We start from the raw sequence: 72,089 nt of genomic DNA, 5'->3' as shown, positions 1-72,089 counted from the left end.
CCAAAAATCGCTAAATAAAATAAAATATATTACGAATTGCGTTTATATTAGACTAGCAGGTCGCCCGGTGTTGCTCAGTCGTAAGATATGCCAACATATGATATTTTAATTAATAGAGATTATATATGCATTATTATAGAGCCAATTCTCTGTCGATTATTACATTGTACCTAATATATAGTAGTGAGATCAAAAGTTATAAAAAACTTATTTGGGTGCCATCTGGTAGAATTGAAACCGAAACATACAACTCTCAAGGCCCAAGGCTTAGTCACGTCCATACGTATATATGTTGTTTTAGAGCATGACTTTTTTTTAACCAATGAATGTAGGTTTGAACATTTAAACATATTTAGTCGACTACGCTTGCCAAGGTAAACTGTTTTGTTTTCGATTTGGATCTCTTAGCATCAATTTTTGTCGCCTAAAAATCAAATCGAAAGTGTACTACAGGTCCAAATACCCTATATATCAAATTTCTACTCTGTATACCAAATATGGAGAGACGAGTTTCGTAAAAACTTTTCGCATACACATCAACAAGGTCACTTATATATATATATATATATATATATATATATATATATATATATATATATAGCTATATCTCTATATATATATATATATATATATATATATATATATATGATGGCGCCAAAAAGAAAGTCCGCACTTTCTCTAAGCTAAATTGAATGTAACTGTTTAAACAACCTATACATCATTAGATTCGCCTGTTATTCATCTATAATTTTACCTAATCATATTTGACTTTAAGTCAATTAAAAAAAAAATAACTTCAAATCGAGATGGCAAAAAAAAAACTCCGCACAATGGAAAAGTGTTATTTAAATGTAACTTTAGAACATTAATTCAAAATAAATACAACAGAAACAGAAACTAGTTTTGACAGCCTGCAATCTTTTGGGCATTCCATAAATTAGTCTGCGGCAATAATCCGGTGAAAGGGCATTCTACTTCTCTTTAATTTTTGTCCAAAGTTCTTCCAAATGTGAAATTTTATTATTGCGTAGTTGCTGCCATACGTTTTCGATAGCTCTGAGATTGTGCAGGCCAATCCAAACACGAAACATCCTGCTCTTCAAGGAACCTCTTGACATTGCCAGCTGTGTGAACTATCCTGCATGAAGATGGGATTATCATCCAAACTCAGTCAACATATTAATGTACTTGGTCGAATTAATTCGACCTTGCAAGCGAACTATGGACCCTTGACCTTAGGCACTAATAACGCCCCACAGCAAAACTGAACTTCCACCGCCTCGCAGCGTTGAAACTGTGCACCTACGATTCAATTCTTCGTCCTTACTTTGACGGACATACTGCCTACTATTACTGCCTAGCCTATTGAATTTGCTGTCATTGCTAAAAATCACTTTCGGTTAATATGAAGAGTCATGATCTTCATTGCATCTGACGAAGTCCGTACGACGCTTTCTGTTCTTTGCAGAAATCATTGGCTTGCGTCTTGCGACACAGCCTCATCAATAAAATCACTTCAGTCTGTTTTTAACTGTAAAAAATTATACTGTTGTTGCATTTGGAGAGCTGTTTCAAATCTGCGGATCTTGATAGCATTCTCTTCCCTGTAAGAAGTAAGTCTATGACAACCAGATTTTATACTTACCTGTTCAGCGTCCATGTTATTTGAGTTTCTGAAACTAGAAAGTTGGCCAACATTCGCAGGATGACGACCGGGCCCCCCATGCTGGCTACCGAAGGAGCACCTGCCGGTCATGATACCCAGATCATTCTTTTGGTTCCCGTGATTTGGATTATTTGTGATTGACATTTTTCATATTTTGGTGTTTGCGGCAACACCGAACCCAGAATTGTTTTACCTGTGGTTCTGGTGCAGGGATAGTGTATAGCTCCCATGTATACAAGAGGTATCGTGCACTATCACACATACATATGGGACATGAAAAAAAGACAAGTATTCTACTAAGTAAAAGTCGAAAGTCATGCTCTGAAAAAGGGTGTTTGAAGATAGGTCTGCCTTACAGCATACTACTTAACCGCTGGAAATGTTGTATGGGAAAAGAGGAGGGTGGCAATTTTCCCTGCCGCTCTGGTAGTATTTAATTCCCTATTCCAAAGACGGGGCAAATTTCTACGTCAATATCGGTAAAAAGACTAGTTTCTGTTATAAATTCGAATTAACATTTAACTAGATAATTCGCCTATCGCCCATCTGGTTATTTTTGCATTCATTTTTAGAGGATTTTCATTAAATTTGAATTGACAAACAGAATTATACGTTCATATCAAAAGAAAGACTGCTTTCTGAAATAAATTCGAAGTAACATTTAACTTTCTTTTTTTTAAAAAAAAAGACGTAAACTCACATTTCGTTCGTTTCTTTAAAAGAGTTTTCTGTCACGAGTGTGCTAACCCCTAACCCTCTCTAAGCTCCTGTCTTGTTGTTAAATGCCAAGTCGTTGGTCAGTACAGGGTAATGGTAAGAAGGGGAGTGGGGGTAGCAGTCCTTTTTAGTACAAACATACGAGCATGTATACATGTATACACATACGTAAACATTCTGCCTGTCTTTGTCAAAAAAAGAATAAAAAAGAGTTCCTCTTTTCAGCCAAGTAACAAATTCCGCCAGTCTCCCGTCTCGTTATTTTTGCATTCATTTTTAGAGGATTTTCATTAAATTTGAATTGACAAACAGAATTATACGTTTATATCGAAACAAAGACTGCTTTCTGAAATAAATTCGAAGTAACATTTAACTTTTTTTTTTTTTTTTAAAGACGTAAACTCACATTTCGTTCGTTTCTTTAAAAGAGTTTTCTGTCACGAGTGTGCTAACCCCTAACTCTCTCTGGGCTCCTGTCTTGAGTTAAATGCCAGGTCGTTGGTCAGTAGAGGATAACGGTAAGGAGGGGGTGGGAATATTACTATTATTATTACCATTATTATTATTATTATTATTATTATTATTATTATTATTATTATTATTATTATTACCTATTTTAATATTACTATTATTATTATTACCATTATCATTATTTATTATTATCATCATCATTATTATTATTATTATTATTATATTCATTATTACCTATATTTAGTGTTATGATTACCATTATTATTATTATTATTATTATTATTATTATTATTATTATTATTATTATTACTGTTAGGTCAGTGCAAAAATAATGTCGTTTTTTACTTAAAGTTGAACCTCAAAACGTCATTATTTTTGCACCAACCTATTATTATTATTATTATTATTATTATTATTATTATTATTATTATTATTATGATGATGATGATGATGATGATGATGATGATGATGATGATGATGATGATGATGATGATGATGATGATGATGATGATGATGATGATGATGATGATGATGTGTTTTTCGTTGTGTATTTTTATATCACTGCGGGCAATTTTTTTTTTTTTGTTCTAATGAATAATTCTATTCGAGAAAAAAAAAAGATTAAGTAGAGATGTTTTCAATTGGAATCGCTTACATTGAATGAATTTCTGACAAGTGTCCTTGAGAACAGTACTAGCAATTTTTCCCCTATTCAAACCCTGCTGTTATCTTGGGTATTTTTAATATTTCCACCGGCAACTGTAACTTTTTTTTAGTATTCATTGTCGAGCGGTGCATGGAAGAAAGGTATTTTACAATATTTCTAATGAAATTTTTATTAAATATTTATAATGAGAATAGTTCAATAATCACATATACTAATTTAATCTTCTGAGCAAAGAAAGAGAAGCTTGATCTTAATAATATCTGATGATATTAAAAAGATTAATCACATAATTAAATTTTTATGAACAAAGCAGAGGAAACTTAATCTTAGTAACCGATATTCTATATGATAAAAGTGATAGTTCGTGTGTTAGCATGCTTCGCTCTATTGAGAGAGAGAGAGAAAGACAAACAGTCAGAGAGAAAGAGAGAGAGAGTGAAGAGAATGAGAAAGAGAAAACTTACCTTTCTGATAGCAATAAGATTTACGTTTTTTTTTTTTTCCTGGATTTATTTTTTTTTATAACGATGGATGATTTGTAGTTATGGATATTCGGACTGTTTGTTCTCATTTTAAGTGCAATTCTCACAGCGTTTCCGCCGATGCAACCTCCAACCTAATCCAGATGTATCTTGTCAAACTTAGAAATCTTTCTATTTAACTCGTGAATCCATACGTAATTTCGAACGAAACTCTTTATTTAACCAATTGGGGTAGGATGCCCTTGTTCAGTCAGCCATTACTGAGTAGAAATCTTCGCAATTCGCAATTATATTCTTAGTATCGCCCGCATTAAGGATTGAAACTTCAACCTCCAGATCAGTGTAACTCAGAACTGAATTTCACTTAGTACGTTATTCTTATGCTTCGGATGATTGCCTTTTTTATTGATTAGTTTCGTTTCAGTGATTTCAAACAGTAGACAAGAATTAACTTGCAAAAACGATTGTGAACGGGCAAAGGTAGTTCATTTTTTTTTCTGACTCTTTTTCTCGTCTAAGTTGTTGCCTGTAGCCAAGTGGATATAGGCATTGGGTAAGATATATTCTATAATAAATCATAATCATTGATTGTGAGTTGAAACCCCTGCGAAGAAACAGGAGAGAAACATGAATTTGGCTATCTAAAAAGGAGACAACGTGGAATACAGGCGGTATACTTTAGTGTACCTATTTACAATGCCTCCCCACGGGACAGAGTAAGACACCAGGGTCGTTTTTTAACGTGGAGAAAAGGTACAAAAATAAAAAATTGTCTCAGTCGTGAAGGACGGCTCCTCCACCGAAAGAGAACAAGAAATGGAAGTGCAGCATCTGAAGAACAGATACTGCACTTGGATCTTAGCCAAAAGGCCAAGTAAAGCTCTACTTTTACATTGAAAGTTTCGCCTTTTGTTTTTTTAAAAGGTCTGTCTCGCAGAAACAGGATGCATGATTTTCTTAATAAAAATCGCTCCAGACAAAGCATGAAACAACTTGGTGTAAGGCGTGAAAAATACTACTTCGATGTCAAAAACTAGCCAACGATAAGTAACAGATGGAATAAATTCTCACCCAAAAAACAGCAATTTTTCCCTTTTCTTTTTAGAAACATAGCTCACAGAATGTGAGGACTAAAAGAAAAAATAAGGGAAGTGAGAGTTACAATTATTATAAGCGATGAAAACACAATGCAATTGAGACTTAAAGGGCAAATGAGTGGGTCCAAAGGTTGTTGTTTCTTTATTGCTTACTTTTTTGTTTGTTATTTTGGTTGCTTGCTTATTTGTTTGTTTTGTATTTTGTTTGCTTGCTTATTTGTTAGTGTTCTAGAATTTTGTTTGCTAGTTATTTGTATTTTTTTTAATGTTGTTGCTTGGTTGTTTGTTATTTTGCTTCCTTATTTGTTTGTTTGTTTGTTTGTTTTAATTTTATTTGCTTGGTTGTTTGTTATTTTGCTTGCTTATTTGTTTGTTTTTTGGAATTTTGTTTGCTTGATTGTTTGTTATTTAGCTTGCTTATTTGTTTATATGTTTGTTGACAATTTTGTATGCATGCGTATTTGTTTGTTTGTTTGTTTGTCTGTTTGTTATTTTGTTTGCTTGCTTATATGTTTGTTGGATATTTTGTATGTTTGTTTATTGTTTGTTATTTTATTTTCTGGATTATTTGATTATTTGTTATTTTGTTTGCTTGCTTAATTATTTATTTGTTTGTAATTTTGTTTGTTTGTTTCTTTGTTTGTTCTGTTTACTTGCTTATTTGTTTGTTATTTTGTTTGCTTGCTTATTTGTTTGTTATTTTTTATTGCTTATTTGTTAGTTTGTTATTTTGTTTACTTGCTTGATTATTTGTTATTTTGTTTGCTTGTTATTAATTTTTATTTTGTTTACTTGCTTATTTATTTTTTATTTTGTTTACTTGATCATTTACTTTTATTTTGTTTACTTGCTTATTTGTTTGTTTGTTATTTTGTTTGCTTGCTTATTTATTTGTTATTTTGTTTCGTAGCTTAATTGTCTGTTTGTTATTTTGTTTACTTGTTTATGCATTTCTAATTTCATTTGCTTGCTTATTAATTTGTTATTTTATTTACTTGCTTATTTATTTGTTATTTTTTCTTTCTTATTCATTTCTTATTTTGTTTACTTGTTAATTTATTTGTTATTTTGTTTACTTGCTTATTTATTTGTTATTTTGTTTACTTCCTTATTTATTTTGTTATGTTGTTTACTTGTTTATTTATTTGTTATTTTGTTTACTTCCTTATTTATTTTGTTATGTTGTTTACTTGTTTATTTATTTGTTATTTTGTTTACTTGCTTATTTATTTTGTTATTTTGTTTACTTGATTATTTATTTGCTATTTTGCTTACTTGCTTATTTATTTTGTTATTTTGTTTACTTGATTATTTATTAATTCTTTTGTTTACTTGATTATTTATTTGTTATTTTGTTTACTTGCTTATTTATTTGTTATTTTGCTTACTTCCTTATTTATTTGTTATTATGTTTACTTGCTTATTTATTTTGTTATTTTGTTTACTTGATTATTTATTTTGTTATTTGTTTACTTGTTTATTTATTTTTTATTTTGTTTACTTGATTATGTACTTATTCTTTTGTTTACTTGATTATTTATTTGTTATTTTGTTTACTTGATTATTTATTTGTTATTTTGTTTACTTGATTATTTATTTGTTTACTTGATTATTTATTTTGTTATTTGCTTACTTGATTATTTATTTATTCTTTTGTTTACTTGATTATTTATTTTTTATTTTGTTTACTTGATTATTTATTTTGTTATTTTGTTTACTTGATTATTTATTTGTTATTTGTTTACTTGATTATTTATTTTGTTATTTTGTTTACTTGCTTATTTATTTTGTTATTCAGTTTACTTAATTATTGATTTGTTATTTTGTTTACTTTCTTATTTATTTTGTTATTTTGTTTACTTGATTATTTACTTGTTATTTTGTTTGCTTGCTTATTTTTTTGTTATTTTTTGCTTGTTTTTTTATTTGTTATTTTGTTTACTTGCTTATTTTTTGCTATTTTTTGCTTGTTTATTTATTTGTAATTTTTTTACTTGCTTATTTATTTGTTATTTTTTTACTTGCTTATTTGTTTGTTTTTTTTTACTTGCTTATTTATTTGTTATTTTGTTTGCTTGCTTATTTTTTTGTTATTTTTTGCTTGTTTATTTATTTGTTGTTTTGTTTACTTGCTTATTTTGTTTGTTTGTTTTTTGCTGGTTTATTTATTTGTTATTTTGTTTACTTACTTATTTATTTGTTATTTTGGTTACTTGCTAATTTCTTTTGTTATTTTGTTTACTTGCTTAGTTATTTTGTTATTTTCTTTACTTGATTATTTATTTGTTTTTTTGTTTATTTGCTTATTTATTTTGTTTTTTCGTTTACTTGATTAATTATTTATTTGTTATTTTGTTTATTCATTATTTATTTGTTATTTTGTTTACTTTCTTATTTATTTGTTATTTGGTTTGCTTGCTTATTTGTTATTTATTTAATTGCTTATTCATTTGTTATTTTGTTTACTTGATTATTTATTTGTTATTTTGTATACTTGATTATTTATTTGTTATTTTGTATACTTGATTATTTATTTTAATATTTTCTTTACTTGTTTTTTATTTCTTATTTTGTTTACTTGATTATTTATTTTGTTTACTTGCTTAATTATTTTGTTATTTTGCTTACATGTTTATTTATTTGTTATTTTGTTTACTTGCTTATTTATTTGTAATTTTTTGCTTGCTTATTTATTTTGTTATTTTTTTTACTTGCTTATTTATTTTGTTATTTTTTTTACTTGCTTATTTATTTGTTATTTTTTTTACTTGCTTATTTATTTTGTTATTTTTTTTACTTGCTTATTTATTTTGTTATTTTTTTTTACTTGATTATTTATTTTGTTATTTTGTTTGCTTGCTTATTTATTTGTTATTTTTTGCTTGATTATTTATTTTGTTATTTTGTTTACATACTTATTTATTTTTTATTTTGTTTACTTGCTTATTTATTTTGTTATTTCGTTTACTTCCTTATTTATTTTTATTTGATTTTGGCTAATTTGTGTATTTGTTATTTAATTTCCTTGCGAATTTATTTGTTATATTGTTTATTTGCTTATTCATTTCTAAATTTTTTTTAAGAAGCAAGTAAACAAAATAAAAAATAAATAATCAAGTAAACAAAATAACAGATTATTTTTTTGTATTTTTTCCTGTATTATTTATTTGTTATTTGATTTACTTGCTTATTTATTTGTTATTTTGTTTACTTGCTTATTTATTTGTTATTTTGTTTACTTCCTTATTTATTTGTTATTTTGTTTATTTGCTTTTTCATTTGTTATTTTGTTTATTTGCTTTTTTGGGGGGGTTACTTGATTATTTGTGTTATTAGTTATTTAGTTTGCTTGCTTGTTTATTTCTTATTTTTGTTTACTATATTATTTAGTTAGTTTTTTGTTTGCTTGCTCTGTTTGTTTGTTTTTGTTTGGTTTTTGTTTATTTGCTTATTTATTTTTTATTTTGTTTGCTGGCTTGTTTTTTTGGTATTTTGGTTGCTGGCTTATTTGTCTATTTGTTATTTAATTTCCTTGCTAATTTATTTGTTATTTGTTCATTTGCTAAGTCATTTGTAATTTTTTATTTGCTTATTTATTTGTTATTTTGTTTGCTTGCTTATTTTTTTTGTAATTTTTTTTGCTTGCATTTTTATTTGTTATTTTGTTTATTTGCTTATTGGTTAGATTGGTGATTTGTTTACTTGCTCATTTATTCGGTATTTTGTTTACTTGCTTATGTATTTGTTATTTTGTTTACTTGATTATTTTTTTGTTATTTTGTTTACTTGCTTATGTATTTGTTATTTTGTTTACTTGCTTATTCATTTGTTATTTTGTTTACTTTCTTATTCATTTGTTATTTTGTTTACTTGCTTATTTATTTGTTATTTTGTTTACTTTCTTATTCATTTGTTATTTTTTTACTTGCTTATTTATTTGTTATTTTGTTTGCTTCCTTATTTATTTTTTTATTTTGTTTACTGGCTTATTTATTTGTTATTTTTTTACATGCTTATTTATTTGTTATTTTGTTTACTTTCTTATTCATTTGTTATTTTTTTACTTGCTTATTTATTTGTTATTTTGTTTGCTTCCTTATTTATTTTTTTATTTTGTTTACTGGCTTATTTATTTGTTATTTTTTACTTGCTTATTTTTATGTTATTTTTTTTACTTGCTTATTTATTTATTTTTTTACTTACTTATTTATTTGTTATTTTGTTTACTTACTTATTTATTTGTTATTTAGTTTACTTGCTTATTTATTTGTTATTTTGTATATTTACTTATTTATTTGTTATTTTGTTTACTTGCTTATTTATTTGTTATTTTGTTTACTTGCTTATGTATTTGTTATTTTGTTTACTTACTTATGTATTTGTTATTTTGTTTACTTGATTATTTATTTGTTATTTTGTATATTTACTTATTTATTTGTTATTTTGTTTACTTGCTTATTCATTTGTTATTTTGTTTACTTGCTTATTTATTTGTTATTTTGTTTACTTGCTTATTTATTTGTTATTTTGTATATTTACTTATTTATTTGTTATTTTGTTTACTTGCTTATGTATTTGTTATTTTGTTTAATTGCTTATTCATTTGTTATTTTGTTTACTTGCTTATTTATTTGTTATTTTGTTTACTTGCTTCTTCATTTGTTATTTTGTTTACTTGATTATTTATTTGTTATTTTGTTTACTTGCTTCTTCATTTGTTATTTTTTACTTGCTTATTTATTTGTTATATTGTTTGCTTCCTCATTTATTTTTTATTTTGTTTACTGGCTTATTTATTTGTTATTTTTTTACATGCTTATTTATTTGTTATTTTTTTACTTGCTTATTTTTATGTTATTTTGTTTACTTGCTTATTTATTTGTTATTTTGTTTACTTGTTTATTAATTTGTTATATTGTTTACTTAATTCTTTTTTTTATTTTTTACTTGTTTAATTATTAGTTATTTTGTTTACTTGAATATTTATTTGTTATCTTGTTTACTTACTTATTTATTTTTTATTTTGTTTACTTGCTTATTTATTTTTTATTTTGTTTAATTACTTATTTATTTTTTATTTTGTTTACTTGCTTATTTATTAGGGTTTTTTTACTTGACTATTTATTTGTTTTTTTTTTACATTCTTATTTTTTGGTTATTTTGTTTACTTGATTATTTATTTGTTATTTTGTTTACTTGATTATTTAGTTGTTATTTTTTTTACTTGATTATTTTTTTTGTTTACTTGATTTTTGATTTGTTATTTGGTTTACTTGATTATTCTTTTTTTTGTTTACTTGATTATTTTTTGTATTTTTTCTTTATTATTTATTTGTTTTTTTTTTTGTTTACTTGCTTATTTAATCGTTGTTTTGTGTATTCGCTTATTCATTTGCTATTTTGTTTACTTGCTTATTCATTTGTTATTTTGTATACTTGCTTATTTTTTGTTATTGTGTTTACTTGCTTATATATTTGGGTTTTTTACTTGATTATTTGGTTATTATTTATTTCGTTTGCTTGCTTGTTTATTCGTTATTTTGGTTTACTATATTATTTAGTTGTTTGCTTGCTCTGTTTGTTTGTTTTTGTTTGGTTTTTGTTTATTTGCTTATTCATTTGTTATTTTGTTTGCTGCCTTGTTTATTTGGTATTTTGGTTGCTGGCTTATTTGTCTATTTGGTATTTAATTTCCTTGCTAATTTATTTGTTATTTTGTTTATTTGCATATTCATTTGTAATTTTTTTATTTGCTTATATATTTGTTATTTTGTTAACTTGCTTATTTGTTTGTTATTTTTTTTGCTTGCTTTTTTATTTCTTATTTTGTTTATTTACTTATTTGTTAGTTTGGTGTTTTTTTACTTGCTTATTTATTCGGTATTTTGTTTACTTGCTTAATTATGTGTTATTTTGTTTGCTTGGTTTTTTTTATTTTTTGTTTTGTTTACTTGCTTATTTATTTGTTATTTTGTTTGCTTGCTTATTGATGTGTTATTTTGTTTGCTTGCTTATTTTTTTTTATTTTGTTTATTTCCTTCTTTATTTGTTATTTTGCTTACTTGATTATTTATTTTTAGTTTTGTTTACTTGGTTATTTATTTGTTTTTTGTTTGCTTTCTTATTTATTTGTTATTCTGTTTGCTTGCTTATTTATTTGTTTTTTTTACTTGCTTATTTGTTTGTTACTTTGTTTACTTGCTTATTTATTTGTTATTTTGTTTACTTGCTTATTTATTGTTATTTTGTTTACTTGCTTATTTATTGTTATTTTTTACTTGGTTATTTATTTGTTTTTTGTTTGCTTTCTTATTTATTTGTTTTTTTGTTTGCTTTCTTATTTATTTGTTATTTTGTTTGCTTGCTTATTTATTTGTTATTTTTTTACTTGCTTATTTGTTTGTTATTTTGTTTACTTGCGTATTTGTTTGTTATTTTGTTAATTTGCTTTTTTATTGTTATTTTTTACTTGATTATTTATTTTTTATTTTGTTTACTTGATTATTTATTTGTTATTTTGTTTACTTGATTATTTATTTGTTATTTTGTTTACTTGATTATTTATTTGGTGTTTTGTTTACTTGCTTATTTATTTCTTATTTTGTTTACTTGATTCTTTATTTGTTATTTTTTTTACTTACTCATTTATTTGTTATTTTGTTTACTAGATTCTTCATGTGTAATTTTTTATCTTGCTTAATTATTAGTTATTTTGTTTACTTGAATATTTATTTGTTATCTTGTTTACTTAATTATTTATTTGTTATTTTGTTTACTTGCTTATTTATTAGTTATTTTTCACTTGATTATTTATTTGTTATTTTGTTTACTTGATTTTTATTTGTTATTTTGTTTTCTTGCTTATTTATTTGTTATTTTGTTCACTTGATTATTTATTTGTTGTTTTGTTTACAAGCTTATTCATATTTTATTTTGTTTACTTGATCATTCATTTGTTATTTTGTTTACTCGATTAATCATTTGTTTTTTTGTTTACGTGATTATTTATTTGTTGTTTTGTTTACTTGTTTATTTATTTGTTATTTTGTTTACTTGCTAATTAATTTGTTATTTTCTTTACTTGCTTTTTTATTGGTTATCTTGCTTTCTTGCTTATTTATTGGTTATTTTGTTTACTTGCTTCTTCATTTGTTATTTTTACTTTCCTATTTATTAGTAATTTCTTTTACTTGAATATTTATTTTTTATTTTGTTTACTTGCATATTTATTTTTTATTTTGTTTACTTACTTATTTATTTGTTTTTTTTCTTGATTATTCATTTGTTATTTTGTTTACATGCTCATTCATTTGTTATTTTTTTACTTGCTTATAAATAAGTTATTTGTTATTTTGTTTACTCGCTTATTTATTTATTATTTTGTTTACTTGATTAATTATTTGTTATTTTGTTTACTTGATTGTTTTTTGTTATTTTGTTTATTTGTATATTTATTTGGTCTTTTGTTTACTTGCTTATTCATTCGTTATTTTTTACATGCTTATAAATAAGTTATTTGTTATTTTTTTTACTTACTTATTCATTTGTTATTTTTGCTTGCTTATTTTTTTGTTATTTAGTTTGTTTGCTTTTTTATTTGTTATTTTGTTTATTTGCTGATTTGTTAGCTTGTTGTTTTTTTACTTGCTCATTTATTTATTATTTAGTTTGCTTGCTAATTTTTTGGTATTTTTTCCTTGCTTATTTGCTTGTTTGTTATTTTGTATAAGTGGTTATTTATTTGTTATGTTGTGTACTTGATTATTTGTTTATTTTTATTTTATTTACTTGCTTATTTATTTGTTGTTTTGTTTACGTGCTTATTTAGTTGGTTTTTAGTTTGCTTGCTTTTTTGTTTATTTGTTTGTTTTTTTGTTTGTTTTTTTTTGCTTATTTATTTGTTATTTTGTTTACTTGCTTATTTGTTTGTTATTTTGTTTACTTGATTTTTTTTTATTTAGTTTGCTTGCTTATTTAGTTGGCTTTTTTGTTTGTTTGATTCTGTTATTTTTGTTATTTTGTTTACTTGCTAATTTATTTGTAATTTTTTTGCTTGCTTTTTTGTTATTTTGTTTGCTTGCTTGTTTGTTTGTTATTGTGTATACTTGCTTGTTTGTTTGTTTGTTATTATTTTACTTGCTTATTTAATTGGTATGCTGTTTTCTTGCTTATTTATTCGTAAATTCATTTACTTACTTATTTATTTGTTATTTTTTTGCTTGCTGATTTATTTTTTATTTGTTTTGCTGGCTTATTTGTGTATTTGTTATTTAATTTACTTGCTTATTTATTAATTTTTTTGTTTGTTTGCTAATTCATTTTGTTATTTTATTTATTTGCTTATTTATTTGTTATTTTGTTTGCTTGCTTATTTATTTGTTATTATTATTCCTTGCTTATGTATTTGTTATTTTGTTTATTTGCTTATTCATTGGTTATTTTCTTTACTGACTTGATTTTTTTATGTCGTTTACTTGCTTATTTTTTTGTTTGTTGTTTTTTGTTTACTTTCTTCGTGTGTTATGAATAGGGACAGACCCCAGTATGTAAAAACGCAAAACTAGATATGTTTGAAAATTATTTTTGGAAAAGGCTAGAATCGAACCCAGTAGGCATGTGTTAAAATATAATAAATATCGAAATTCTAGGAATGCAGAACGATGTTCATTATCTCGCAAATAATGTCAAATTCATTCATTTGTTGATAATACTTCTCCGCCGTAAATAGTTTTGCCTGCATACAAAAAGTTGTAATGGACGAGACCCTTTACAAACTGCCAAAGAGTCAGCATGATTTGTGTGTGTGTGTGTGTGTGTGTGTGTGTGTGTGTGTGTGTGTGTGTGTGTGTGTGTGTGTGTGCAACTCTGGCTTCAGGAAGCTTTTTCGGCATCTAACCACTGAGCTGAGCGTCGCCAGTTGTCGTAAAGAACCTGCTTTTCGCCACAAGCCACAACCTAGTACAAAAGACGGTTTGTTCTTGTTGAGTAAAAGATGGAGAAATGACACTTCGTAACGACGTTTCTTTGGGTGTCGTTCAATTAATGAGGCACCCATTTATCAAGATTTTTTGCCTTTCCAATCTTTCTCAAGTGGTTGGAAATCGTCGTATACGCTAAATCTTATTCAGACACAAGTTCTCGAGCAGTTGCGCGTGGATCGGCTTCGACTAAACCTCTTGGTTGCTAGTTGTCAACATCCGATGGTTGATCATTACACACATCATCTTCAAGAATCGTCACCGTCACCGTCATAAAATTTCTGAAACCACCATTTTGCTGTGCATTCAATAGTGTTTCCTGAGTCAAACGCATCATTAATTATGCTAGCTGCTTTAGTAGCTATACAGCCTATCTTGAATTGAAATTAGAAAACTTTGCAAATTTGCTTTTTTTCCCCCGTCTTGCATTCAACGTTCTGAAAAGAAGACATAATTGTTTCTAAAACGATCATGTAATTAAGTGTAATTAAATGATTAGATGGCGCGAAAAACGCTCTTCAAAATGATATATAAAGTAAAGGTATTATAACAAAAGCTTTTTAAGAATACATCTATATGTGTGTGTGTGTGTGTGTGTGTGTGTGTGTGTGTGTGTGTGTGTGTGTGTGTGTGTGTGTGCGTGTGTGTGTGTAATTTCCTCACAATTTCTAGTCATATTTGATGTCAACCACAATATCACAAAAAAACTACACGACCCCCTCAAATAACTAAAGGATATACAAGATGGCATCCATTAGTGGCTCTAAAACTTCATTATGTACTAACGTCCACGAGAATAAGTTGTTATTGTTATAATAGACTCAATCTTTTCTAGGCTAAGATCAATAGGCTTCTCCTGTTTTTGCGATAATCATTTTTTGTTTTTGTTAGTTCCTTATAGCAAGTGGCTTCACGCCTTGTCTGGACCGAATTCCTAAAGACAAACCTTAAAACGTGATTCATCTTCTTTTCCATTGTTTGATTTGATATCGTGCCTTTATCTATCTTTTCGAATTTTATTAGTTAAGTACGACAAATTAAGGAGCGACAAATGTACAATAAAACACGGCAACTGCAGCTTGTCGTACATAAATATTACAACCGTACCTTCTCTTTTAACCGTTTTTTCTCTAGAAGGCATTTTGCGACAATGGAGACGAAACTTTCTAACAGATGCTCTCGAGTATCGTTAAGATTAACCTCTGTGTAAAATACAATATTGGAAAAGACGGGGAGGAAGTGTGTAAAGCTAAGAAAAAAAATCTTTCGACATATATTCATATCGATAATAATCTGTATTCTGATGTTCTTGAAAGTTCCCGCGGACATCTCTTATAATATTAAGGGCAGTTGTCTGTGTATATGTTTTTATGTCCAGCTAAAAGTAGAAAATCTACAAAATAAGCACCCACAAAGTTGGTATCTTCTGGATCGTCATTGCCCGAGATGAATAATATTTAATATTTTAGAAAAAATGATACATAAACCTAGAATTGACCCAGATTTCATCGGGGTGGGGGATTTTCTAGCCACATTATGGATTTACTAAAAGGAAGTAACTGATATTTTTTTTCTAGGAGTTAATTCTCTTATGCCAACTCATCCCTCGATTAATCAATTAAAACGTGTTGTCTGTGTGTATTCCAGAGAGAGGAATGGAGAGAGGGGGAGGGGTACCGAGGGGAGAGAGAAAGAGAGCAAGATAGACAGAAGTTTTAATAGAAATGTGCTACACTTCTGTTCCGGGCAATGCCGGGTATCCCTGCTGGTATCACTGCAGCAGTACTGCGAGGAGTTATTAAAAAAAAAATACCGGCTCAACAGACCAGCGGTCATTTTCTTTTATGATCTGGTCGTAACAGTACACGCTAAAAGCAAGCATTTAAAACGAAATACGAATCGCTTTAAGGTGAAAAAAGAGAATGGCGTTCTGAGAGAAACCAATGCTTTGGGGACCAATTATGAACGGAAGAGTGCTAGCGTTTCTTTTCATTTCTTCGTAATAGGTTCAGGAAATGTCCTTTTATCTTGTTTATTGTCGCTCATCACAAACAGAAGACAAGTTGTTGTTTTTGTCTAATACATTAAGCAGAAAGAATTGAAGAAGGCAAATCACTCCTCTGATAATTCACCAAATTGCTTAACACCAAAGAACATCAATTAAATATTCCGATAAAAAGAAGTGAGAACATATATTAAGTTGGTGCAAAAATAATGTCGTTATTTTGGCATGAAGCTTAACGTCATAAAACGACATTATTTTTGCACTAACCTTATATTAGTGAAAATGTCTGTGTGTGTGTGTGTGTGTGTGTGTGTGTGTGTGTGTGTGTGTGTGTGTCCATTTCCCTACAAAATAACTATGTCAATTTTCGGTCTACCGACTCGAGATTTGATATACAGAGTACTGAGATTTAGGAAAATCTTTGTAATCGATTTTTAGCCGGAAATTTGGCTGTTAAGGGGTCAAACTTCAACGATTTGAGTTTTAAGAACTCTACCAAACTCCTCCGCCCATTTTGGGTCTAAACACTTGAAATTTTAGATATAGGTTCCTTGGACATAGATCTAACTTCATAATTTGGTTTGAGCCAAAAATAATATAGACTAAGAGGCCATAATTGGAGTCAAAGTTTTTAAAAAAATGACCTCTGCGGTCTCTGCCAAATTACTCAGATAATTTTTGGTCTAAACATTTGAAATTTTACATAAAGTGTATTCAGACATAGGGCAAGCTTTTTAATTTTTTTTTTTTTTTGCTGAAAATTAGGCTTCCAAGGGATCAGAGGTCAAAAGATTTGACCTTTGTGATCTCTAGCAAACTATTCAGCCAATTTGGGGTCTAAACATTTTAAATTTTACATAAAGAGTATTCAGACATGCAGCAAGGTTTATTATCAATTTTTAGGCGAAAATTTTGCTGCCAAGAGGTCAGAGTTGAAAGAGTTGACCTTTGCAGGCTCTACCAAATTCCTCCGCCAATTTTTGGTCTAAACACTTGAAATTTTAGATGTAGGTTACTTGGACATGGGTCAAACATTTTAATTTTATTTGAACCCAAAAGAATAAATGTTAAGGAATCAAAATTGGTGTCAAATTTTAAAAAATTTAACCTCTCGTGTCTCTACTAACTTTTCTCGATGTTAGTTAAGGAAGTCTATTATATAGAAAGGCATTTCGGTACATATTCACACTTTTTAATATATACGTATGCACATAAAGTCATGAACAATACATAGGGCCCGAGCAAAGCAGGGTTGAACTACTAGTATAATAATAATTACGAAATCTGAATCATTAATCAAAATATCATATTTAAGCGTATTTTACGACCAGGCAATGCCGGACGGCCTGTAAGTATAAATATACATATATATATATATATATATATATAAAGCAGCTTTGCTTTCGGAACGACCTTCGCGCGCGCGCGTGCGTGCGCGCGCGCGTGCGTGCGTGCGTGCGTGCGTGCGTGCGTGCGTGTGTGTGTGTGTGTGTGTGTGTGTGTGTGTGTGTGTGTGTGTGTGTGTGTGTGTGTGCATATGAGGGTCGTTCCAAAAGTAAAACCTCTTTGTTTTTACTCTGAACGTTGAAGTACTATGAAAACGAAAGCGATGTTTTGTACTCCAGAATTTGTTTTTTCTACATAGTCACTACTGTTCTCAATGTACTTTTGCCAGCGATGAACGCTGGTTGTGCATGGCTGGTCAGTTCCAACTAGCTTTTGTTGAATACTCTGTCTGACTGCCTACTTTCGCCGAAATGACCTTCACAGATACTTTATTTCCTTCTGTTTACGTGTTTATCGCCCAGTTCTTATTTCAAGCATGTATGAAGTGATAAGCAACAACGACGACGACTGCTACGATATTGTTTTATTAAATTGTTAGGTGAAAATACAGAATAGGTTTAAATTGCGCAGTATTTAAATAAAAGATGTTGCGTAACATTTAGAATAAGGTTTAATATTCGAAACGACACTGCGAAATTCTTTTCATAATGTCAGTTTTAAAAAAATAAATTTAGTTAGGTTAAAGTTCAAAAATAAGTTCAAAAAGGGCTGCTGTCACAAAACTTTAACTGGACTTTTCTGTGAATGTTACGTTTGGTTCAGATTAATCAATTGTTTGTTTGTAATTATTTGCTTCCCCACTAAGCAAATGAGGCTCAAGGCCGTTTTTTAATGTGGGGACGAAAAACCAGCTCCCCCAAGGGGGCACTGGCAGGGTCCAAAATTAGCAATTGTCTGATATCAAGGGTTTCCCCCACATTGACCAAACTAATTGACTTAAAAAGCAATTGTCCGATATGAAGAACTGTTTACTTCCTTTTCCGGTCCTGGCCCAAAGGCCAAAACAGCCTCTGCGCCTCTGCGCAATCGGAATCATCTTATGCTGATATTCTGATAAGCGTATGTGAACAGCCAATGAAATTGACCGGAAGTTGTGAAAGCGAGGTCTTTATTTCCAACATTGTAAACGAAAGAATTAATGTTAAATTAATCAGAATAAAATTTAAACGCGGATTGAGAAATTGTGTAAAAAAAAAATTAGCAAATCTAGAAAAAATTCTTAGTTTCCTTGGGAAGAGAGGGAGGAGAAAATAATTAGTGAGTAAATATCGTGCTACCACCGTTAAATATGAATTGTGTTTGGAATGCGACTTGCCAAGGAATTACAAGAATTTATGATAACAAATGAAAGCAACTTGATAATATGCGCAAAACCTACGTTGGATATTGGCTATTGTCTGCCCATATAGAATTTATATATCGCGTCTGCGTTTACAAAGCTCTAATGTTTATTTCATAAACGGGAATAATTGATCTCATTTTATACTGTATTATTTTATATTATATGTGTGTGTGTGTTTATTTTAGTAAAATATGCCTTTTCAATTATATTGCAACCTTTATGTATACCAATCCTTATATATATATATATATATATATATATATATATATATATATATATATATATATATATATATATATAGCATCAATTGAAATGGACGGCTCTCGTCTTGGGGAGGCTTCATGTTTTGACAAGCTTCTGGGCTTGACTTTTACTCCCAATCTGAAATGGAACACGTACATCGAACGAGAACCTTCCAAATTAAACCTTGAACTATTATCTGAACTCAAAAAATGTAAATTAATACAAAATTTAGCCGACTTCAAAAATTGATAAAAGTTCATTATTGGATTTTAACTATAAGGTGAAACTCGAATGATTCAAACCCAGTAGATAAAGCAAAAAATAAAAAATAAAAATAGACAAACAAATAAAAAAAATAAAAGCACTACCCCCCTCCCCAACATATACACACAACCTCCACCATATCCTTATGTACCTAGAATTAAAATCAGCTAGGTCTGCTAGCTTCCCTTTTCGATATGACCTGAAGAATGATAGATCGCATTTTCCAGACTCTAAGCTAAGGTTAAAAAATGTTTGTATCTATAACTTTTTTAAATATATTTTGTGCTATTGCCGCTAACTCTTTTCTTATTGCAGCTTTGACTTAAAACCCGGAACTTAACTTTAGCTATATTGTCTTGCTTTTTTCTTTTTTGTTCTGAAATCTTTTTTGTCAAATATGCTATTGACCAATATTGTTTTGTGACATGTAAAACGAAAAGAAAAAAAAAGTCACCCATGAAAACGAGAACCTTCCAAATTAAAACCATGAACTATTATCTAAACTCAAAAAATGTAAATTAATACAAAATTAAGCCGACTTCATAAATTGATAAAAGTTCATTATTGGATTTCCAATGGGAATGTAAGGAGCTAGTAAATGAACCATATCCAGTCTACCTTGGCATCACACTGGACCGAACTCTCTCCTTCAAGACACACATAGACAAGCTCCGAAAGAAGATCGTGCCTCGAATTAACTTAGTCAACATACTGGCTAACTCAAGTTGGGGAGCAGACCCACACACGCTAAGGACAACATCATTAGCCATATGTTACTCCACGGCTGAATATGGCGCTGCAGTATGGTCTCACTCAGCCCATGCTCACCGCATTGACGCAGATCTCCACAAAGCATGCCGGATCATAACCGGAAACTTAAAAAGCACACCTCTACCAGCCCTATACCGATTAAGTGGCATACCACCACCTAAAGTCCGCCGGGATATAATTGCGAGAGTTGAGCATACTAAACAACTCAAAGACCCCAGACACCCTCTCTATAGCTACTCGGAGGTGGCTGGACGACTTGTGTCCCGGTGAAGCTTTGCCACAGTGGAGGAACTACTGGACACTCTACATCCTCTTACCGGCCGCAGATGTGGAGAGAGGTAGACCCTCAGTCTACAAATATAGCACTGCCAGAGCCCAGTGAAACCTTACCACCTGGCACACACCTGTCCCGTTCGGAGTGGGTCACTCTGAATAGGGTAAGGGCAAAAGTTGCAAAAACTGGCGACAACCTCCTCATGTGGGGTTACTCTACAACTGCTGAATGCCTCTGTGGTGCCCAAGTTCAGACCATCGAGCACATTTTAACATCTTGCCCACTGGGGCCCAACTGCACGGACAAAGACCTCAGTGTTGGTAATGAAACCGCACGCCGCTGGTTGAAGAAATCGAACGACAAGATATGAATATGAATTATAAGGTAAAGCTCGAATGATTCAACCTCGACATAGATAACGCCAAAAACATCCCCACATTGATATGGGAGGGGAGATTATCTTCAAACAGCATCCTAAATTGATAATTGAGCACCAGACTTATACTAAATAGATATTAATAAGTCCCGTGTACCTATCCCATTTCTTTTAATGGAGAGTAGATAATGCAGTGGATGTGTTATCGGCAGCTCCAGTAACTCTTGCTTCTCCATTTTTGTCCCTCAGTCCTCATTCAAGTGATTTTTTTGACAAAGGGTGAAGAAAAAACTGCTTTCCATGTCGGTAGTACTTTGTTAACAGTAGTCTGAGATATCGGAAATTCTTCTGTCTCTATGTCTATTCTTGTGGCCATGTCACTAGTAAGGGTGCTGGAGGTAAACGTTTCGTCTTGGCTGACGTTATCCGCCTGATAGTTAGGGATCCGAACCTTGGATTAACCACTAAGGAGGCTGTCCTATCAGCTGGTGCAAAGTACTGGGACTGCTGTATTGCCATTTGGTGAATGGATTCTGGACCATGAAGTAGTCTCTAGTGGGGCCTCTCGATGCCATACAAGTGGGTAATTGTTACGGCTTTACCTTATCATTTGCTACATGAAAAAAAAATTCCTGCCCTTTTCTCTCTTACTTTCTCTCTCTATCCTGCTCTAACCAAGTATGTCGACCTGTTCCACAAATCCCAAAATCTCAACATGAAATATCTCCAGAAAAAAAAACTCGAATAAACCTAGAACCCCATCTTCTATCCCAACCATTATCAATGGGCCAGATGTCATCTCGTCAGCATCAGACAAGGCCAAACTATTTGCCAAGAACTTTGCAGCTAATTCTACCCTATGCGACGAAGGCCATCAGCTCCCCATATTTCCTCCTATAACACACAACATGCTAGGTAACATACAAATATCTGTGTGTGAGGTCGCCAAGCTAATCAAGAACCTTGATTCCAGTAGAGCAACTGGCCCTGATGGCATCCCAATTATAGGGTTAAAAGAGCTTCAACCAGAACTTGTTCCCATACTTACGAAACTGTTTAAGCATTGGCCTTAAGGAGAAGTGCTTTCCAACACCCTGGAAAACCTCATCAGTATGCCCTGTATTTAAGAATTAAGGTGATAAGTTATTTCCCTCTCAATAAGTCTCCTGTGTGTCATGAGTAAGTTGCTGAATCCATATTACATACAGAAGTAGTCAACCACCTCATCAGAAATAACCTAACACAATATGGTTTCCATTCTGCAAGATCTACCGCAGATGTGCTAATGGTTATATCTCATAGGATTAGCAAATCTCTTGACAAAGGCTTCCTTTCTAGGGCAATTGCTCTTGATATATCAAAGGCCTTCAACAAAGTATGGCATAAAGGCCTACTTCACAAGATTTCCAGCTATGGTATAACTGGAAATGGTTTCTCAATCATTAAATCATTTCTCTCCGATAGGCTCATAAGAGGCCTGTAGTATTAATGATAGAGCCCCTCAGGGGGTCCATCCTGGGCCCAACTCTCTTTCTGATCTACATCAATTATCTCCTTAAACACATACTTAAATCATTCGTTGACATCTAATCTATGCTGATGACACAACCATCTACGGCAACACATCAAAGGCTGTAAATGACAATGTTCTCTTTGATTCTCTCTCCTCTGATCTTGAGCATGTGGTACATGGGGGAAGACGTGGCTAGTTATCTTTAATACATCTAAAACCAAGCTCCTATCTTTACATCATCAACGCTTCGATCCCCATCTGACATCAATTGAAATGGATGGCTCTCGTCTAGGAGAAGCCCCATGTTTTGACAAGCTTCTGGGCTTGACCTTTACTCCCGATTTGAAATGGAACACGTACATCAAGTCTGTTGCCAAGGTCGCTGGAAAGATGGTGAGATCCTTCTACCGCTCCAGAAGATATCTCACTACTGATGCAATTCTCTATCTATATAAAAGCCAAATACATCCAAGGATGGAATACTGCTGCCATATCTGGGCAGGAGCTGCTAAAAACAGCCTATCCTGCCTTGACAGAGTACAAAATAGACTTTGTGGCTTAGTGGGGGATGCCCTTTTCTCTTCCCTGCAACCTCTCTCCCACAGAAGAGACGTTGTGAGCCTATTTTTGTTTTATCGTTATTTCCATGGCAGGTGCTCGTCTGAACTCCAATCTCTGGTCCCCCCTCGCTAATCTTTCACGAAAAACACCCGTCTAGCTGAATCCACTGTCAGAAATTTTCCCGACTCTTTATCTGTGCCTAACTCAAAACGTAGATTCCATGAACAAAGCTTCTTTCTTAGAACTGCACGCCTGTGGAACTCTGTTCCGTCTGCCTGTTTCCCACCTGAATACAACCTGGATGTCTTCAAGTCCAACATAAACAAATTCCTGTTGAACCAGCCCCTTAAGTAGACACTTTATTAAATCTCAACACTAACGTACTGTACGTGCAATAAACCTTATCCCTGAGTGGTTTCCGGGCCTTGATAAGTGGTGACCATCTTGTAAAAAAAAAAATCAAATCTATTGCCAAGGTCGCTGGAAAAATGGTGGGATCCTTCTACCGCTCCAGTATATATCTCACTCCTGATGCAATTATCTACCTATATAAAAACCAAGTACGTCCAATACGATGGAGTACTGTTGCCAAATCTGGGCAGGAGCTGCTAGAAGCAGTTTATCCTGTCTTGACAAAGTTCAAAATAGACTTTGTAGCTTAGTGGGGGATGCCCTTTTCTCTTCCCTGCAACTTTTTTCCCATAGAAGAGACGTTATTTTCATGGTAAGTGCTCGTCTGAGCTCCAATCTCTGGTCCCCCCCCCTCGCCAAACTTTCATGAAAAACACTCATCTAGCCAAAATCACTATCAATAAGTTCCCACACTCTTTATTTATGCCTAAACCTAAATGTAGATTTCATGAACAAAGCTTCTTTCTTATAACTGCATGCCTGGGGAACCCTCTTTCGATTGCCTGCTTTCCAGCTGACTACAATCTAATTATCTTCAAGTCCAACGTAAAAAAGCTCTTGATGAACCCGTTCCCCTAAGTAATCCAAATAAAAAAATTCCCAATACTTATGTTTACTATGCTATAATCACATTGACTAATGTATACCCATTAATCCTTATCCTCGAGTCGCATCCGGGCCTTCATAAGTAGTGATTCTTGTGTAAAAAAAAAAAGAAACGCTGTTATGAAGTGTTATTTTCCCTTCTTTTACACAACAAGAACGACTTGTTTCTTGACAGGTTTGTGAGAGAGCAAGTTCATGCAGTGATTGCAGATTATTAAATGGCTGACTAAATAGTTTTCTTACGAATGATAGAAAATATAAAAATGAAATAGTTTTTTTGTATATTTTTAAAGGTTAAAAGTGTGTGTGTGTGTGTGTGTGTGTGTGTGTGTGTGTGTGTGTGTGTGTGTGTGTGTGTGTGTGTGTGTGTGTTCAAACATTAACTGCACCGATGTGGTTGTTTTCGTAATATTGATTGCCAATGAAATTGCGTTCTGTTGTATTAGTAATTCAATTTATAAACCTTTTAACGTGTTATTCATTCGATGTCAGTTATGTAACTTATGACATTATTCCAAGCAATTGCATTCTCATTTCGCACGTGAAATTAGAAAAACCCACGCAGTAGGAAATTGAATACACATTCTTATTTCGATATACATAAACATACGTATATATAAATATAAATATCTTAGAAAAATTTATTATTGAAAATTTATTCAAATTTAAAAAAAAAAAACATTATAAGCCTGTAAGGAAAGTATAAAAAATTTTACTTATCCGACAAGGAGTACAAATGAACAAGAAAGACCTTATTCTGCGGAGTTTCGAAAAATGCAATTCTTCTCATCAAAGGAAAGAGGTTTGCAAAATATACAATAAATTTCGCAGGTTAATGCATGAAAGGAAACAAACAATTTGAAATTAATTATACTTGCATTAAAAAAAAGTTATTAAACAGTGAGTGACAGTCTATAAGTATTCAAAATGATTAAGAAAGCAAGAAACAGGAAAAAGAAAGAAAAAGGATATGGGAAAAATCTAATGAATAAGTAGGTAAAATCCAGAACAGAGTCCATTGATAATCCATTGGTAATCCATAAGGAACGGGAAAACAGAATTATAGATGTTCAGGATAGATTATCCTTTTTCAGAAAAGAAAACATCAGATCATGAAGAACTGAAGTTCCAGTTGTTTTTATATAAAACGTTCAATTTAAGTAACGGATAAAGCAAATGGAAGTGTTGAAGTGGAGATTCAAAAGATAGCAATAAAAGTTTGAAATTGAAAAAGAGTTCTGAAGAAAAAGAGAGGAAAAATGAAAAAGAGAGTAAAGAACAAAAAAGAGGAAGAAATAATAGTAAGAAGCCGAAAAAAGAGAAGAGAAAGAAAGATAAATATAGTTGAGACAATAATATAGTAAGAAAAGTATAGTACAGATATAGAATCATCGTTATAAATCTATTTTTAGAACATACAAATATAGGTCAGTTGAGGTCAATTTGATTCAGACAGGAAAATAATTGTGTGGAGATGATAATTCAGATTTATTTATTTTAAATTTGGAAAGAAGTTAAAATGGGTGGGAGGTTTACAGTAATGGTTTCATAAATTAATGTAACTGTCCGTAAACACATATATGCATATACAAATGTATAAATGCATAAACACACGTATATAAAATAAAATATATAAAACAATATAGGATAAGACGTAGGACTAAAGGAGTCAATTCATTCACAACCAATAGGGACGCATACATATAATTCTTAACTTTTGGACGCTACTGTATATATATATATATATATATATATATATATATATATATATATATATATATATATATATATATTAACTCAGAGGTAGAAATGGTAAAAAAAGCGGATAAAAAGTGCTCAATATGTTGGTAGAGCACATATGCTTCTTTTTTTTTTTTATTTTTTAAACCTCAGGTATTATCTTAGTCCATTACAATTGTTTCGGCAAACAATCCTGTTTCAATTGACTTCCACCATCTGAGGCCGCAAACAGGAGTATTTCCCGAAACAATTGTAATGGACTAAGTTAATACCTGACGTTTAAAACACACACACACACACACAAATATACACACACACGCATATATATATATATATATATATATATATATATATATTTATGTGATTAAATAGAAGTAGTTATATATATATATAACTACTTCTATTTAATCACATAAATTAATATACAAAAGTATAAATCTATGCATAAACTTCAAGTATTTACTTCAACAGTGCTCAATACGTAGGTAGAGCTATGTAGTAAGTTATAAAATATATATGGCGATTAAGCTATACAGAATATTCCGCGTTTCATCCACTCTAGGATTCATGAGGCTATATATACATATATATATATATATATATATATATATATATATATATATATATATATATATATATATATATATATATATATATATGAGACAATAGGAGTGGACAATGAGTTCACAAACACTATATATTTTGAAAATATAGAATGAGTCATTTATTTAATAAGGACATATATACATTTTTGGGGGGGATAAAGGGGACTATTTATACCAAGGTATTTCGAAGCCTAATGCTTCTCATCAGAAGAGTACAGAAGGTGCTAGGTAACATAATGAGGATGTGACGTCTAGCGAGGGAATTATCAGGAAGGAAATAAATAAATTTTTTGATGTTGTTAAGGGGAATTATATTGAATTCTAAGATAAAGGAGGAGCGTACTATACATACACCCGTGTCTCTGCGTTACCTTATGGTATTATTACCATACATTAACATGGGTACTAATTAGAGGTCACCATTTCGATAGGCTCCCACTTCGGGGCGCCTCCGATAACAGGGAGAACTGGAGCGCTGAAATAGAAAGAAATACTGGTAAAAGAAGACATTGTCTTCTTATAAAAATGAGGACGTGTAACGCGACTTTGTTATGAATTCATGCGGTTTTATATATCCAATATATATGTGTGTTTTCCCGAAACTCGGGTTACAAAGAAAGACAGTGCATTTTGTAAAGTCTGTATTAATGTTCAATGCTCCTCTTGGCTACCTAACGGGAGCTGAGGAGTGAGGAGTGTGCTCTGTCTCTAGTCGCCGTGGAAGTAAGGACGTTTCCTTCACTCGAATGTCCCACGTAAACCGTTCTCGCTTTTCATTGGCTGGAACCTCTGATGACATATAAGAAGAAAGGAAGGAAAAGAGAAAAGAGAAGGGAGAAAGAGAGAACTAAGGTGAGAATACAGCCTAGTCTCGTAGTAGTAGCAGCTCGCTACAACCTGACAAAAAATAGATTAACTTAAAAAACATTTCCTATTCTAACTTTGAAGTATTTAATAATATTACTGCTGCTGCTGATAATAATAATAATAATAATAATAATAATAATAATAATAATAATAATAATAACATAAGACAAACGACAATGTGTGATCATATGTCATTAAGTACAGTAACAGCTAAGTTGGTTTTATTTTATTATTCTGTTAAACCATTAAAAACCAGGGTTTTTTTTGTTTGTTTTTTTTACGTATAACGTAGCATATAGTAAGGGTTATTGAAGAAGTTTATTAATTTCCGGTGCTCTAGGGAGAAGTAAGCATATGAATAAAATTACACGGTGATCTTCACTTTCGTGGGGGAGGGGGTATGATTGCATTTGGGTTAAACTGTTTGATACTTTCTCCGTGACATTACAGAGTAAGTTTAATGGGAAAATGTAGCAGCATTAAACGAGGACGAAATGTAAGTATCGTGGCCGAGAACTGCGCTTTAGTAATAGCTGTATATAGTGAGCCTTACAGTTTTGCATGGGAAGTGTTTCGTTGTTTTCTTATAATGGCAGGAGATAAATGCAAAAAAAAAAAGAATTTGAGATCATTTCGTTAATATAGTAGCTATGAAGGATGTATATTTGTGTTATATATCTAAGGTTATTTGTAATGCGTTGAAGTCCAGACTGGTAAAAGAGATAAGCCAAAATAAAACCACTGAGAAAGAAAATAAAATTAATATTCTTCTTCAAAAATATATTTTTTATGTTTCTAATATTTTTTAGATGGGACTTGGTTTATTATTTAATTAATTGGAATTCTTATTAGTAATTTGTATTATTTATCGATTTATTTATTGCGGACTATTATCCTCATCTTCTAGATGTTGTTTCATGACTTTTCGGCCAACTATTCATCTGGCCGTCGTCAGGTGGTTAACCATGACGGGATATGAATGCTGAGTCTCTTAACTGTATCCTCAGTAATTACTACCTTCCATAGTTGTCGTCTCATACGTTTTGCCAACTAAACCTTTGGCCAGCTTTGGGTAGGATTGAAATCGATATCCTCAGACAATGCTCACCTGGAACCATAGAGATTCAACGTCTCTATCCACTGCGCCACAGGCCCCGACAACAACTAGGGAAGGCAGTAATTGCTGAGAATGAAGTTAGGAGATTCAGCGTTTCTACTCCGTGGCGGTTAACCATCTGATGAAGGCCAGAGGAATAGTTGGCCAAGACGTTGTGAGAACAATAACTAGAAAAGATTGAGGATAATAGTCCGCAATAAATAAATGGATAAATGAGGCTTGATTATTCGTATTATTTGGAATCCTCAGACTACTGTTCTCATCGCGAGTGTCATTTTCACGACGTTTAGACTTCTTCATATGTATCTTGTCGAACGCGGGAATGTTTCTGTTGAACTCGGGAATTTGAGCGGAATTTCGAACGCTTTATTTACTTCATGGGGCTAGCAAGAACGATTGTATTTTTCAGTTGCTTACACTGAGAATTGAAACTTCCGCAAACACCTTTAACGCAATGGTTAGAGTACTTGGAAAATCAGTTGTACAAATGATATTCTCCTGAGGGTTGAAGGTCCAATTCTAAGTGAGGGCAATCAAAAAATACAATTGCGAGTTACTTATGAACTCTATCCGATCATGGCTGACAGAACGAGAGCATGCTACCCCCGTGAAATAAATAAACGGTTCCGTTCGAAATACCATTCAAATTCCCAAGTTCAACAGAAATATTCTCAAGTTCGACAAGATACACCTGAAGAAGGTCGGAAGTTACATCAACCGAAACGTTGTGAAAATAACACTCAAGATAATAGTGGCTCAAAGAATCCAAATAACACGAACGTATTTTTATTCTTCGATTTTCTATATAGCTTTCGTTTCCTGTTGAAAAGAGTCTATAAAGGTGAAAAAACAAAATTAATATCCTCTTTTCAAAAATAGCTTTTGTTAAATACTCCAGACGCCACCTGTGTTCAATTGGCTTCTTAAACTTAAATTTTCAATTTAAATTTAAACAATACTTCTATCACAGAGAAAAGAAAACTTCATAATTGACTTCACGTGTGGCCACGCGGATCTTCTAATTTGGACATTTAGAACATCACCATGAACAAGTAAATGCTTGTCTATTTTTGTTAATATCTGCGTTGAATTCTCTTCTTAAACGTATATTTTAATACTTTTTTTTATACAATCTAACATCAAAAATATTTTGCTTGAAATCCTTCGGAAAAAAATTTTTTGATTAGTTTTCAATGGAAATCGCTCGAGGCAAGGCAGGAAGCTACTTGATGTAAGGAGCTAACAAGAATGAAAGTTCTTTTATTGCAAACACAGAACGTGCCTATTGAAAAGACCAAGGCTGTAGATACAAGGAAAACAGTGAGCAGAAAGAGAGTTCCACAACCTAGCAGTCCTTGGAAAGAAGCTATTGAAATAAGCTGTATTACAATAAGGTATTAAAACAAAACTTGCTGAAGACCACTAGACCAACAAGTCAAACGAGCTGGAACAAAGGAAGCAGGGAATAGATCAGACAATTCTCGGGGACATATGCCATAATAGTATTTGTAGAAAGACTGAGACTAGCAACATCACATCTGTAAGAGAGAGAGGTTGCAGTGCAGAAGAAAGTGTGAGGCCAGTGTCTACAATTTATCAAGAACCTTCAAATGGGACACAGATTCACCAGTTCAAAATATGACAATAGCGCTCAATATATGGTTTGATAGTGGACTTATAGAGATAGAGAATAGATTTGGATGTAAGAAAGTGTTTAGAGCGATAGCGACAACCGATTTTATGAGGACCAGAAAGAGCAATGGATTTAATTTTTTTTAATTTTTTTATTACATTTTCACCCCAAACAAGGCACATTGCCACTTTGGTGTAGGGGGCTACTATCAGGGGCAACAACTACTGGGGTACTATGTAGGGATTTGGGCAGCAAGATGTTGGTTCACGTTGCACTTGAACCTCTGCACGTCAGCACAGTTGGGGAAGCAGTGACCTGGAATGGAATTCCAAAGTTTAGCGGTTCTGGGGAAGAAACTACTGGAGTAGAAAGATCTTTTACATCTAGGGATCTCTACAGTGTGGAGGTGGGATTTTGCAGCTTGTCGGGTCTGTCGAGGGTGTTCACGTCATGGGGGCACAAGTGCTTGCAGTACATCAGAGCATTCACCATTAAAATACTTGTAGAACAGGCAGAGGGATGCAACATTTCGTCGATGGGACAGAGGCTGAAGCTTAGATGCCAGTTTAGGGCCTATCAGATTTGCGACTCTCATTTGAACCTTGTCAAGGAGCGAGAGACTAGTAGCCGATGCACCAGCCCAAATATGACAGCAATACTCCATACATGGGCGAATGGTTGCCTTATAGAGGTACAGGATACTTTCGGATGTTAGTAGTTTTCTAGCATGGTAGAGAGAGCCCATCTTCCTTGCAGCAGCCCTGGCAATGCCCTCGATGTAATTGTTCAAACTCATGTTTCCTGTGAATGTTAGGCCAAGGAGCTTGAAAGACGTACTCTCAGATAAAGAGTCGTTGGCCATTGCTATAGGTGGTAGAGAAGGTTTCTTGTAATTATTGAATGAAACTAGTTTAGTCTTGGCGGCATTGAACGTGACCATCCATTTTTGTCCCCATTCCACTACTGATTGGAGGTCATCCTCTAGTGTTTCTGCCATTTCTTTAGATATATGTTCATTTGTTTTCCTGTCGTGCCTGTTATAGAGTGTGGTGTCATTAGCATATATACCCATCTCAGAGGCAATTTTGTCGAGGAGGTCATTTATGAATATCAGAAACAGTAGAGGTCCAGGGATAGACCCCTGGGGAACTCCCGCATTTATATCATATTGTTTAAATGTACGAACGTCGAGGACAACCTGGATTTTTCTCTTATCTAAGAAGGATTTAATTATGTTAAGTATTCTACCAGTGATACCGTATGATCTAATCTTCCTATGGACTCCAAAAGAGAGGTGATGAGAAAGAAAGACCAAGAAGTGTTGGAGTTAATTTCTCATTGAGAGTAGAGCCATCCGTGAAAATCTTGGGAAGAAAGGGGCACTCCTGCGATTGAAGGCCAAATAGTTGAGTCTTAACTTGCTGTGATGCTTTACACCGGTTAATTTTTCACTTCAGAGTGAGTTTTTACACCAAAGCTAGTGAGTATATTCAAGGGGTCAATTAGCTGGAAAGCACCTGGCGTTCGATATTTGCAGTGCCAAGCAGTACTGACTTCTGAAGTACAGTGACACTGTATTTGATTCCCAGCGCATTCAACTGTTTCTTATAATCATCGTGAATTAAGATAAGCACATAACACAATGGAAGTTTTCTTGCTCCACAACCTAGCAATCTCTACCTTTTCAGTTTCTGATAGTTACATTTTCTTCTCCCTCGTCTTATTATTATTATTATTATTATTATTGTTATTATCATTATTATTATCATTATTGCTATTATTATTATTATTATTATTATTATTATTATTTTTTATTATTGTTATTATTATTGTTATTATTATTATTGTTATTGTTATTATTATTATCATTATTATTATTGTTATTATCATTGTTATTATTATTGTTGTTGTTGTTATTATTATTATTATTATTGTTGTTATTATTATTATTATTATTATTGTTATTATTATTATTATTGTTGTTATTATTATTATCATCATTATTATTATTATTATCATTATTATTATTATTATTATTATTATTATTATTATTATTGTTATTATTATTATTATTATTATTATTATTATCATTATTATTATTATTATTATTATTATTATTATTATTATTATTGTTATTATTATTATTATTATTATTATTATTATTATCATTATTATTATTATTATTATTATTATTATTATTATTATTATTATTATTGTTATTATTATTATTATTATTATTATTATTATCATTATCATTATTATTATTATTATTATTATTATTATTATTGTTGTTATTATTATTTTATTATTATTATTATTATTATTATTATTATTATTATTATTATTCACTAGGAGTTTTCATATGGGCCATTATCAAAGAATTTCCTTTGAGATAAACTTGTAGTGTTCTCTGGAGTCTGAGTGACAACAAATCTCCCCAGATTTCTACTACTCACCCCTTCTTTCGATAAGCTTTGCAAATTAATTTGCATTATCACAATAGCCGTTTACCATGAATTTATCGTTGATCTTCACAACCATTGATCTTCACTGAAATTTGGGTGGCATTAAGCCTCCCCAAGGTTCCAGTCCTTTTTGCACTCATCCAGTGGAGCTGTGGTTAGTGCTTTCTCTCCTTGTTCTTTCCATCCTCTTTGATCGTCCACGATTATTTGGTACCGTGCCAGTTTATGATGACAATACAAAAAAAACTTTGGGATGGACGGAGGAGCAGGGGTAACTTGCAATTATACAGTTTAGATTTTGTGATTCTATGTGGTGTTTTATATTTGTAGCAGTTTCTGCATGTTCAGCTTGCGCCTGTAGCTCATGTGTATTAGTCTCCATAGTCAACGGTTTTCCATCTCTATCTCCTTGGTATTCACTCTGTGTTCTGCTGGAATGGTGAAATCTACGATTTGGCAGGATTTTCCCTTCTTGTAAACTATTATTACATCCGGTATTCTTGCTTGGCAGGATTTATTTGTTTGTATATCAATGTCCCATATGATTCTGTGACTTCCGTTTACAAATACTGTTGTCGGTTTTGCAGTTAAACATGTTGGTAATATTAAAAAGTAAAGTCCAAAGATAGAATTTCTAACCGTTACGCTCTCCTTCTCACAATTTTCGGTATCAAACCCCAGCGCACATCTGTCAGAACTTACTTCTGACAAAAGAGACACACCCTATCTCTTTGACATGCAGACTTTTTATTTGAATATAATTGAATATCCGACTGCATCTCATTTGCAGATTTCCCCCAAATCTCGTTACCTCACGTGACCATCAGTTCATAAATAGCAAGAGCGGCCATTTTTTTTCTTTATCCCTTTTCTAAAATCGACGGCACGTTGTACAAGGTCAGTACTACTTTTTAATCCCAGGTTTGTGCTTGTACTATTTACTTACTATTAGTTTTCACAAAGGTCATTATAAGAGATTATTCACTGGTAATAAGAGGTGATGTTCCTTGGAGTGGGTGACAACAAGTCTCTCCAAATTTACAGTACTCTCCACCTCTTTCGATAACCTTTGCAAATGGTTGTCTTATTACAACATCCGCATATATCTGCTGACAACGAAAATTGCTCTTCACTGGAATTTCGGCCCCAGTATTACCCACACTGTCAACGGTTTTCCTTAATATTTCAGCTGTTTTCGTTATTTTTATTCATTATGTCTTCTCCGACATCCCTCTGATTCCAATCTCTCCTATTCTTTTCTGGATTGTTCCTAGTGTTCTACTATTATTGTTGTTGTCTTGACTTTCTTCTATATCCCTTTTAGCTCTCTAGTACTGTGTATTTGCTCCGCTTCTCTATCTCCTTGGTATTCACTCTGTGATCTGTTAGAACAGCAAAATCTATGATTCGGCAGGATTTCTGGTTACAGTCTGGTCAATGCTGTCCCTCTTTGGTATTCCCATACTCCTTGGCCCTTCACAGCTTTTTTTTTTTTTTGCTTGGTATAAGCCGAGACTGATGCAATCTTTTTGGGGGGTGGGGAGAACAATTTATACGATGTCTTGTAGTTTTAGTTTTCTTGTGTTCATGCATTGTTTCTTCTGCCATTTTGTTTTTACTTCTGCTGCAGTTTCTTTGTAGCTGGTTAGTGTTCATAGCTCATTGATTGCTAAATTTGAGGATTTTCCTTAAGATTTCCAACTGTTTTTATAATTGCTGTTCATTGTATAGTTTCAGTCTTCCCTTTGATTCCAATTTCTCCTAGCCTTTGTTTCTAGGTTTTCCCAACTTTTCTTAGTGCTCTGCCAATTACTGGTATTATACTGACTTTTTTCATGTTCTATATAACTTTCATTTCTTTGGTAAGTTCTATATATTTGCTTCTTTTTCTGTCTCTTTGATCTTTATCCTGTTGTCTGCTGGAACGGTAAAATCTATAAGTTGGCAGCCTCTTTCCCTCTTGTTTACACAGTTGAAATCATTAGATGTAAGAAAACCTTCTACTCTAATAGCTTCTTCGCCAGAACTGCAGAACTTTGGAATTCTCTTCCAGTTTCCTGCTTCCCCAACTGTACTGACATGCAGAAGTTCAAGTGTAATGTGAACAAACATCTTGCTTCTAAATTCCCTACATAGTACCCATGAAACTTAGGTCCCTGATAGTAGCCCCTACAGCAAAGTGGTAATGTACCTTGTTTGGGGTGAAAATGTAATAAAAAATGACTTCCGGTCTTCTTGCTTGGATGAGTTTATCTGCTGTTTGTACATCTATGTCCCAGAGGAATTTGTCATGTTTGTTTTCAAGTACTGTCTCTGGTTTATGTCCTTACCATTTGTATTATTATTATTATTATTATTATTATTATTATTATTATTATTATTATTGTATCATCATCATCATTGTTATTAGACTCGAGAGGTACTAAAGAGACACTACAAATTGATAAAGCAATAATGAAGGATGTGAAGAAGAAGAGAAATCTGAGCGTAGCATTGATCGATTATAGAAAGGCTTATGACATGGCTCCTCATTCATGGATACGTGAAATACTATTGATGATGAAGGTTGCTGAGAATGTGGTAGGGCTTTTGAAGACAAGTATGGCTCAATGGAAAACGGTGCTGACAGCAAACAGAGAGGAGATGGGGTAGGTTGGCATTAAACGTGGGATATTTCAAGGAGATTCATTACCGCCACTTCTATTTGTAATGATAATGATGCCACTGAGCATCCTCTTGAAGAGAGAAAAACTGGGGTATAACTTTGAATCTGGTGACAGACGCCTCAACCATCTACTGTTTATGGATGATTTGAAAATATTCGGTAGAAATGAAAAGGAAATGGAGAGACTGGTAGAACTTGTGGGGACATACTCAGAAGACATTGGGATGGAGTTTAGGATTAGTAAATGTGCGGTGCTGGTGATGAAAAGAGGAGTAAAGGTTCATTCGAATAGAATAGTGCTGCCAAATGGAGAAATCATGAAAGAAATAGAAGATACAGGATATAAGTATTTGGGAGTGTTGGAGGGTGTAGGAATCATGAACAGAGAAATGAAAGAAAAAGTCAGGAAGGAGTATTTTAGAAGAGTGAAACTAATTGCAAAGTCGAAACTGTATGGAGGAAATCTAATGAAAGCAGTTACTGCATGGGCAGTCAGTGTTTTGAGATACAGTGCGGGAATTTTAGAATGGTCTGACAAGGCGTTGCATGCCATGGATATCAAAACAAGAAAAGTTTTAGCAATCCTTGGTATATTTCACATTCGAACTAGCGTAGCAAGGCTGTATCAAAAGAGGAAAGATGGTGGGAGAGGATTGAAAAGTGTAAAAGATTGTGTTAGAACCGAGGAGATGTCGTTGAAGGAGCATGTGGTTAGAAGTGGGGAGTGGATGCTTAAGGTTGTGGCCAATGAAGTGGAGGTGTGTGAGACCAAGGCTGATTATGTGAAACGTATGGATAGAGAAAGGGCAGAGGAATTGGCTAGGAAGAAATGCATGGAAGGTTCTTCCAGGATATAGCAGAAGTGGCTGATGAAAGATCATGGCAATGGCTTAGAGCTGGGTATCTGGCTAAGAGTACTGAAGCTTTTGTTTGTGCAGCACAAGAGCAGGCATTAGGAACACGATTGTTCAAAAAAGTGGTTCTAGGAGAGGAAGTTGCTGCAGAATGCCAGATTTGTGATAAGACCTCAGAGTCAATTGCGCACATTGCAGCAGGGTGTAGTGGACTGGCCCAGAGAGAGTACCGCAAAAGACACGATCGCATGTGACTCCGGATATATTGGGAGGTGTGTAAGAGGGTTGTGGTGAAGTGTGCTGGAAAATGGTTTGAGGAGGTTCCTAATGAAGTGATACAAGTGAGGATGGCAAGGTAGAGGTATGGTAGGACAAAAGTGTCATAACGACCAAGCAATTGGAACATAATCGTCCGGATTTGGTCGTTATTGACAAGGTCTCAAAAAACTGACAGATTCTAGACTTCTCAGTACCCTGGGACAGGAATGTTAGAGAGAAGGAGAATGAGAAGTGGAGCAATTATGCTTCATTGGCCTTGGAGATAAGGCATATACACGGGGTTAAAACACAAATAATCCCGGTCGTAGTTGGTACACTAGGAGTAGTATCAAGTCGTCTGGAAGGACAATTGAAAAAACTACAAATCCCCAATGTTTTAGCGGCTTTCAAACCTCTGCAATTATAGGTACTACCAACATCCTTAGGAAACCCCTTGATCTTTGCAGCTCCTGGTTTGAAGCCGGGATTAAAGGAAATCCTCTGAAAATGAATCCCATCCTTTTCCAGGGAGACGTTCATAAGCGAAATCAGAATTATTATTATTATTATTATTATTATTATTATTATTATTATTATTATTATTATCATTATTATTGTTATTATTATTATTATTATTATTATTGTTATCCTTTTTTTCTTCATATTCTTTCGTCTATTTTTCTATATTCTCCTCCTCCTCTCCGTCTTCTTCTTCTGCTTCTTCTTCTTCTTCTTCTTCTTCTTATTATTATTATTATTATTATTATATTAGTAGTAGTACTATAATAGTAGTAATATTCTTTCTTTTTCACTTCCTCTTCTTTTCCTTCCTTTTCTTCTTCTTTATTATTATTATTATGATTATTATTATTATTATCATTATTATGATTATTATTATTATTATTATTATTATGATTATTATTATTATTATTATTATTATTATCATTATTATTATTATTATTATCATTATTATCATTATTATTATTATTATTATTATTATTATCATTATTATCATTATTATTATTATTATTATTATTATGATTATTATTATCATCATCATTATTATTATTATTATCATTATTATTATTATTATTATTATTATTATTATTATCATTATTATTATTATTATCATTATCGTTATTATTATTATTATTATTTTTATCATTTTTATTATTATTATCATTATTATCATTATTATTATTATTATTATCATTATTATTATTATTATCATTATTATCATTGTTATTATTATCATTATTATTATTATCATTATTATTATTATTATTATTATTATCATTATTATTATTATTATCATTATTATTATCATTATTATCATTATTATTATTATCATTATTATTATTATTATTATTATTATTATTATTTCTCCTAATGCTGCTACTCCATCTTCTCCCATTTTCGTCGACATTATCCTCAACGACTTCTAACTTTTCTCCGCTTTTTTGTTCGCCTTCTTCTCTGTCTCCATTTTTATCGCCAACTTTTTCCGTCAACTTCGTTAACTCAACTGATTACCGAAATGCTTGCAAATCGGCGGACACAAATTATAACAAATCTAAAATGAGAAACGAAAAAAAAAAAATTATTTACTTTTTCATTTTCTTCTGAAAATATTCAAATTTCTTTTTTTTCTTTTTTTTTTCACATAATTTTGACAAACTATATATTCGCAAATTTTCGGCAGTTAACGTGATTCGTGCGATTAATAAATTTAAACATGGCAATTTTAGCATCGAATGTGGAAATTAATTTATAGGAGTCTTGCAGTTTCACATACGTATAGATGTTTTATGATTTAGATAGAACACACAAAACAATGCATAAAAATTTAATACATATACAATATATAAAACCCAAACACATAGTACACATAGCACAGTACATAAAACGCTTATACATTGGATAAAACACATACAGTACATTAAATACATATAGTATATAAATCACATACATTGGATAAAACATATACAGTACATAAACAATATATAAAACGCATATCTACCTTCTATCTATACTCCTATAAATCGGAGTGTGTGTGTGTGTGTGTGTGTGTGTGTGTGTGTGTGTGTGTGTGTGTGTGTGTGTGTTGATATTCATATTAAAAACCTTTTGTTTTCTTTATTTAAAAAGAAAATACAACTTTGTTATACATGGATCGTGGAATTGCATTCACTAGCAAAAGATTTAGCTAATTTACATATTCTTTTAAACATTCATATTAATTAATTCCTATTAGTTTTTTTGTTTTTTTTTTCGGTTTCCTTATGGGATGATCATTTTTAGTAATATTTGCATAAAAAGTTTATAGTAAACATAAAGCTCTTTCCATATATATTTATGTATGCGTATATATTTTTGTTTAAAAGATTTTGCCTACCAAACTTCTACAGATTTTGGTCTACAAACATGAAATTTTATAAGGTATTTCAACCGGGGGAAATCAGTACAAAAGTGTGAAAATTAAAAAAGAATGAAATTTGCCAGGTGAAGGTCGAACGACGGTGTTACGAATATGCATGAATGACATAGTAGCTATTAGTTCATGTTTGAATTTTTGAATTTTTAGTCTTGCAGCAAACATGTCTTCATAGCATTAACGGGAGAAGAAAAAAAATTGTAAGTTAAGCATTTCGGTTTTGATTCTCGGGGATGGCACCCGAGTCATTTGTTTTTTAAATTTTTAAATCATTACTATATATTGGTTCCAATATAATATAATAATCAATACGAAATCTGCATTAATCAAAATATCATATTTAAGCGTATTTTACGACTAGGCAATGCCGGGCGCCCTGTATATAAAATACACACACTACACAAAACAAAACAAAAGTTGGAAAAATGATGGAATCATTCTATAGCTCCAGTAGATATCTCACTGCTGATGCAATTCTCTACCAGTATAAGAACCAGGTTCGCCCAAGTATGGAGTATTATTGCCACATCTGGGCAGTAGCTGCAAGAAAGAATTTATCCTGCCTTGACAGAGTTCAAAATTAATTTTGTAGTCTTGTAGGGGATGCCCTTTTCTCCTCCCTGCAACCTCTTTCCCATATAAGAGATATTGCGAGCCTATCTCTACTTTATCATTATTTTCATGGGAAGTGCTCGTCTGAGCTCCAATCCTATGGTCCCTCCTCGTCAAACTTTCACAAAAAAAAACACACTAGCTAAAAACACTATCAATAATTCCCCACACTTTTTATCTGTGCCTAAATCTAAATGTAGATTCCATGAACAAAGCTTCTTTCTTAGAACTGCACACCTGTGGAACTTTCTTCCGTTTGCTTGCTTTTCAGCTTACTACAATATGGTCGTCTTCAAGTCCAATGTAAACAAGTTTTTAATGAGCCGTTCCCCTTAATTAATCCAATTTACCAAATTTCCACTACTAATGATTACTACGATATTGTCCCATTGGCTACTGTACACACATTAACCCTTATCCTCGATTGGCCTCCGACCCCTGAACATGGTTCACACGCCGCTGGGTCATGAATGCCACAGTCAACAGAGCCTAAGCTCCTCTGGAGGTTTCTGTCATAGTTACCTCATCCTTAACCTTTGGTTCAAGAACCTTATCCCACAAGGCAGTGGAGATTAAGTTTTCTGGTGCAGAACACTCGCCATTCAGCAGAGCCCCATTAACGTAGCAGAACTCACGACGTGCACGTGGGGATGATTAGACTGGGAGAAGCTATATATGACGCTGGAGCATCTGTGTGCTTTTAACACACGCCCACACTAATCCTTGAGCTCTATATAAAACACATACAGTGCATACAATACTGTTATGGTGTGATTGTGAGCTATAAGTGATTAAATGAACGCATCTAAACATTATGTATAGAGAAAAGTATTAAAACACTCTCGGACAAGTCTTTCTGTAATATGTTTTTTTGTGTAAATGTACCACCGTGTTGTTTTAATTATTATCGACTTCCAAGGCCACAACACTGGCGACAAGAACTCAAACTTAATCAGATACAAAATAATTTGGACTTAACTTTTATACAATACTGACAATGAACACTCGGATTTAGATCGGATACAACACAACCATTTCTAAAACTGGAATGTTGAATTTGCAAAAATTCAAAGGAAAATAATTGATGCGATTGAATAAATTGTTAATTACAGATTTTTCTTTGTATGCTTTTATTATTTAACTAGCAGTTCAGCCCGGCTTTGCTTGGTTCCTATGTACTGTTCATAACTTTATGTGTATATATATATATTTAAAAGTTTGACTCATGTCCAGGTAACCTACATCTAAAATTTAAAGTGTTTAGACCCAAAATTGGCTGAGGAGTTTGGTAGAGTCTGCAAAGGTTAACTCTTTCAACATTGATATCTTGGCAGCCAAACCTTCGCCCAAAATCTGATTAAAATGCTTGCTGCCTGTCTGAATACCCTTTATGTAAAATTTCAAATGTTTAGACCCAAAATTGGCTGAATAGTTTGCTAGAGACCGTAAAGGTAAAATCTTTTGAACTTTTGAGGTTCTAAGTTGAGGTCTTTATATTTAAATCGCTCAACAACAGAGAAAACAAAAGACCCCCCCTCCCCAAAATTGTCTACAGATTTTTCTTCGTATGCTTTCATTGCTTAATTTGAAACATTTTTTTCTGTCATTACAAAGTTCAGAATTTATCTTCCAGAAAGAAAAACCGCGACCTTATAATATATATATATATATATATATATATATATATATATATATATATATATATTCTACTTGGGAGTTACCACTTATCAAGGCCGGAAAGCCACTTGAGCATAAGGGTTAATAAATATAAGGTGGTAGTGTAGTAATCGTTAATTGTGTAAATTAGGTAGAACTTGATTATTTATGGAGATGGCTCAAAAAGAACTTGTTTACATTGGATTTGAAGGCTACCATGTTGTATTCAACCGGGAAGCAGGCCAGTGGAACAGTGTTCCATAGACGGACAGTTCTGGGAAAGAAACTTTGTTAATGGAATCTGCGTTTAGATTTAGGCACAGTTAGAGAGTGGGTGTGAAATTGTATATAGTGGTTGTAGCTAATCAAGTATTATTTTATGAAAGTTTGGTAAAGGGGGACCATAGATTGAAGTTCAGTAAAGCACTTGCCATGAAAATAATGACAGAGCAGATACAGGCTCACAACGTCTCTTCTGTAAGAAAGAGGTTGCAGGGGAAAAAAAGGAGCATCACCTACTAGGTTTCGAAGCCGGTTTTGAACTCTATCAAGGTTGGATAGAGCATGCCAAGCAGCTCCTGCCCAGATGTGGCAGCAGTACTCCATTTTTAGACTGGCTCTAGATAGTGAATTGTATCAGCAAGGAGATACTTACTGGGGCGGTAAAGTGATCCAACCATTTTGTCAGCAATCTTGGAAACAGATTTGATGTACGTTCCATTTCAGATCAAGAGTGAAGGTCAGTCCTTGTCAAGACATGGAACTTCGCCAAGATGAGATCCATTCATTTCAATTGGGGCATGATAGGAGTCAGAGTGATTATGATGAAAGGAGAGAAGCTTGGTTTTCGATGAATTAAAATTAACCAGCCACCTTTTTCTCCATTGCACCAGATTCTCAAAATCAGATTTTCCCTACGGTTCCAAATCACAAGTTTTTTCAGTTGGTCAATTATTACTTTTCAAAAGGTATCCATTTCAATATTGTTTCATATTGTGACTAACAAGTCAGCAAAATTATGTTATTGCTGCATATTTAGTCACATACTCTTCAGATGTTTACCTTTAAAAAACTTATGAAAACAACATATTGAACAACTTACATGGTTCATATTTGGAACTTGGAGAATTATTATAATACACTATATATATGCTCTGGAACCCAACAAAAAGGTTTTCATTGAGCTTGGACTTTTTCAAAATTTACAAAATTTGTAGAAAAAAGATATCTTTCATAATAAAAAACATTGTTTATGAGAAAGATTTTTTTAATCCTTTACGATTGTTATATACATACAAACCGAGTACATTTCAAGTAAATGATAAATGTGTATATATATATATATATATATATATATATATATATATATATATATATCCCGAAATGATGATCCCCGAAAGGATGAAACACTAGCGTCTGTAGGTATTTAATAACTATTATTGTAAATAATTATGTCAACTATTTAAGAAACTCATTTTTTATCACTGAGTACTTTCAGTTGAAATAAAGTCGGTCAATTTAGCTCATATGCGCAGATCATCATATAATGATTAGATCACTCTGACAGACATTATGATTAACAATAAATGTTTAAATTTCAACAGTACTTCTCGTGGTTAATGGTAGCCAAATGGATTAGCTCCTTGTTAATGGAGTCAGAGATGGCTTCTGTTGCCGGGTTTGAATCCATCGACCGGTGTTAATCGTGACAACCTGTACTGATGATTCACAGAAGGATGAAACACTAGTGTCTGTAGGTATTTAATAATTATATATATATATATATATATATATATATATATATATATATATATATATATATATATAAATATATACTGTTGTGGTGGCAACCACTTATTTGCATATGCGAATAACATAACACTATAAAGGGCAAGCCTAGGTTGGCCTTGGTGTGTCTTACTCAAATGCCACCGGAAGTGACGCCAAAGAGCGTACATGTCCTCCCACCAAGACTCTCTGACTCGACACCGTCATTTGTACATATTGTAAATATACCTTTTCTTTAATACACTTATTATTGCGTTATCTTGTTGTTTGCGTCTTCATTGTATTTCCTTACTAATTATTGTTCAACCTTGCAACCACAACAGTTGGCGACGAGATATGAAGCGTCAAATATAACAGTTTGACGAAGAAATATTTAAAAAAAAAAAAAAAAAGTACAACGCAAGGGTTGACCATTTTTTTAAGGAATGCAAAGTGTTGACGAGCAAACGGATTTTACGCTAAAGAGAAGTTTCAACTCAAGTGAAAAAAAAAAACTCTAACGTGGCAAAAGCGACAATTTACGCCGTTTTCTGGGAATCCGACTTGCAAACGAATGTAAAAGTGAATTTTTGCTTTGTCGCTACACGACAAATCTTACTAAAGGACCAACTTGCAAACGAAAAGCGAACTTTGTTCTGTCGCAAAAACGACAGGTCAGACCCGTATTACGAAAAGCAAGGAAGTAACCTACGAAAAAAGTTCACCAGTGGATTCTAATTACTGTTCTCCATAAACAAAACAACAACTAAAGGACTTTTTAATTAATGTTTTGGTTGACATCGGTACTAAAAGGAAATACCACAGCTAAAACTAAAATTCAAGGAAAGGATTTTTTTTCTTGAAGTTGTCACTGAATAACGGATAATACAGTAAAACGTCATGGAAAAAAAGGTAATCTACATTTAAGGAGTATTTTAATTACTAAAATACTAGAGAGAAAAAAGCTCAAAGAACTAAATGTACTGCATACATTTATTCATTTGTGACTCGATTAAAAAAAAAAAAAAACCCAAACTTTTATTTTGTGGAAAGAGTTACTTATTAGTAAGTGCCTAAAAACGGAAAGTCAATTCCATTTCGTGATTCCAGATAAACCTGTTTTATTTTTATTTTTTTGCAGCGTGACTCACAAAAAGAATATATTATTGCAAGCAGTGATATTAGTATTGAAAACAGGAGCTTACAGCAATTTGCTTTTTTGTTGTAACCCAAACCGGTGTATATTGTACATGGTACAATATTTTTTTTAACTACACACTAAAAAAAAAAAAAAAAAAAAAAAACATGGAAGACTTATCAAAAATGTTCATGCAATTTTTACAAGCACAGGCTGAGCGGAATGAACGCAGACAAGCTACAGAAAACGAGCTTTTGCAAACACAAATACAGGCACAGGCTGACCGCAAGGAAAAGAAAGAGGACAGATTATTGAAATGGCAGCAGGAACAAGAAGAAAAGCAGAAAATGGCACAATTAAAGCAGAAAAAACTGCAATTGGAACAGGAAGAAAGGCATAAGAAACTACAATTGGAATATGAAGAAAGACAAGATGAACGTTTTGCTAAAACACTGGAACTACTAAAGAGTAATCGAGAAAATGTCGATAGTGTTAATTTCTCGCATACAACTATTTTTAATAGCATGGACACATTTCATTATGTGCCTGAGGAAGAGAAGAATTTTGAAGCATACTACACAAGATACAAGGATGTTTTTCAACTGGACTGTAAAAATTGGCCAAATAGTCAGAAAGTGAGCCTCTTACTCAGAAAATTGGGTACATCAGAACACAGCAAATTCGTAGATTACATATTACCTAAAAAAACTGCGGAATTAGAGTTCATGGAAGCTGTAAAATTACTAAAAGAATTATTTAATCCAAATATATCTCTTTTTCATAAAAGATGGCTGTGCATGAATCTAAGAAAAATGGACAACCAAGATTATTTGACATACGCATCAGTTGTCAATAAAAACTGCGATAATTTTAAGCTTGCAGAACTAACGGTAGAAGATTTTAAATGTCTAATCTTCGCTCAAGGGTTAGTTTCCACGAAAAATGCAGAAATACGCAGACGAGTGTTGTCTAAGCTGGAATCTGAGCAAGATTTAACCCTCCAGAAACTAGCAGAGGACTGTGAAAGGGCCATTACACTACAAAAGGATTCAGAAAATATAGAAGAATCCGGAGTGGCATATGTAAGAAAAGTTAGAAAACCATACGCACCAACCAAGAACTTTACAAAGAAAAGCAATGGAACGGGATATTCCAAAGATAATAATCATAAATATAGTACAGAATATAACAAGCCTCTTCCTAGATATAACTGTAAGTGATGTGCAGAAAAGCATTGGGAATCAGGTTGTCCTTATAAGAAGAAAAAATGCTACATTTGTAAGAAGGTGGGACACAAAAGCGATTGCTGCAGATATAAAGATACACCAGAAAGAGAGTACAGCAAACAAAATCAAATACAAAATTAGACAAAGATCGGCGAAAATACATAAAAGTGGAAATATTTAAAACATTAATAAAGTTACAACTCGACTCCGGCTCCGATGTTTCTATAATAAACCTGAATACGTGGAAAAAGTCGGGAAAACCGGCCATGATGAAAACTAGTAAAGCAGCCCGGACGGTAACTGGTGGTGGTATAAAATTTGAAGGAGCAAACCGCGCCGAAATCCGACTGTGAAATGAACCTGCTTCGTCTCAACAAGGGACGCGGTCATCCAACCAACTAATAACCCCAAGCTGATGTCTCACAAGTAGGAATTTTAAATCGAAAGGACGATGCCATCCAGCAATACTAACCAAGCGAGCAACTTATGATAGGATTTTCAGAATGTGAGAGATTGTATATAATAAATTCCACAGCCAAACAACGTCGCAGCCCACAAGAGCCATGACAGTCAAAGAACCGGAAGTCCAAGACTCGCGTTTCGCCCTCATTTGGGCTCATCAGTTAGACAAATCCGAACTCAGGATTCGAAACCCGAGCCTCTTGCATGCAAGGCAAGCACTCTACCAACTGAGCAAACGCCCTGCACACAAGAATTTCTATTAACCAACACAGATCAAGCAAACCGCGCCGAAATCCGACTGTGAAATGAACCTACTTCGTCTCAACAAGGGACGTGGTCATCCAACCAACTAATAACCCCATATATATAAACATATACATATACATATATATACATATATATATACATATATATACATATACATACATATACATACATATATATACACATATATATGCATATATATACATATATATATATATACATTTATATATATATATATATACACACACACATATAGGCATATATATATACACATATATGCATATATATATATATATTGTAGCGGGACTGGTGTATAGAAGGAAATGCGTGTTCATCTCACGTTCGGGTGTTACTAATTTGTTATGGACTGGTGGTATATATTATAAATAATATAATCGTATAAAATAGGAAAAATGAATTGAATTGAGAAGGGAAAAATGAATTGAATTGAGAAGGGAAAAATGAATTGAATTGAGAAGGGAAAAATGAATTGCTTTGAGGAAGGAACGAACAACGCATTTATTTGAATTAAACGAAATAGAATTTTTTTCATGAAGAAACAAATGAGAGAAAAGTGTACAGCACATGTTTAGTTTGGCGTGCGTCTCTCGCTGTTAACTGGTGAGAAGGAAAATCTATTGTTGTAGAGAGAGAAAAAGAGAAAGTCAATCCAGTTTAGCGTATGTCTCTTGCTGTTAGCTGATGAGAGGGAAAGTCTATTGTTGTAGAGAGAGAGAAAGAGAGAGAGAACGTCAATCCAGGCCATGTAGATAGAAAGCGTGTAAGGTGTACGTACTGTCTGTTGACTCTTGCCCTACACATATAGTAGCAGGTGATGTGAGACGCGCAGGCGCGCGCACCCCAAAAAGGACCAGTTGCTCTATTGACACCTCAGGTCGGAAGCCAAATTGAAAAGAGAGAAGCAGCTTATGTCTCTTGCTTTCATAGTTGTTTCCGGTGGTATTTTGCACATGTGTGGATTTCCTTTAAATGGGAAGTGACGTTGTCCATGTGTGCATATGTGTGTGCATATGTGTGCGTACATGTGTGTACGTTAGCGTGTGTGTGTATGCATGTGAATGTGGGTGTATATACATGAACGTGAATATATGTACGTGTGTGCGTATGTTTGTGTGCGCGTATGTGTATGACAAGAAAAATGGCTTGAGATGTGAATGCGTGTTTTTGTGCGAGACTAGAAAAGCCTCGCACAATATACATATATATACATACATATATATATACATATGTATATGCATATATATATGCATATATATATACATATGTATGCATGTATATACATATATATATGCATGTATATATATACACATATATACATATATATATGCATATATTATACATATATATATACACATATATATGATGATGGTTGCTGTATCTTTCCAGATGATCGCCGTCACACTGAGTTCTTCCAATCTTGCCGTCTCTCCTGCCGCAGATTTGCACATCCTGAAGCAAATGTGACATACAAATTGAGCAATTTCCATCGAGTTGACTTTCTCTGGATGTTGAAGGGTATTCCTATGAACAATCACATGTCTTCTCAAACCAGCAGTAGACTTGCAAACTTTACTGCATGTCAAACAGATCATTTGTTCTGTACTAATAGGTGCAAAGTTGGCCTGAACAGGAGTTTTGTGCAGCTTAAGGTGGTTGACGTAGCCAGCTTTTGACAGAAGCACTCGTTCACAAGTGTCGCACTTCCAGCTCTGTGTATCATGGTTGAGACCATCAATAAAACCTTTGCGAAGCTTTCGCTTCAGATTACTGTGGGCCTGCTTTCTTTTCTCTAGAGCGTCACAACTCTCACGTACAAGCTTTCTCCACTTCGGCCTTTGCAGAGTAAGTTCTTCCCATGTGTCGATGTCGATTTGTAAGACTTTCAAATTATTCTTTGTAAAGTCCCTGAACCTCTTCCTAGGCTTGTGTTGAGGGCGCTTGCCATTTTCTAACTCCCCGTAAAAAATTTGTTTTGGCAGCCTACAATCTTTCATTCGAACCAAGTGACCCACCCAACGCATGTGAGATCTGATTACAAAGTTCTCAACACTAGAGCAACATGCTCTCATGAGGACTTCAGTATCGGGTACTTATGCTTGCCACTTGATGTTTAAGATGCGTCTCAAGCATTTTAGGTGAAATCGTTCAAGCCATTTAATGTGCCTTTGATGCAATGTCCAGGTCTCCGATGAATACAACAATGTGGTCAGCACACAAGTCTTGTAAACGCAGATCTTAGTCCAGTCTGTGATGCCACGATCAGACCACACTCTCTTTTCCAACCTTCCAAAAGCAACAGATGCCTTCTGAATTCGCCTGTGGATTTCAGTGTCAAGACAGCCATCCCTCGACAGAGAACTACCAAGGTACACAAATGAATCAACTACACCCAGTCTAGCACCACAGACCATGATGTTTAGCTCCACGTATGATTGGCCCGGTGCAGGAGTGAACATCACCTTTGTTTTAGAGAGACTAATCCTCAGACCAAAGGCAGTGCAGGAGTCAGCAAAGCTATTCATTATATGCTGCATATCAGTCTCAGTGTGCGACAAAAACAGCATCGTCTGCATACAGTAACTCCTTGACCAAGACATGATGTAGCTTGGTTCTGGCATTAAATCTTCTAAGATTAAAAATGCGACCTGTGGTTCGAAACTTTAACATGACACCCCTATCGCAATCACGAAATGCATGAGCAAGCAGAGCAGCAAAATATATCTGTGCAGTTCCTTGAATATTCTAACAAAGGTTGGAGGACACCCTACTTTCTCCAAGATTAGCCACAGAGCATCCCTGTTAACCGTGTCAAATGCTTTGGTTAAATCAACAAACACTTGATACAGTGGCATCTGTTGTTCAATGCATTTTTCCTGGACTTGCCGGGCTGAAAAAATCATATCCATAGTTCCTCTGTCAGACCTAAAGCCACTTTGTGATTCCGGAATAGCATTAGGACAAATATCCTCCAGTAATCTGTTTAATAGAAGTCATGCGAGAACTTTTCCAACAGCTTTCAAAAGCATAATCCCACGGTAGTGGTCACAAACATTCTTCTGTCCCTTTCCCTTAAACAGGGTCACCAAGACACCATCAATCCAATCCTGTGGAACAGGAGCACCTTGCCAGATTTCCTCAACAAAACCAAGGATAGCATTAGCAATATTCGCACCTCCAATCTTAAGAAGTTCCACCGGAACACCATCCAAACCAGGTGCCTTTCCACTGCTGATTTGTGCGATAGCCAACTGCACCTCAACCAGATTAGGCAAACGATCCACTCTGAATATGGTATCACATTGTGGCAGGCTATCAATTGCATCAGCATCCACTGCTGAGGGATTGTGAAACACATCAGTAAAGTGCTCCTGCCATCTCTTCAAGATATTCTCTGGATCCTTAATGACCACAGAACCATCTTTCGACATCAGGGGTGATATTGAAGAGGTAGCAGGACCAAACACTTGGCGCAGGAGTCCATAAAATTCCTTCGCATTTTTTGTGTCAAATGCCCTTTGGATCTGCTCCGTTATATCCATCCACCATTGGTTTTTCATTTTTCTTAGCTCACGTGGCAATGTGGCTTTGACCTCTTTGTATTGTCGCAATTTAGTTGTATGATCAGAATGATTTCCACGAAGTAAAGATTCATAAATTGTCTGTTTATTCATCAGCAACTGATTAATTTCAAGATTGTTGTCGTTAAACCAGTCCTTGTTCTTATCCCTCTTGAAGCCAAGAATTTCAGCACCAGCAGAATAAACTTGAGTCTTAAAATTCACTAATGTGCCATCAAATGCAAGATTATTGAGCTTTTCCGCCATATTCTTTTGAACTTCAGGCAGCTTTAACTTCGCAACATCAATACGGCTAGGCACCTTAACACCACTGTGACGAACCTTCTTATGGATTCGTAAATTAAACTTTCCTCTCACCAACTTGTGATCAGTGTCACATTCAGCACTGTGCATGACACCAACAGTATATGCATCTCGAAGGTCACATTTCCGAGTTATGATGAAGTCAATTAGGTGACCATGCTTTGAACGTGGGTTTATCCAAGTAGCTTTGTGCTTCAGTTTACGTCGAAAAAAAGTGTCACAAATAGCGAGGTTAAATTCTGAACACAGCTCTAGTAGCTTAAGGCCGTTAGCATTCATGGTAACGATACCATAGCGGCCAAGAGGACTCCAGGTCCCATAGTCTTTCCCAACACGGGCATTGAAATCACCAAGAATAACAAGTTTTTCATTTATTGGTGTAGATGTAACAACAGAGCGTAGAGACTCATAGAAACACAAGATGTCATCTTCATTCGCTTGAAGGGTTGGTGCATAGACCGAAAGAATAGTGATGAATCTGCCATGTGAAAGAGGAACACGAAGTTTCATGATGCGATCACAGATACTGGAAGGAAATTCCATAGTATCCACTAAGGATGTTTTAATCGCAAAACCGACTCCACCATCTCTACGGATACCCTCCGGTTTACCAATCCAGAAGACGGTGTAGCCTGATGATAGCTCTGTCATCCGATCTTCTCCCTAGAGACGGGTCTCCAACAGAGCAGCAATATCTATATCAATTCTTCATAGCTCTGCAGTTACAAGCGCCGTCCTGCACTCTGGACGGTTGGATGATGCTTTATCAAGAAGAGTGCGTACATTCCAACAGCATAAATTGAATTTTGTTCCTTTTTGGAGATACATTTTTGTTTTCTTCCTGCTTACATGAACCACCGTTAGCCGCAGGAAACTAACCAGTGATAGTATGACAGACAATTTTTAGTGCACCTTTTCTAGCACTTTCCCAAGACATTGGGTGAGCAGTGCTCTCCCTGAATAGGGCTGCTCAGTCACAGAACCCCCACCGGAGTTGGCCTCTGTCATGTGAAGGCACAATAACGATGTTAAGATAGGGTACCTGTCGCCCCTGTGTAGATTTGTAACTGTGTACCTCCAACTGGTCAAGTCTGTACACGTTGCCACTCCTCCATCGCCATAGGACTTGTAATAGAAATAAACGACAGATGAGGATAAGATAGTAAAAGATAACAGATAGATAGATCTCAAGTAACATCTGTACATCGTTGTATTAAAGTGACAAGCGCTTGTACGACACGAGTACCACTCTCTAAGTCTCAGCAACAATAACCCAGTGACAAGGCATTGCAAGATGACTGGTAATTGCTTTGACCACAGATTTCTTGTAGGAGTTGTCCTCTCCTAGAAGGATTGCCTCCCCCACATTCATGTGTATATACACACAGGCTAACGTACACATATGTACTCATACACGCGCACACAAGGACAATGTCACTTCCCCTTTCAAAGGAAATACACACATGCGCAAAAGACCAGCGGAAACACCTATAAAAGCAAGAGCAATAAGCGGCTTCTTCCTTTTCAGACCAGCCTCCTAGCCTTTTCGGCATGCGCGCGCACGCGCGTGCCTCACACCACTTGCTACTATGTGGGAGAAAAAGCTAACAGACCGTACGTACACTTTATATGCTTCTATCTCCATAACCTGGATTGACTTTCTCACTTTATCTCCCCTTCGTTTTGGTCCACCAACACAGACATGTGCACGACTCTCTACTGAGCTTAACCCTCTCTTTCTACAGGCCGGCTTGCCACTTCGCGTTTCTCTATTGCATTCCCCTTTTCTTCCACGCGCGTAGTCGTCAACGGCGGAATGAACACGTGTACACCGAAGACTTTCATTTCTCAACAGAAAATAAACAACATGTTTATTTTATTCCAGCATTTGAGTTCTTTGTTTCCTTCATTCAATTCGTTTGATTATTTTTTCTTGTAGCGAGTTAGGGTATATATACCCTAGTCTTCTACAGCTGTTACCTCATTTCGCAGTTTGGCTGGTGCCTGGTTTTCTGACCACTTCCACACAGCTGTCCAAGCCTTCTGTTGCTGATTCGACAATAAAGTCTGACTGATCAATCTTAAAAGCGGCATACACTGGAACCTTCTTATAAAACTGTACCGCCCCCCCACCGTCTGCGTTGAGAGGCAATGATAACTCCGACCAAAGGAAAACAAAAGAAAACTCGAGTCATAAAAATAACAGATGAACCAAACAAAAAAATCTCTTTTATCACCAAACTGGTAAATATAGATTTTTCTGAATTATATTTGACCAAAAAGCATTTATGTTTAAAGATATATAAACATTGACTTCTATTTAAAGGGAAATAACTAGAAAACAGAGTTACTTCCCTTATAATCAGCTTATTAGACATTACTTTTTCTTTACTATTTTTTGATTTTCTTTCACCTTTTCTTTGTTAATAAAATTTCTTTTTCTTTTCAAATTATCCTTTTTTTACTCTTTTATTTTTCATTGATATGTTTGCAGTGTTCCATTACCCGTAGACTAGGAACAAATCCGTAACAATTGCTTACAAAGTTTCTTTTTTTTTTTTTTACATAGGCGTCACCACTTATCAAGGCCGAGAGGCCACTCAAGGATAAGGGTTAAAGAGTGTACAGTAGTCAAAAGGACAATATAGCAATCGATAGTAATGGAAGTTTGATAAATTTGTTAACTTAAGTGTAATGGTTCATCAGAAACTTGTTCACGTTGAACTTGAAGACAACCATATTACAGACAGCAGGAAAGCACGAAAACGGAAGACAATTCCACAGGCGTGCAGTTCTAAGAAAAAAGCTTTGATCATGGAATCTACATTTAGGTTTAGGCAGAGATAAAGACGGGGGGAATTATTGATAGTGTTTTCTGCTAGACGAGTGTTTCTTGTGAAAGTTTGGCGAGGGGGGAGCATAGATTGAAGCTCAGTCCAACACGTTCAATGAAAATAACGTTAAAGCAGAGACAAACTCGCAACATCTCTTCTGTGAGAAAGAAAGGTTGCAGCAAAGAGAAAAGGACATCTCCCACGAGACCACAAAGTCTATTTTGAACCCTATCAAGGCAGGACAAGTCCTTTCTAGCAGCTCCTGTCCAGATGTGGCAACAGTATTCCATCCTTGGACGTACCTGGCTCTTATATAGATAGAGAATTGCATCAGAAGTGAAATATTTACTAGATCGATAGAAGGATCCGACCATTTTTCCAGCGGCCTTGGCAACAGATTTGATGTACGTATTCCATTTAAGATCAGGAGTAAAGGTCAAGCCCAGAAGCTTGTCAAAACTTGAGGCCTCCCCAAGACGAGAGCCATTCATTTTAATTGATGCCAGATGGGGATCAGAACGTTGATGATGTAAAGAGAGAAGTTTGGTTTTAGATGCATTAAAAGTAACCAGCCACTCCTTTCCTCATTGTACAACATGATCAAGATCAGAGGAGAGAGAATTGGAGAGAACTTGGTCGTTTACTGTCTTAGATATGCTACTATAGATGGTAGTGTCGTCAGCAAAAATGTCTACAAATGATGTAAGGATGTGATTTGGAAGATCATTAATGTAGATCAGGAAAAGAGTTTGGCCCAGGATGGACCCCTGAGGAACTCCAGCATTAATACTGTGAGCTTCTGATTTTTGCCCATCAACTACTATTCTTATGAACCTATCAGAGAAGACATTTCCAGCTATACCATAGCTGGAGATCTTGTAAAGTAAACCTTTATGCCATACCCTATCAAAGGCCTTAGATATGTCAAGAGCAATTGCCCTAGAAAGGTTGCCTCCGTCGAGAGATTTGCTAATCCTATGAGATATAACTGTAAGCACATCTGCTGTAGATCTAGCAGAACGGAAACCATATTGTGTGTCACTAAGAAGGTTATTTTTGTTGAGATGGTTGATTACTTCTCTATTTAACACAGATTCCAGCAACTTACTCATGATGCACAGAAGACTTATTGGCCTGTACTGAGAGGGGGATGAGCGATCACCTACAAGGAATTACAAACCTTACATCGCTACAACACATATTCATATAAAATCACCTCTAAATCAGCAAAGAAAATGAAGAAAGAAAGATGTCTAAAACTAGAAAGTTAAGAAAAAAAAGAAAGGAAAACGTATATATTGGTGTAGAAATGAGAAAATGAAAAAACTAGAAAGAAAATGTCTCATTATGGAAATAGAGTGAAGAATTGCTGTTGTGACCTTGCATATCATTAATAATCAAGACCAACACAGTGGTATAATTAACAAAATGCGCATTAACAAAAATATTTTACAGAAGTTCACATCATTATTCTGGGGCCATATCTGCCATGAATCATGGTATTCATTTCTTTCTCACCTCAGAAAGATGTGACACAAAGTCAGAAAGTGGGAGAATCAAGCAAGCGCTCCTAAGGGAGGGGCACATTGGCGTTTTCTAAAATTTCCTGGGTAATCCTGTCGGCATTCCCCAATTGGGGTGCCTCAAACAGTAAGCAATAAACTTACTCTAAAAGACGGGAGGCAAGGCCTGAGAGGGTGGACTCCTTAGCACTACCCAGAAAGGGTGGACTCCTTAGCACTAAGCTCGGCAGATAAAAGGTTACAGAGTGATTGTCGAGATCAGAATTTCGACTAGCATATGTCTGCAATCGCTATAACACGCCAAATGAATAAGTAAGCCCATTTATTTCTGATATGTATATATCAGCATACCTCATAACAATTTCTTTCCAAATTCATTCATGATGTTGGAGCTTGTCTGACTTGCTATTTGCTTTCTGCTTTACACTAAACACTTGAAATGGTTTCATTCTGCAATTTGATTTTTACTCTAATGTTCCTAGTTACTTGCCTTCCCACGAGGGCAGAGTTAGACGCAAGGTCGGTTTTTAATGTGGGAAAAATCCAGCTCCCCAAAAAGGGGTACTCTAGATAGGAGCAAGAATAAAAATTGTCTCAGTGATGAAGGATTTTTCCTCCACTGACTGAGGACAGAAAAAGTAGAGTGTAGCATCAGATACTGCACTGTGATCTTGGCCTGAAGGCCAAGACGAATGTTGATGTGACGAGATAGATATACATTTATTTATATATAAACATAAAAATAAATGCACATTTGACGTTTCTGAATTTTTAGATGAGGATAGGTTATTCGTATTATTTGGATTCATCGGACTACTGATCTCATCTTGAGTGTGATTTTCACAACGTTTCAGTTGATATAACTTCCAACCTTCTTCAGGTGTATCTTGTCGAACTCAAGAACGTTTCTGTCGAACTCAGGAATTTGAACAGAATTTTGAGCGGAACTCTTTATTTACTTCATGAGGGTAACATGCTCTCGTTCCATCAGCCATAACTGGATAGAGATCCTAAGTAATTTGCAATTGTATTTTTCGGTTGCCCACAGTAAGGATTGAACCTTCAACCTTCAGGAGAATATCATTTTTTACAATTTTTCCAAGTACTCTAACCACTGCACCACGGATCCTTGCACAAACATTGGTGAAATGTTGTGAAAATCACATTCAAGATGAGAACAGTAGTCCGATTAATCCAAATAACACGAAATGCATATTTCTCTTTATTATAGAGCAGAGGATACTTAACAGAACGTTGTGGACCTTGTTTATTCGTTATCTTATTCTTTTTTCTTTTTTTTACATGGAGTTCACCACTTATCAAGGCCCAATGGCCACTCGGGGATAAGGGTTATTGTGTGTACAGTAATCATTGGGATAGTGTAGCAATAGTATTGGAGAATTGGTAAGGTGTCATTACTTAGGGAGGCAGTTCATCAGGAATTTGTTTGTGTTGGACTTGAAGACATCCAGGTTGAAGTTGGGAGGGAAACAGGCAAGCGGAACAGAGTTCCACAGGCATGCAATTATAAGAAAGAAGCTTTGTTCATGGAATCTACGTTTTGATTTAGGCACAGATAAGGAGTGGGGAAAATTATTGACGGTTGTTTCAGCTAGTCGGGTGTTTTTTGAAAAAGATTGGCGAGGGGGAACCAGACAATGTGTACCCATTGTATGACGCCACAAAGGGATGACATCATAAAAGACAATGCCACAAAAGAATGATGTCATAAATTAAATCAGAAATTTTTTTTTTTTTTTACAAAGGAACCACTACTTATCAAGGCCCAGAATGTTGCATAGGGGTGTTATATTGGGGGGGGGGCATATATCGGGTACATTTTAAAGAGAGACGAGGACATGTCATACACGATGAGAGGGGGATAGAAGAGAGAGGAGGACATGTAATACACGATGAGAGGGGATAGAAGAGAGAGGATGACATGTAATACACGATGAGAGGGGATAGAAGAGAGAGGGGGACATGTAATACACGATGAGAGAGGGATAGAAGAGAGAGGAGGACATGTAATACACGATGAGAGGGGGATAGAAGAGAGAGGGGGACATGTAATACACGATGAGAGAGGGATAGAAGAGAGAGGAGGACATGAAATACACGATGAGAGGGGGATAGAAGAGAGAGGGGGACATGTAATACACGATGAGAGGGGGATAGAAGAGAGAGGAGGACATGTAATACACGATGAGAGGGGATAGAAGAGAGAGGATGACATGTAATACACGATGAGAGGGGATAGAAGAGAGAGGAGGACATGTAATACACGATGAGAGAGGGATAGAAGAGAGAGGAGGACATGTAATACACGATGAGAGGGGGATAGAAGAGAGAGGGGGACATGTAATACACGATGAGAGAGGGATAGAAGAGAGAGGATGACATGTAATACACGATGAGAGAGGGATAGAAGAGAGAGGGGGACATGTAATACACGATGAGAGAGGGATAGAAGAGAGAGGAGGACATGTAATACACGATGAGAGGGGGATAGAAGAGAGAGGGGAACATGTAATACACGATGAGAGAGGGATAGAAGAGAGAGGAGGACATGTAATACACGATGAGAGGGGGATAGAAGAGAGAGGGGGACATGTAATACACGATGACAGAGGGATAGAAGAGAGAGGAGGACATGTAATACACGATGAGAGGGGGATAGAAGAGAGAGGGGGACATGTAATACACGATGAGAGGGGATAGAAGAGAGAGGATGACATGTAATACACGATGAGAGGGGATAGAAGAGAGAGGATGACATGTAATACACGATGAGAGGGGGATAGAAGAGAGAGGGGGACATGTAATACACGATGAGAGAGGGATAGAAGAGAGAGGAGGACATGTAATACACGATGAGAGGGGGATAGAAGAGAGAGGATGACATGTAATACACGATGAGAGGGGATAGAAGAGAGAGGATGACATGTAATACACGATGAGAGGGGGATAGAAGAGAGAGGAGGACATGTAATACACGATGAGAGGGGATAGAAGAGAGAGGATGACATGTAATACACGATGAGAGGGGATAGAAGAGAGAGGATGACATGTAATACACGATGAGAGGGGGATAGAAGAGAGAGGGGGACATGTAATACACGATGAGAGAGGGATAGAAGAGAGAGGATGACATGTAATACACGATGAGAGGGGATAGAAGAGAGAGGATGACATGTAATACACGATGAGAGGGGGATAGAAGAGAGAGGATGACATGTAATACACGATGAGAGGGGGATAGAAGAGAGAGGATGACATGTAATACACGATGAGAGAGGGATAGAAGAGAGAGGAGGACATGTAATACACGATGAGAGGGGGATAGAAGAGAGAGGGGGACATGTAATACACGATGAGAGGGGGATAGAAGAGAGAGGAGGACATGTAATACACGATGAGAGGGGATAGAAGAGAGAGGATGACATGTAATACACGATGAGAGGGGATAGAAGAGAGAGGGGGACATGTAATACACGATGAGAGAGGGATAGAAGAGAGAGGAGGACATGTAATACACGATGAGAGGGGGATAGAAGAGAGAGGGGGACATGTAATACACGATGAGAGAGGGATAGAAGAGAGAGGAGGACATGTAATACACGATGAGAGGGGGATAGAAGAGAGAGGGGGACATGTAATACACGATGAGAGGGGGATAGAAGAGAGAGGAGGACATGTAATACACGATGAGAGGGGATAGAAGAGAGAGGATGACATGTAATACACGATGAGAGGGGATAGAAAAGAGAGGGGGACATGTAATACACGATGAGAGAGGGATAGAAGAGAGAGGAGGACATGTAATACACGATGAGAGGGGGATAGAAGAGAGAGGGGGACATGTAATACACGATGAGAGAGGGATAGAAGAGAGAGGATGACATGTAATACACGATGAGAGGGGGAAAGAAGAGAGAGAGGGACATGTAATACACGATGAGAGAGGGATAGAAGAGAGAGGAGGACATGTAATACACGATGAGAGGGGGATAGAAGAGAGAGGGGGACATGTAATACACGATGACAGAGGGATAGAAGAGAGAGGAGGACATGTAATACACGATGAGAGGGGGATAGAAGAGAGAGGATGACATGTAATACACGATGAGAGGGGATAGAAGAGAGAGGATGACCTGTAATACACGATGAGAGGGGGATAGAAGAGAGAGGAGGACATGTAATACACGATGAGAGGGGATAGAAGAGAGAGGATGACATGTAATACACGATGAGAGGGGATAGAAGAGAGAGGATGACATGTAATACACGATGAGAGGGGGATAGAAGAGAGAGGGGGACATGTAATACACGATGAGAGAGAGATAGAAGAGAGAGGATGACATGTAATACACGATGAGAGAGGGATAGAAGAGAGAGGAGGACATGTAATACACGATGAGAGGGGATAGAAGAGAGAGGATGACATGTAATACACGATGAGAGGGGGATAGAAGAGAGAGGGGGACATGTAATACACGATGAGAGGGGAATAGAAGAGAGAGGGGGACATGTAATACACGATGAGAGAGGGATAGAAGAGAGAGGATGACATGTAATACACGATGAGAGGGGGATAGAAGAGAGAGGATGACATGTAATACACGATGAGAGGGGATAGAAGAGAGAGGATGACATGTAATACACGATGAGAGGGGGATAGAAGAGAGAGGGGGACATGTAATACACGATGAGAGAGGGATAGAAGAGAGAGGGGGACATGTAATACACGATGAGAGAGGGATAGAAGAGAGAGGATGACATGTAATACACGATGAGAGGGGGATAGAAGAGAGAGGGGGACATGTAATTTACGATGAGAGGGGATAGAAGAGAGAGGAGGACATGTAATACACGATGAGAGGGAGATAGAAGAGAGAGGATGACATGTAATACACGATGAGAGGGGGATAGAAGAGAGAGGGGGACATGTAATACACGATGAGAGAGGGATAGAAGAGAGAGGGGGACATGTAATACACGATGAGAGAGGGATAGAAGAGAAAGGATGACATGTAATACACGATGAGAGGGGGATAGAAGAGAGAGGATGACATGTAATACACGATGAGAGGGGAAAGAAGAGAGAGGATGACATGTAATACACGATGAGAGGGGATAGAAGAGAGAGGATGACATGTAATACACGATGAGAGGGGGAGAGAAGAGAGAGGGGGACATGTAATACACGATGAGAGAGGGATAGAAGAGAGAGGATGACATGTAATACACGATGAGAGGGGATAGAAGAGAGAGGATGACATGTAATACACGATGAGAGGGGATAGAAGAGAGAGGATGACATGTAATACACGATGAGAGGGGAATAGAAGAGAGAGGGGGACATGTAATACAAGATGAGAGAGGGATAGAAGAGAGAGGAGGACATGTAATACACGATGAGAGGGGATAGAAGAGAGAGGATGACATGTAATACACGATGAGAGGGGATAGAAGAGAGAGGATGACATGTAATACACAATGAGAGGGGGATAGAAGAGAGAGGAGGACATGTAATACACGATGAGAGGGGATAGAAGAGAGAGGATGACATGTAATACACGATGAGAGGGGATAGAAGAGAGAGGATGACATGTAATACACGATGAGAGGGGGATAGAAGAGAGAGGGGGACATGTAATACACGATGAGAGAGGGATAGAAGAGAGAGGATGACATGTAATACACGATGAGAGGGGGATAGAAGAGAGAGGGGGACATGTAATACACGATGAGAGAGGGATAGAAGAGAGAGGATGACATGTAATACACGATGAGAGAGGGATAGAAGAGAGAGGAGGACATGTAATACACGATGAGAGGGGATAGAAGAGAGAGGATGACATGTAATACACGATGAGAGGGGGATAGAAGAGAGAGGGGGACATGTAATACACGATGAGAGAGGGATAGAAGAGAGAGGATGACATGTAATACACGATGAGAGGGGATAGAAGAGAGAGGATGACATGTAATACACGATGAGATGGGGATAGAAGAGAGAGGGGGACATGTAATACACGATGAGAGAGGGATAGAAGAGAGAGGGAGACATGTAATACACGATGAGAGAGGGATAGAAGAGAGAGGAGGACATGTAATACACGATGAGAGGGGATAGAAGAGAGAGGATGACATGTAATACACGATGAGAGGGGGATAGAAGAGAGAGGGGGACATGTAATACACGATGAGAGAGGGATAGAAGAGAGAGGATGACATGTAATACACGATGAGAGGGGATAGAAGAGAGAGGGGGACATGTAATACACGATGAGAGGGGATAGAAGAGAGAGGGGGACATGTAATACACGATGAGAGGGGGATAGAAGAGAGAGGGGGACATGTAATACACGATGAGAGAGGGATGGAAGAGAGAGGATGACATGTAATACACGATGAGAGGGGATAGAAGAGAGAGGATGACATGTAATACACGATGAGAGGGGGATAGAAGAGAGAGGGGGACATGTAATACACGATGAGAGAGGGATAGAAGAGAGAGGCGGACATGTAATACACGATGAGAGAGGGATAGAAGAGAGAGGATGACATGTAATACACGATGAGAGGGGATAGAAATGAGAGGATGACATGTAATACACGATGAGAGGGGGATAGAAGAGAGAGGGGGACATGTAATACACGATGAGAGGGGATAGAAGAGAGAGGATGACATGTAATACACGATGAGAGGGGGATAGAAGAGAGAGGGGGACATGTAATACACGATGAGAGAGGGATAGAAGAGAGAGGATGACATGTAATACACGATGAGAGGGGGATAGAAGAGAGAGGATGACATGTAATACACGATGAGAGGGGGATAGAAGAGAGAGGGGGACATGTAATACACGATGAGAGGGGATAGAAGAGAGAGGATGACATGTAATACACGATGAGAGGGGGATAGAAGAGAGAGGGGGACATGTAATACACGATGAGAGAGGGATAGAAGAGAGAGGATGACATGTAATACACGATGAGAGGGGATAGAAGAGAGAGGATGACATGTAATACACGATGAGAGGGGGATAGAAGAGAGAGGCGGACATGTAATACACGATGAGAGAGGGATAGAAGAGAGAGGCGGACATGTAATACACGATGAGAGAGGGATAGAAGAGAGAGGATGACATGTAATACACGATGAGAGGGGATAGAAATGAGAGGATGACATGTAATACACGATGAGAGGGGGATAGAAGAGAGAGGGGGACATGTAATACACGATGAGAGGGGATAGAAGAGAGAGGATGACATGTAATACACGATGAGAGGGGGATAGAAGAGAGAGGGGACATGTAATACACGATGAGAGAGGGATAGAAGAGAGAGGATGACATGTAATACACGATGAGAGGGGATAGAAGAGAGAGGATGACATGTAATACACGATGAGAGGGGATAGAAGAGAGAGGATGACATGTAATACACGATGAGAGGGGGATAGAAGAGAGAGGATGACATGTAATACACGATGAGAGGGGATAGAAGAGAGAGGATGACATGTAATACACGATGAGAGGGGGAATGAAGAGAGAGGGGCACATGTAATACACGATGAGAGGGGGATAGAAGAGAGAGGGGGACATGTAATACACGATGAGAGGGGATAGAAGAGAGAGGATGACATGTAATATACGATGAGAGGGGATAGAAGAGAGAGGAGGACATGTAATACACGATGAGAGGGGGATAGAAGAGAGAGGGGGACATGTAATACACGATGAGAGAGGGATAGAAGAGAGAGGATGACATGTAATACACGATGAGAGGGGATAGAAGAGAGAGGGGGACATGTAATACACAATGAGAGAGGGATAGAAGAGAGAGGGGGACATGTAATACACGATGAGAGAGGGATAGAAGAGAGAGGGGGACATGTAATACACGATGAGAGAGGGATAGAAGAGAGAGGATGACATGTAATACACGATGAGAGGGGATAGAAGAGAGAGGATGACATGTAATACACGATGAGAGAGGGATAGAAGAGAGAGGATGACATGTAATACACGATGAGAGGGGGATAGAAGAGAGAGGATGACATGTAATACACGATGAGAGGGGGATAGAAGAGAGAGGAGGACATGTAATACACGATGAGAGGGGATAGAAGAGAGAGGATGACATGTAATACACGATGAGAGGGGATAGAAGAGAGAGGATGACATGTAATACACGATGAGATGGGGATAGAAGAGAGAGGGGGACATGTAATACACGATGAGAGGGGATAGAAGAGAGAGGATGACATGTAATACACGATGAAAGGGGGATAGAAGAGAGAGGGGGACATGTAATACACGATGAGAGAGGGATAGAAGAGAGAGGGGGACATGTAATACACGATGAGAGAGGGATAGAAGAGAGAGGATGACATGTAATACACGATGAGAGGGGATAGAAGAGAGAGGATGACATGTAATACACGATGAGAGGGGGATAGAAGAGAGAGGGGGAAATGTAATACACGATGAGAGAGGGATAGAAGAGAGAGGCGGACATGTAATACACGATGAGAGGGGGATAGAAGAGAGAGGGGGACATGTAATACACGATGAGAGAGGGATAGAAGAGAGAGGATGACATGTAATACACGATGAGAGGGGATAGAAGAGAGAGGATGACATGTAATACACGATGAGAGGGGGATAGAAGAGAGAGGGGGACATGTAATACACGATGAGAGAGGGATAGAAGAGAGAGGGGGACATGTAATACACGATGAGAGAGGGATAGAAGAGAGAGGGGGACATGTAATACACGATGAGAGGGGATAGAAGAGAGAGGATGACATGTAATACACGATGAGAGGGGATAGAAGAGAGAGGATGACATGTAATACACGATGAGAGGGGGATAGAAGAGAGAGGGGGACATGTAATACACGATGAGAGAGGGATAGAAGAGAGAGGATGACATGTAATACACGATGAGAGGGGATAGAAGAGAGAGGATGACATGTAATACACGATGAGAGGGGGATAGAAGAGAGAGGGGGACATGTAATACACGATGAGAGAGGGATAGAAGAGAGAGGGGGACATGTAATACACGATGAGAGAGGGATAGAAGAGAGAGGGGGACATGTAATACACGATGAGAGAGGGATAGAAGAGAGAGGGGGACATGTAATACACGATGAGAGAGGGATAGAAGAGAGAGGGGGACATGTAATACACGATGAGAGAGGGATAGAAGAGAGAGGATGACATGTAATACACGATGAGAGGGGATAGAAGAGAGAGGGGGACATGTAATACACGATGAGACGGGGATAGAAGAGAGAGGGGGACATGTAATACACGATAAGAGAGGGATAGAAGAGAGAGGATGACATGTAATACACGATGAGAGGGGATAGAAGAGAGAGGATGACATGTAATACACGATGAGAGGGGGATAGAAGAGAGAGGGGGACATGTAATACACGATGAGAGAGGGATAGAAGAGAGAGGGGGACATGTAATACACGATGAGAGAGGGATAGAAGAGAGAGGATGACATGTAATACACGATGAGAGGGGATAGAAGAGAGAGGATGACATGTAATACACGATGAGAGGGGGATAGAAGAGAGAGGGGGACATGTAATACACGATGAGAGAGGGATAGAAGAGAGAGGATGACATGTAATACACGATGAGAGGGGATAGAAGAGAGAGAGGGACATGTAATACACGATGAGAGGGGGATAGAAGAGAGAGGGGGACATGTAATACACGATGAGAGAGGGATAGAAGAGAGAGGATGACATGTAATACACGATGAGAGGGGATAGAAGAGAGAGGGGGACATGTAATACACGATGAGAGGGGGATAGAAGAGAGAGGGGGACATGTAATACACGATGAGAGAGGGATAGAAGAGAGAGGATGACATGTAATACACGATGAGAGGGGATAGAAGAGAGAGGGTGACATGTAATACACGATCAGAGGGGGATAGAAGAGAGAGGGGGACATGTAATACACGATGAGAGAGGGATAGAAGAGAGAGGATGACATGTAATACACGATGAGAGGGGGATAGAAGAGAGAGGGGGACATGTAATACACGATGAGAGAGGGATAGAAGAGAGAGGATGACATGTAATACACGATGAGAGGGGATAGAAGAGAGAGGATGACATGTAATACACGATGAGAGGGGGATAGAAGAGAGAGGGGGACATGTAATACACGATGAGAGAGGGATAGAAGAGAGAGGGGGACATGTAATACACGATGAGAGAGGGATAGAAGAGAGAGGGGGACATGTAATACACGATGAGAGAGGGATAGAAGAGAGAGGGGGACATGTAATACACGATGAGAGAGGGATAGATGAGAGAGGGGGACATGTAATACACGATGAGAGAGGGATAGAAGAGAGAGGATGACATGTAATACACGATGAGAGGGGATAGAAGAGAGAGGGGGACATGTAATACACGATGAGAGGGGGATAGAAGAGAGAGGGGGACATGTAATACACGATGAGAGAGGGATAGAAGAGAGAGGATGACATGTAATACACGATGAGAGGGGATAGAAGAGAGAGGATGACATGTAATACACGATGAGAGGGGGATAGAAGAGAGAGGGGGACATGTAATACACGATGAGAGAGGGATAGAAGAGAGAGGCGGACATGTAATACACGATGAGAGAGGGATAGAAGAGAGAGGATGACATGTAATACACGATGAGAGGGGATAGAAGAGAGAGGATGACATATAATACACGATGAGAGGGGGATAGAAGAGAGAGGGGGACATGTAATACACGATGAGAGAGGGATAGAAGAGAGAGGATGACATGTAATACACGATGAGAGGGGGATAGAAGAGAGAGGGGGACATGTAATACACGATGAGAGAGGGATAGAAGAGAGAGGATGACATGTAATACACGATGAGAGGGGATAGAAGAGAGAGGATGACATGTAATACACGATGAGAGGGGGATAGAAGAGAGAGGGGGTCATGTAATACACGATGAGAGAGGGATAGAAGAGAGAGGGGGACATGTAATACACGATGAGAGAGGGATAGAAGAGAGAGGATGACATGTAATACACGATGAGAGGGGGATAGAAGAGAGAGGGGGACATGTAATACACGATGAGAGAGGGATAGAAGAGAGAGGATGACATGTAATACACGATGAGAGGGGGATAGAAGAGAGAGGGGGACATGTAATACACGATGAGAGAGGGATAGAAGAGAGAGGATGACATGTAATACACGATGAGAGGGGGATAGAAGAGAGAGGGGGACATGTAATACACGATGAGAGAGGGATAGAAGAGAGAGGAGGACATGTAATACACGATGAGAGGGGATAGAAGAGAGAGGATGACATGTAATACACGATGAGAGGGGATAGAAGAGAGAGGGGGACATGTAATACACGATGAGAGAGGGATAGAAGAGAGAGGATGACATGTAATACACGATGAGAGGGGTTAGAAGAGAGAGGATGACATGTAATACACGATGAGAGGGGGATAGAAGAGAGAGGGGGACATGTAATACACGATGAGAGAGGGATAGAAGAGAGAGGAGGACATGTAATACACGATGAGAGGGGATAGAAGAGAGAGGATGACATGTAATACACGATGAGAGGGGGATAGAAGAGAGAGGGGGACATGTAATACACGATGAGAGAGGGACAGAAGAGAGAGGATGACATGTAATACACGATGAGAGGGGGATAGAAGAGAGAGGGGGACATGTAATACACGATGAGAGAGGGATAGAAGAGAGAGGATGACATGTAATACACGATGAGAGGGGATAGAAGAGAGAGGGGGACATGTAATACACGATGAGAGAGGGATAGAAGAGAGAGGGGGACATGTAATACACGATGAGAGGGGGATAGAAGAGAGAGGATGACATGTAATACACGATGAGAGGGGGATAGAAGAGAGAGGGGGACATGTAATACACGATGAGAGAGGGATAGAAGAGAGAGGGGGACATGTAATAAACGATGAGAGGGGGATAGAAGAGAGAGGATGACATGTAATACACGATGAGAGGGGGATAGAAGAGAGAGGGGGACATGTAATACACGATGAGAGAGGGATAGAAGAGAGAGGGGGACATGTAATACACGATGAGAGAGGGATAGAAGAGAGAGGGGGACATGTAATACACGATGAGAGGGGATAGAAGAGAGAGGATGACATGTAATACACGATGAGAGGGGGATAGAAGAGAGAGGGGGACATGTAATACACGATGAGAGAGGGATAGAAGAGAGAGGATGACATGTAATACACGATGAGAGGGGGATAGAAGAGAGAGGGGGACATGTAATACACGATGAGAGAGGGATAGAAGAGAGAGGATGACATGTAATACACGATGAGAGGGGATAGAAGAGAGAGGATGACATGTAATACACGATGAGAGGGGGATAGAAGAGATAGGGGGACATGTAATACACGATGAGAGAGGGATAGAAGAGAGAGGAGGACATGTAATACACGATGAGAGGGGATAGAAGAGAGAGGATGACATGTAATACACGATGAGAGGGGATAGAAGAGAGAGGGGGACATGTAATACACGATGAGAGAGGGATAGAAGAGAGAGGAGGACATGTAATACACGATGAGAGGGGATAGAAGAGAGAGGATGACATGTAATACACGATGAGAGGGGATAGAAGAGAGAGGATGACATGTAATACACGATGAGAGGGGGATAGAAGAGAGAGGAGGACATGTAATACACGATGAGAGGGGATAGAAGAGAGAGGATGACATGTAATACACGATGAGAGGGGATAGAAGAGAGAGGATGACATGTAATACACGATGAGAGGGGGATAGAAGAGAGAGGGGGACATGTAATACACGATGAGAGGGGATAGAAGAGAGAGGAGGACATGTAATACACGATGAGAGGGAGATAGAAGAGAGAGGAGGACATGTAATACACGATGAGAGGGGGATAGAAGAGAGAGGAGGACATGTAATACACGATGAGAGGGGGATAGAAGAGAGAGGAGGACATGTAATACACGATGAGAGGGGGATAGAAGAGAGAGGAGGATATTTATGCATTTTACAGTCTGTGGTTCTCATAACATATATTTAGAGAGGAGGGTTATCAGTTCTTATAACACAGGAGGGGCTGTCATTACTTATGAGATAGAGAGGGGGACACATTACTTAGATGGTTTATACACAAAGTTCATTATAACGATGAGTGGACACAATGTTCATATAAAGGATGTTTCACATTACCTTTAATTGTTGAAGAATGACACAACACGAAGATGCAGTTACAAAATATGATGTGTGCTTTTATTACATTCAGCCGCTTGTAATGATGATTAGTTTCAGGAATTCAAAGCCGACTACATGATTAAAACTTTCTAACCCTTTGCTTCCAAAGGGGGGCCCTCCTTCTCTGATGATGTCAGCTCTGTCCAACTCTGTCTAATCTCCTAAAATTAGCAAACTATATTGAGAATTCATTTTCTGCTATAAAGTCATGTATGGCTTCAAACACGTGCCACACAAGCGTGGGAAACTCACATGGCTTAAACATACATTTTCAAAACACACTTCTGCCAATAAAGAATTCTCCTAACCTATTTTTCAATATGTTTTTAATTTTCTATTGTTCGTTCTTCTAACTGACCTTATTTTAATTCAGTTTTCATAAAAAAGAATTGAACAATCAAATTCCTTTTCAAACAATATATCTAAACTATTTTATCTGAAAACTGAACAATGCGAAAATTCCATTTCTGACCCTATTCCTGAACCTTGCTTACGAGGCTCAAATCTCGGTCTATCTAATCTCATTTTTACTTATCTAATGTTTTTCTTACTTACAAGAAACGGGAGACCTTTCTTGTAACAAGAAGCCACTCGAGGATAAGGGTTAAGGAGTGTATATTGGTCAAAAGGACAATATCATAGTAATCGTTAGAAGTGTCAATTTGGTAAATTGGATTATTTAAGGGGAACGGTTCATCAAGAACTTGTTTACGTTGGACTTGAAGACAACCATATTGTAGTCAGCTTGAAAGCAGGTAAACGGAAGAGAGTTCCACAGGTGTGCAGTTCTAAGAAAGAAGCTTTGTTCATGGAATCTACGTTTAGGTTTAGGCACAGATAAACATTGGGAGAAATTATTGATATTGTTTACAGCTAAACCAGTGTTTCTCGTGAATGTTTGGAAATAGGGAATAACCGTGCCCAGTGGATGACGTCATAAAATGATTACGTCATGCATCAAATCAGAAAAAAAAAGAAAGACATTCTTTATACAAGATGAATGCCTAGATCCCTGACGATTTAGTATACTTCTAATACTCTGATTATTTTGCTTGCTTGTTACCGTGCACGCTTTTCATTTTCACATTTTAGGGAATAGAAAGTGGACCTTGGGATTATCTTCAGCGGCCTGTAACTCTCACTTCCTTTATTTTGTCTTTTAGTCCTCACATTCCATGCGTGATGTTTCTGACAAAGTGAGAATAATTGCTGTTTTCTGGATTAAAATTTATCCATCTAACATTTACTATTCTATGTGTTCTTACCTTGAAGTAGTAGTTTTTTTATCTTCAGCTCCTTACATCAAATGGAACGATTTCTATAAAACTAGTAACAAAAAAAAAAAAAAGATGAAAGTAAGGAAAAGAGAAAGAAAGCAAAAGAGAGAGGGAAAGAGAGTGGTGGAATAGGAGAAAACACACGAATGATTATTATCAAGGAAAAAATATATATATAAAGAAAGAATATATATATATATATATATATATATATATATATATATATGGAAGGAGAAATTTCAGAGGAAACATAATTTAATTTAAATACCAAAAAACAAGAAATGGGCAGGTGAAATTAAAATTTCCTTAAGGCCTTATCGTCTGACCCTCTAAGAGGAAACGTCAGAATGATAAATTAAAAACTAAGAAAACGAATGAGGGAAGAGGGGAATTTTGGTTTCAGTTGGAAGAACAGTGAAAAGAAAAAAAAAATATATATATATATATATATATATATATATATATATATATATATATATATATATATATATATATATATATATATATGTTTGTTTGTTTGTTTGTTTGCTTTTTTATTTTAACCTCGGGTGTATTAACCTAATTTATTACAAGTTGTTCCAATAAACGGGATAAAGATTGCCCATTCATATCTTCAGAATACACCCGAAGTTGAAATAATAAAAAACATTTAGGTTTATTAATGTATTAAACACGTTTTTCCTTGTTTTTTTTGTTTTTTTATCAAATATACCTCCTAATATATATATATATATATATATATATATATATATATATATATATATATATAGGAAATTTATTACTGTGAGTCCAGAATGAGTTTACAAATTGTTTCAACTAGAGGAAAATCCTCAAAGAGAGGAAAAATCCAACTAGCATCATCAGAATTCATAGATGGACTAAGTTATAAAGTCAAATAAAAATGGAAAGATCGATCTTTCCATTTTTATTTGACTTTATAACTTAGTCCATCTATGAATTCTGATGATGCTAGTTGGATTTTTCCTCTCTTTGAGGATTTTCCTCTAGTTGAAACAATTTGTAAACTCATTCTGGACTCACAGTAATAAATTTCCTATATACTGCTCTGACTACACATTGAGCACTTTAGTCCGGTTTTTTTTTCACCACTGGTAAATAAATATATATATATATATATATATATATATATATATATATATATATATATTTATACATATGTCGTGATAAAATTAATTGCTAACTGAACTTCCTACAGTTTAAAGTATTTATTGACTGCATATACATTAATTTTGGTTAAAAATTAAAAGTCTGTTGTTTTTGTTCAATTGCGCAACGTTAAGTTTTAGGTTTACTTGTTTTGCTTTGTAATCGCAACAATTGGAAGCCATTAACATGCATACTTAGAGGGGAGACTTTGAGGATTGTCAGTTTCTGCCGATGGCAATTCAAGTTTGTTTGCAAAGTGGGAAAAATAATTTGAGACTGCGACATATAATCTCGTTAGTCGAAATTCCAAAACCAGAAGATGTATTTGATTACATTTTATTCATACTTTTTTTTATGAAGTACATCTTACACGTGTTTCACTGAATAGTGGAAACCCACTAAAAACACTCGTCAGAGACAAAATATGTTCCTCAGAAAAATAATTGGAAAGATTTTTTTTTCTTTGACTGGAGAAGGATTTGGGAAAAAAAAAACAATGCTGATAAAAAACGAAATGGAGATATTTAAAGTTTACAGAAACACAAGAATTGCAAACAGTTAATTATTGTGGAGTTTTTTCGATTAATATTTCATCACTACATTAGTTACTTATATTTTCTCTACCGTTTTCCCTCAAGTCAGGATTGTACCCTAATCGATCATGTCTCTGGTAGTATAGATGCAGCACTCTCCTTAGATAAAAATGCCCAAATACATGTGTTTGGTGACTTTCTAATAATGAAGACAACGAAAAGAAGTTTCATTTTAACATTTAATAAAAAACTTTTTTTGTCATCCTCGTTAGTAGCTTTGGTAGAAGAGAGAAACATATTAATAAGAGAGTTCATTGAAAGAGAGAGAAAAGTGTTAATGTGTTTAAAGATAGATTTAATATCATGCCGGCTGGTTGAAGAGAACAGTTCAGTTCTTTTTACATGTGTTTATAGCTAGTAGCTGTCGGTACAAAGGAAACCAGTGAAAAGAGAAAGAAAGGGCAAAGTCTTCAGTGTGTTTGCATGTTGTCGTGGATGAGTGTGAGTTGTATGTTCTTTAGCATGACAAAGAATATTCATTTGGGTACTGTAATGTGCATCCAGGAGACAAGCGGCCGCGTGTTTGTGTGTTGTGTGGGTGCGTAAGAGAGACGGACAAAAAGGAAAGACTTACCTCGGGACCGGCTCGGCGTCGCCGACCGAAAATAGATAAAGAAAGATCAAGATGGCGGCCGCCGTCTTTTGTAAAGGATGATATCTCGCAAAGTCACATTGAATATGCAAATTTAGCCGGCCTACAACGGCCATAAAAGCGGGTGATTGAAAGACGTTGGGAGAGCGATGATTGACTTGGTTGGGAATCGTGTTGCTGTTGCTTCTCGTGCCATGTGAGGATATCTTACCGTTGTTGGGTCCGGTCTGAGTAACCGTTTGCGTCCGTCTAGGCACCTTGCTAGTTGGATTCCGTGCAGAACCGGTGTTTACTGGTTATTGAATTGCTTTACGTTGCTGCAACATTATACATCTACAGAGGGCGCAGTACTTTTAAAAGATTTTCCTTATACATCTACAGAGGGCGCAGTAATTTTTTAAAGGACTTTCCTTACACATTTTCTACAGGTACGACACGTGGTAATAATTGTGAGTTTGAAGAGAGCCAGGAGGAAATGGATTTCAAATCTTGGATCGCATACCAACCTGCACAGAAGAAAGAGCTTACTTTCTCTGGCTAGGCTACGTACATTGTAAAGAGTTATCTTTATTTTTGTATTTTTATGTGAGTGGCAGGGGGACTGACTAGCACCAATAATACTTTTTTGCCTATCTGGGAAGCACAAATAGAAATAATTAACCCATGCATGGCGTATTGTTGCCACATCTGGGTTGGTGCGTCTGCCGCTAGTCTCTCGCTTCTAGACGAGATTAAAAAAAAGAGTCGTCAACGTAATAGGTCCTAAACTATCAACTAAACTCCAACCTCTGTCCCATTACCAAAACGTGACATTTTTGTGCCTATTTTACAGGTATTTCAATGGCAAGTGCTCTGACAAACTCTGAGCACTAGTACCCCCTCGACGACAATAATCTCGACAAACCTGACAAGCAGCAAAATCCTACCCGTACACTATAGAGATCTCTAGATGCCGTAAAGCGTTCTACTCGAATAGCTTTTTTCCTTTAGAATTCCCTCCCGAACCCCTGCTTCAGTGCTTCAGTGCTCTTCAGTTCACTGACTGTACTGATATGCAGAAATTCAAGTGTAATGGGAACAGACATCTTGCTGCCCGACTCCATAAATAGTATCCCTATAAATCTGATCCTAAATTGTAGCCACACGACTAAGTGGCCCTATGCCTTGTTTGGTGTGAAACGTCAATAAAAAAAAAAAATTAATAATAATTCAAAACCGATTTTTAATTAAACAAGGGCAATAACTCGTAAGCAACTCAAGGGCAATAATTCATAACTATTAATGCATGAATTATCTCCCTTGTTTAATTATTTTTTTTAGTCACTAGATGGCGTGC

The 72,089-nt window shown here is 35.6% G+C and overlaps 1 protein-coding gene across 1 annotated transcript in view; it reads left to right on the top strand.

Annotated features, from left to right (window-relative positions):
- Positions 1 to 72,058: 72,058 nt before the first annotated feature.
- The window catches only part of LOC145252752 (cleavage and polyadenylation specificity factor subunit 3-like), a 155,614-nt gene continuing 155,583 nt past the window's right edge, over positions 72,059 to 72,089 (top strand). The window contains exon 1 of the mRNA XM_080112637.1: positions 72,059 to 72,089. This exon is cut by the window's right edge and continues 118 nt beyond it. The gene's annotated coding sequence lies outside the window, so the exon portion shown is untranslated.

The sequence above is a fragment of the Euprymna scolopes genome, chromosome 29 (genome assembly GCF_053919585.1).
Source record: "Euprymna scolopes isolate OS-2025 chromosome 29, ASM5391958v1, whole genome shotgun sequence".
Taxonomy (NCBI): Eukaryota; Metazoa; Mollusca; class Cephalopoda; order Sepiida; family Sepiolidae; genus Euprymna; species Euprymna scolopes.
This window is presented reverse-complemented; position numbering and strand designations above follow the sequence as displayed.